General features: G+C 49.0%; 3 protein-coding genes across 4 annotated transcripts; all 3 read left to right on the forward strand.

Moving 5' to 3' along the window:
- The first annotated feature begins 2,331 nt into the window (after positions 1–2,331).
- On the forward strand, positions 2,332–7,736 carry LOC120673703. Its single transcript, XM_039954673.1, has 8 exons — positions 2,332–2,642; positions 3,272–3,327; positions 3,412–3,536; positions 3,722–3,881; positions 4,626–5,038; positions 5,198–5,692; positions 6,133–6,211; positions 7,203–7,736. The coding sequence occupies exons 1-8, from the start codon at positions 2,562–2,564 to the stop codon at positions 7,339–7,341; spliced, it is 1,548 nt and encodes a 515-aa protein (XP_039810607.1). The 5' UTR covers positions 2,332–2,561; the 3' UTR covers positions 7,342–7,736.
- Positions 7,737–20,875: 13,139 nt separating this feature from the next.
- LOC120674258 (protein GRAVITROPIC IN THE LIGHT 1-like) lies at positions 20,876–29,845 on the forward strand. Of its 2 annotated transcripts, none has more exons than XM_039955408.1 (2): positions 20,876–21,271; positions 27,984–29,845. In XM_039955408.1, the coding sequence occupies exon 2, from the start codon at positions 28,080–28,082 to the stop codon at positions 29,604–29,606; it is 1,527 nt and encodes a 508-aa protein (XP_039811342.1). In that variant the 5' UTR covers positions 20,876–21,271; positions 27,984–28,079; the 3' UTR covers positions 29,607–29,845. The 2 variants fall into 2 exon arrangements, with proteins under 2 accessions (XP_039811342.1, XP_039811343.1); XM_039955409.1 differs by lacking the exon at positions 20,876–21,271 and adding an exon at positions 26,517–27,851.
- Positions 29,846–33,266: 3,421 nt separating this feature from the next.
- On the forward strand, positions 33,267–34,855 carry LOC120675510 (translation machinery-associated protein 22-like). Its single transcript, XM_039956714.1, has 3 exons — positions 33,267–33,414; positions 33,549–33,616; positions 33,700–34,855. Exons 1-3 carry the CDS (start codon positions 33,312–33,314, stop codon positions 33,871–33,873), a joined length of 345 nt encoding a protein of 114 aa, XP_039812648.1. The 5' UTR covers positions 33,267–33,311; the 3' UTR covers positions 33,874–34,855.
- The last annotated feature ends 36,480 nt before the right edge of the window (positions 34,856–71,335 follow it).

Below are 71,335 nucleotides of genomic sequence, written 5' to 3' on the forward strand. Positions count from 1 at the left end.
CTTATTTTCTTTTTGTGTATCTCAATTCTCTATGCCTAGATTGTTTAATCACTTTTGTATGCATGCCTAAAATGCTTGCTCTTGTTAATATCGCTCTATATACAACAGGCATGTCAATTGATTGTTGCATAGCATGTTTTTCATTGAGGGTATGCAATTTTAGCAATTGTGAGTGTACTTCGGTTGCAGGCCAGATCAACCCAAGTTCGGTCTTGATGAAGTGCGAACAAATAATGCAAGGAGGCAAAGAGTTAGAGCATACCCTGTATACCGAGAAAGGCCAGACCCATCCAAGGTATAATACAACTTCCCTTGTCAATGTAAAACATTGCTAGAAAAACATTCTGCTACAAATCTAATTTGATAATTTTACAGAACACCTTCGAGGGGAAGATCACCTACATAAGTGGACCAGGGCCCCTGCGGCGGCTCTCAGAAGATGGTACTAGTGCTCGGTCTCCTTCCTTGACAGTTGAAGCTTCTCCTATATTGTACAGTGAACAAAAAGGGAAAGCATCAAAGCAATTGGGAGGAAGATTCGCGAGGAGGGCAATGTCCAATGTCGGAAGAAGCTCGGAAAGCAAGTGTCATATCTAAATTTGTTGGCTGAAACACTGTCAGCTGGTATGTTATGCCTTTCTGATGCTGTATATTCTGAACCATCTTCTTGTTTGTTTGATAAGAAGTCAATATGCTGATCCATTGTTTTCCCCTCTTGCAGACAAAAGACGTGAAACTGATCATTGAAGATTCTTCACCGTGCTCTGACCCTGGTGAATGTGTAGACGTCTAGTTGTGGTGAACGTGAACGATATGGTGAATATCCATCGTTGTCGTGAAACTGTAGTGATGCCTAGATTCGAAGCTGTTCGCGTAACTTTGTGCATCCCTCTCTACTGTGAGGGTCTGTTGTTGGAACATTGTGTACGTGGGCGTGAAATGGTTCAGTCCGGAGCCTGAACTTCCATTAGTTCAGGGCCAAGATGAAGATTTGGCTGCGGCAACCTTTGGAAGCACAGTCTCTCTCCCTCTCTAGGAGGCACAACGTGTCTGAAAGCTTCTCAAATCAAACCTATTTTTGGATTCCTTTCTATTTTCTTTTTTTGACGGAGTATTCCTTTCTAAAAAATCGAACTTCTTTCTCCCTTCTGGATCCATTCACGAGCTATAAGCTATAGACAGCCAGCCGTTTGGTTGGCCTCTCCGATTGTGTCTCGATTATTTGGCAAGCCGCCTCTTCGTTATTTCGAGTTCGAGAAGGACGGGGGACTGGACTACTAGTTGGAGTCTATAAATCCTAGAGGGCGATCCTACGAGAGAGAGAGAGAGAGAGAGAGAGAGAGAGAGAGAGATCGGTGTTGGAGCCAGGAAGCCGCCAGGGTTGCCAGGAAGTGGCCACCACCCAACGGCCTCATCCCCGAGATCGGCGACTACCTCAAGCTGCTCGAGGAGGACGAGCTGGATGACGGGGCAGATCGATCGGAACAGGAGAAAAATTAGATTAGTCATCGGCTCATCGCCTCTTTTATGGTCATCTAGATCTGTATCATATTCATACATAACCTTTGAAGAACACCAATCAATATCTCTCTGAAATCAAATGAATTTTTTAAATCTGCACAGCTTGATTTCTTCTTTTGAGGCGCTTCTGAAATAATGCACAGCCAAGTCACAAATGAAATACTGCACAGCCGGGTTCGTAGTTGTGTAGTACTGCGTGTGATGCAAGGCGCAAGTAATTAAATTCCACGCGCTTGCAGATCGATTTCGAGTTGTGGCGCGTGGCATGATCGAAAATGCCACTGTCAAAATCAATCATGCGCAGAAGCGAAAAGGGGCGTGATGTGGCCGTGGCCGGCGGCTAGCCGGAGTGCTGGGCCGCCGCTGTAGCCTCACACACAGAGGAGAGACAGCCTGCGTGAAACGAAAGGTGCCTCGCTGACTCGTGGGCTACCCAACGAACGATAAACCGTCTTGTGCGAAGCCTATCCGCTTCCAATTCGGAGAGGCGTGAAGCTTCTCCGGCGCCATCACGACGGACCCTACCCGATTTTTTTTTCTTTTCGAGCGGGACGGACCCTACCCGATGAGGCGATGACATGAGGAATTCGCGCACGGCCCCCGTGGGCCGTAGCTCAGCCCAGGTGCCCTCGGATGGGCCGGCCATACCCTCCCCCGCCGTAAGCCCGTAACGCCGACACCCCGGCCCGGTTCTTTCTTGCGTGGGCTGCGTGGTGGGCTGGTGGCTCTCCGTCGTCCGCCGCCGTGTCAGCAGGTCGTTGCGCGCCGCCCGGGCCTTTGCGTCAGCCTGTGCGGCCGCCCGACGTGCACCAGACCGCGCGGCCGCCGGCCTTCCCGGTGCGCGCGCTATCTACAGCCGCCAGGAAATTAGAGAGGCGGGAAAACCGCCGCCGGTGGCTCGGCTCCAATCCAAATCCCGCGCGCGCCGTCCTCACGAGTCACGGCCGCTCCTCTTCCCCTGATCCGAAAACCCTAGTCCCGCGGGTTCTCGAGCCCTTCGTCTCCCCTCCGGTTCGGAAAAGCCCTTCCGGCGCGGGAGGATGGCGGGCGGGGCCGTGGACCAGTCGCTGCTCGACCTGCTGCCCCAGATCCACGCCCTCTTCTCCGACCCGCTTCGCGTGGTGAGTGATGGAACCGATCCCCGCTCTGTATTCTCATCCTCTCCGTCTCGCGGTGCGTGGCTAAGCTGTCCCGTTGATTCCTACGATTGGGGGTTAGGTGTCGTGGATTCTGTCGGTTTTGGTGCTCATTTTGGCGTGGTTAGGACGGGGTCTCTAGTCAGTGTCGTGGTAATTTCTGATGAGGTTGTTGATTTGTTATGCTCTCGTGGTGTGGCCTGGTTACCACTGTCTAATTCTGTGGGGAAATAGCTTAAAATCACATTGCTTCCTGCATATCTGTTTATACAGTGCACTCTTCGTTCTTAGAATAAAATTATTCGTTGCTGCAACTTCTTGCTGAAACCTGCGGATGCGATATGCTTAGTTGTCATTTAAATTTGTTCAGCGTTGCCGTCTCGCAAATGATGGAAGCAAATAACTGAGATATCTATGTTTGACAGTTTATCCACAGTTAGGAGGGATTATAGCACATGGTGATACTTGAACTCAGTATGATGGATCCGTTATATGCCTTTTCTCTCTTGAAATTATTGCTATCTTGTCTAGTTTTCCTCCACAGTTCCATTTTGTTTTTGGAATTGTTTTTCCGGTGCCAATGTTCCAACATTTCATTTGTGCTTCTATAACAGATTTCATATAAATGGCTTAGTCGGAACTTCTCTGTATCATCAAATGATGCCAAGAGGTAACATTTCATCTTTATAATATTTGCCTCTGGGAAAATGTAATATCATGAGCATGACTTATGCAATTTGCATATTTCATTCAGGTTGCTTCAGGAGTTTGTCGACAAAAATGGAACCGACCTCCAAGTAATATACAGTGTGTCAGGGTGGCTGAAGAACAATCCCCAAAATTACTGTGTAAAACTCACTTCTGGCCCAAAACTTGAAGGTAATGCATGCCTTTCTACCCCCATGCTTATGGTACATTTTCTGACATTATGGCTTCCCCTCTAAGAAAAGTATTTTGAAAGTTGGAAATTGGATCTGAAATGTTTTGTCTTCACTCGCCAGTTATATTCTTTTTTTTTGTTGTGTCAAACTTACCTGAATAGTTAATATCTTTGTTCCATGCAGAAGCAAGACAAGCATTCAAAGATTCTTGTTCGGTCCAGGTCTACAGTATCCAGGCTTGTATTCCAAAAGATACAGCTGTACTTTGGAATCCTGAATTTGTGCAGGCAGAAGAACTTTTCAACCAGCCTTTTTATGAAGATAACTGTTTGAGAGATAATAGGTACTGTTCTCTTAGCCCCCCTGGTTTTCCTCCCGAGTCTCAAGGAGGCATACCTAGAAAGGAATTGTAGGGGAAGGCATAACCAGAACTAAACACACATAGAGATGCAGATAGATGTTATCTAGTCGTCTGACTAATCGCGATTAGTCGGGCTTATCAGTCCGGTGACCCCGATAAGGGACACCGAGTAGGTCTGGGCGACTAGTTTTCTAGTCGTCCGACTAGTCGTCGACTAGTCGCGATTAGTCGCACGATCAGGTTGGAAAACGATCAGACTTGAGATTGTTTTGTGGGCTGTTTGAGTTGTGGGCCTCGGCCGGTGATGGGCTGGCAAGGTGGCCCATTAGGTTTTTGGTATATAGAGGCTGAGAGACAGGAATATGGACTATGGGACAGGAATACAGAGTTCTGGACAGTTCACAAATCATATCTCACAAATAAGTGAAAAATCGACCATTATTGTTGCCTTCATACTTGCTTTTTATTAAGTAATATGTAGTACATATATCATATCGGTCCTGTGACACATAGGACGACTAGGCAGACGACTAGGACCTACTAAGCTCGACTAATCGGCCTGATCGACGACTAGGTTCGACTAGACGATTTGAAAACATGGGTGATAGAGTAATAATATATAAAATAGCAAAATCTAAAAGATAACAACTTGATGCAAACATTACATTTATGTGTATGTAGATGTATGTTACTTGAATCCTGATCATTATTCACAATTATGCACAGGTTTTGTGGTGTTTTGAATTCTTTTGTCAAGAGAACATCCAGTGGGAAGCATGTGAATTCATTGCCACCAAAGCCCGTAACTAGTGCTACGGCAGCCGCACCATCAAAACCTATTGTTACTCCAACGGAGCAGTTTGTTACTGCTCGGCAGCAAGATTTACCTGGACTGTCTAATCTAAAGCAGGGAGCAGGCAATAAGTCTGAAAAGGATAATTCCGCAGTATTAAATAAAGCTGGCAATGCTCCTGTTGTCAAAGAACCATCAGTTGCTGCCCATGCTAACAAAAATAAAGCTCAGAATGGCAAGGCCTTGCCTGGTAATGGTGGATCGCTGGCTAACATGTGGGGCCGTGCATCAGCGAAACCGAAGCCTCCAGCTACCACTAATTCTGCAGCTGTAGCAAGTGTTGCAGGTATTGTCTCTCAAATGTTCATATTTATTTATTTTGCTTTACCTTCTTCTGTACAACTTCCATCACACATGTAGTCCTTTCAACTAAAAAGAAGCGCATCTTTTCCTGTATACTCTTTGTAGCATACTACTGTATACCTCACTTTGTTAATATTTACAGCTACTGCTGATGCACAAATATGTGCAAAGGAGGAAGCAGACGCTGATAGCAGCGACGATGAACAAGGAATAAAGTACAAGAGGGGATCTTGCTGTGCAAATAACAAAAAGAGAAGAGCAGTATTTGATTTTTCAGATGATGAGGAAGATGACAATATTGCAAGGGTTGCATCTCCTGAGCTACCAAAACAGCATTCTCCGGACCCTGTTACCGAAACTGCTGAAGACACTCGAGTAAATCAAAAGAACTTGGAAAATAAAGATGATGTACCAAACAATGTGAAAGGTTGTTCGAGGGGGTTGGAGTCTGAGTTCACTTCTGAATGTAAAACCAAAAGTGTCAATACTATGAACCATTCTGGGATTACTTTAAAGGAAAAAAGCAGTGAACCTCCAGTCAATGACACTAAGCTGAATTCCACAGCTAAGCCTGCTTCCACCTCACCGAAGAGAAGAAAGGTTTTGAAGACACGCATAGATGAGCGGGGAAGGGAAGGTATTTATACTGAGCTCTGTAAAAGACACTAAGCATACTCAGTCTTTCTCTTTTTTTTTTCCTGTTATGCTTACTGGTGGCTGCAAAAGCAAACACAGCGATGACAAAGGAAACTCCAATGCTGCACATCAGGATTCTGCTGATATGCTGTGTTAAAATGTTGATCTGGTGCAAAATAATTTTGACAATCTGCTATGAAAAGAATAATTTTAAGAAGCTATGGTTAAAAGTTGTAGTATCAGAACACTTTTTAGGTGATCTTATTTCTTTTATTCTAGTATATGGTTGTTCACAATTTTTTTTATATGTGCTAATTACTTATGTTTTTGGTATCACTTATCTTTTTGCTGGTTATCTCATCTGCTTTCGCATTTGATAGTATGATTCATGATTCTAAACCTGTTGGAAGTTTTCCTTATAATTGCTTATAACTCTTTCAGTTACTGAGGTTGTTTGGGAGGGTGAAGCTTCTGCAGGTGACAAGACAGAGAAGAATGTGACCACTACTGCTGCTAGCGGGTAAGTAATACACTTATTTTTATTTTGCATCATGTGAACTTTCTTGATAATCCTGATCTACAAAATTATATTTCCATGTTTATACTTGAAACCATACAAGCACAGTTGAGCTTGGAAATGAAGCAGAGATTGCTTGACATTCTTGTCACAGACCATCTTTTCTTGTCTAGATCATCAAGAGCAAAATGAAAGTTGCATGTTGATTTCAACATTCCACCCATATAAGAGTAATTCTAAAAGTTCTAAAGTTTTATAGACACTTGTTTAGCTGAAGTCGCATTAGCATCAATTTTGAAGTCCTCTTATCTAGTGATTTGTTTGGCTGGTGGGTGACCCCCAAATTAGCAGAGAAAAAACTGCAGAGTGGTCTCTCTATCCAATCATAGTTTCCTTTTTGTAAAATGCTACAGCTTTAAGGTCTTAATGGAGAGAAACTTTATTGCCTGGGGAATTCAAAACCTGAACAAAGGACTTGTTCGTGTTTTAGATGGTAACCAGCACTTCTTCATAACGTAATAGTTTTAAATTTCAAGCTTTGTGGTAACTTAATTTGATGTATGAAGCAATATGTTACCTGAATCATTCAGTTGATGCTCATCATCCTACTATTAGATATGCCTGAAGTGATGTGACCCATCAGTTGATTACTGCTCTTTCAGTCTTATTTTTCAGAAAGCTGAATTCTTTGTTATCCATTTTCTGCTATACAGTACCTGATGTAACTGATTGTAATTGTTTTGAACGAATATGCCTGCGTCTACCAGTCTGTTTTCCTTAGATCTGTTAGCTTCTTGAAATTCCTTAATATGGGTACACATATACATACTGGTAGATATGCATTTTATGAGCAGCACCTCCCTGACCTGATTTTCATCTTTTGTTGATGATCATCATCATATTATGAGATAGCTTGTTGCAGTGCATTCATTTTCGGTTTCACTGCCCTGCTAAACCTACTGATGTCTCTCTGCAACCTCCAATTTTCTGTCAGGCCGACTCTTCCAAGCAAGCCACAGCCATCAGCAAACTCTGACAAGAGCAAAGCTCCAAGCAAGGCAGCAGCCAGCAAGAAACCTGCGAAGGGCGGCACCAAGCAAGGGAGCATCATGTCATTCTTCAAGAAGGCATAGAGCCTGCAGGCTGCACACGCTTATCAGAGATGACCTTGTCCAGGAAACTGCATTCAGCCACGGAACTGGACCCCCGGCCACACGTCTCTGAAATGGCTCCTCTTCGACCTGAATCACGTCGTCAGGTCGTCGAAAAGGACCAATGGAGGCAGGCGTCCGTTAGCTGTACCATTTTGTTTTAGAAGTGTAGTGTTGGATTGAATCAAGCAGTGAGGACACGTTTAGGAGTTCGGAGATTGTCTTGGTGTAGATGTGTGCATATAATTGTACCGCGACGAGGCTCAAAGGTTTGAACTTTGCACGGTGACCTGTCAAAAAAAAAGACCTGTCAAAAAAAAACTTTGCACGGTGTTGTGCTATCTGGAAGAAGCACTAGTGGTTTGTTAGAACAAATACTGGAAGATGTATGTGTGAGAGATGACCCAACGATATGGGCCTCTGAAAAGCTGTGCAGGTGCTCCGTGCTCGTGTGCCAGACTCGTTCACCGTCCGGTCAGGTCCTGAGATTCAGGGTGTGGGCGTGAGCGAACTCTGACAGGAGCACTGTTCCGTGCGACACCTGCCGCTCCATGCCCCATGATTGATGATCGCTGATCGATCCCCCTCCAGCTTGACCCCATGGCGTGCCAAGTAAGCCTCTGACTGCAAAGTGAATCCATTTAATGATCCAAGTATATCCAATCCAACTGACCAGCAACCAAGGCGCTGCGTGCCAGGAGAGGAGAGGAGAGAGTAGAGGAGTGAGACGCAAGGAAAGCGAGATACACACTATGATCATGTCGCCCAGTGTTGTTTCCATTTGCAAGTAGTCTCGCACACGCACGCACGGTCGGCCCGCAGTGACCGTGTTGGCCAAGCCAGAGGGCAGAGGCTCTCGAAACCCGCTTCCGGCCGCGCGGCCGCCACGCGACATGGAAGGTCGTGGCGCCACGCTAGCTGCGAACGGCATGGCATGGCATTGGCATGATTACGGCACGCGACGCAGGCAGCTTCGTTCGCGCCATCACGCGGCCGCACAATCAACGACGACGCCGCGCTTATCTAGTACCAGCACGAGTCGTGTCCGATAATACTAAGCCAGGAGTACGTAAGCGCACACCATCGTGGATGGGGGTGTGCCGTAGCACGCCAGCAACAACGACGCACGGACGGCAGCGAGACATACTGAGCGCACACCATCATGGAGGGAGGGAGAGAAGCTGCCTTTGGATTCGAGAGGATGACGACGATCGCCAAGGACTTAATAATCCCTCGTTAGCAGCAGCCTAACGATCAGACGACGACTGATGGGGCTAGGCTAGGCTAGGCTAGGCTAGGTGGTGGACCGAAAGGGTACGGTGAGTCGGTGACCACGCGCACATGAACGTAGCGCTCGCTCCATTTAGTTCCGTGTTCACCCAAGGGCTGTCGCCTAGCTTGTCGGATAGATAGATGCCTATGTACAAGACGACTGACCATCCAATATATCTCTGATGCCAAATCAGATGGGGGAGAGGAATTGGGGCATGCTTGAGAGCTGACGAGACGGACTCGAGCTCGACTAGTATCGGTACTTGGCCGATCACCACCACTAGTGGTGGTCCGTTCAACGATTTCACTGCAGGCTCGTAATTTTGCTGGGGGGTTAATTACCGCTGCATGCCTGCATCATCATCATCATCATCAATGCGAGTACTAGACAACAGTACGTCAGCAACTACTTTACTGAAGAAAACAAGCCAAGGCCATGACGCATGCAACAACATCCAGCAAAAGGGCCAAGCCAATCACTATATATATCCAGCCCAACCTTAACTTTGCCTCCATGACAGGTGACACATAATCTAGCAAGGACGACACCAAATGTGACAAAACTGCAAACTCCTTTGCAGTCATCGTATCATACTCATAGTTTGCAACGGCTTAATCATGACGATGATGTGTGATCGGTTGTTGGTGGCGTGACATGCTGAAGCACTTGATAATTCAGATCACGTACCGTGCAGTCAAAGGATCGACGATATAGGCCAATCCACAATCATCCTCGCCTAGCTAATAGTTAGCGGCCGCCGTCATCGATGGATCATGATGTAATCCACCAACCCGACCGGCGGCTAATAATCTGCATGCACGCAGCGAGCGGCGCAACCCCTGCTTCCTAAACTAGTGGGGCCACATGATGTAATAGCACATGGGTACGTATACTACACACACATATTATTATTAAACAATAAAAACAACATGTACGTTTCTGCCCTTGTAATTGGGACTTGTTTTGATCCATAAAAACGTGATTGTTTCTCAGTTTACAGCTGATGCATCAGTTTCATCATCATGAGCTTCGCCATAACAATTCTGGAGGCTGAAGCATTCCGTTGTCAGTTTACATAGTTTGTGGCTTGCATGGGTCGATCGTGTTCGCTCTCGCCTTTATTAATCCGTATCGTTTCAAAAGTTGTAGTAGTCCATATGCTTCTGGATGGATTGTTACTCGACTTTAAATCTTGATGAAGACTTTTGCCCCCACGTTCTTTTCATGTGCTGATGTAGAGAGAGAGAGAGAGAGAGAGAGAGAGAGAGAGAGAGAGAGAGAGAGAGAGAGAGAGAGAGAGAGAGAGAGAGAGAAATGGACTGCTCAACTGAATATTGGAGAGAAATGAACTGGCCGGCCGGGGACCTGATTACTACTCTGTACACCCCTCTCTAAGTCTCTAGTACCGTACTACCGTCTAGTCTCATGCATGCAAGTTCATACGACTCATGGACCCTGTTACGATCTTGTCGTCACTTATTAGTCATTAGTACTAGCTAAGCCCACACCTGTACAAGAGTCCTTGATTGCAATCAGAGCTCATCATACGTTAGGCGCGCCATCTCTTTTGCTTTCATAACACATTGCTTAATCTACTAGACTACTAGTACATACATGTCCTACGTTTCTCGTTGAACATTGTGTTCTTCTTCGATTCATTTCTTGGATTCCAATACCAAAGAGACGCCCAAACAGACCATATGCAATGGGAAACTTGCACGGAAAGCCAAGCTAAACGTAGCCACCGGTGAGGCCGTGATGAATGAATGGCGAGGGGAATGAGTGTGTGGCCCCATCACCATAGGAAAACTGAAAAAAGCCTTGCAGGGAATGATGGCCGGATTCTCGATCAGTTTTATTCCCGGCTGCTAGTACTCTTCTTTTGGCGTACTAGTACATGTTTTCATAGGAGCACTTGCTTTTAAGCTAGCCGGGCATGCATGGCCATGCCACATGCGTTGGGGCCGGCCATGAGTGCTGAACAACAAAGCCGAGGTGAGCTTTCGAGGGCCCACGCGACAGGCCGGCGCCAAAAGGGCAAAGTACCATGCATGCACACACACACAGTACTGGTTGGCTTTGGGATCATGTTCTGTTCTCGGATGATGCATCATACTACTCTGCCTTCACCTGCTGGGTCCTCCTGCCCTGTCATCATCTCATGCGTTGGCTCTGATAGGCCATGGCCATCCATGATGTGTGCCATCTCCGATCCAAAGGGTCATTTTGATCCATGCCACTACAATTTTTTGAAGTTGGATTTCATGTTGAAATCCATGCCATTGAGTGGCATGATTTTTAACGTGACACCCAATTTCACGGAGTTGTGGTGGCACGAATCGAATTTTCCCTTTCGTTATCTCCGTCTTGCCACGGCTTTCAGCTTGATTGGCTACGAACCCAAAGCTTGGTAGGTAGGTGACTAAGAATATGCCCTGTATTATTCTATCTATGGCCATGGCCATGGCCATGTATGGATCCTCCTAAACAAAAAGAAAACTACAAAAGCTAGTCTAGAGGGGTATAGAGCGTGATCTGTGGCGCGGGGACAGGGAGATGTCGCACAGATTACATGCGCAAGTGGATCTCCTGCACCAAGCTCCCCCGTGCACGTCAATGGCGAGCTGATGATCGATCTCTGCGCGCAGCCACTGCCTTTCGAGTCTTTTGAGTTTTGAAATATCGGATGCGCTCGGTCATGTGGAAAGATAGGAGAGATCGATGGCCCGGATTGGGCCACGGCAAGTACACTGCCGCTGCCACAGCTGCTCGCGTGCTCCTGCTGCAACCAAAGGTGTCCAAACTGGGCAGTGGTCGCAGTGTACTGCAGAGCCACGCACATGATCGATGATGCCGAGTTCGCTCTGAGCTCGCCACCCGCTGCAAAGCGCACCCTGCACCCTGCAGCTACGCGCGTGGTGAGGGACTGTTGCATGCATTGAACTAAAGAGGAAACTAAAGCCTCTCGCTGCCAAAGCCGTGCAGCAACTAGCAAGCAAGCCGTAAAAGAAGAAACCGTGCGTGCCAACTGCCAATGCAAGCAACGGGAAGACAGACCATCCTAATTCAGACCAATCAATGATAATGAAGCATTGCAACTTGCCCAAACACCCAAAAAAAATCCCCACCTGACATTTTCTAATTTGTCGAGAGAGAGAGCATGGAGGAAGAATAGTAGCAGAATACTGTGCAGAACGGAACCGGAGCAGTGTGAACGTGCTGGGCCAGATCGACGCCGACTGATAGATTCCGGGAATGACGGGGCCGGCGACGTGGCGACGCGGGGCACGCCCCTCCTCCCCCGTCCTCACGCGTGTGTACAACGCCGTCGCCGTCGACGTCGCCGGCGCTGTTCATCATCGTCTGTTCGGTGAATAGCCGGCCGTGTCTCTCTCTCGCGCTACCGCCCGGCCGGCCGGCGAATCCATGGAATCTCAACAAAAGTTTGGTGAGGTAGACACGACCGAGAATCGTGGGGAATCAGATTAATCTTGCGTGGAAATGAGCACGCCGGCCGCCGCCGCGGAGGTCGTCGCTGTTGCATTGCCTAGGCCATTGTTTCTTCTTCTTCCTCCTCCTGTCGGTCGAAATCAAATAGTTAAAAAAACTTCCTACAGGACCGCTGACAGTACCAGCTGGGCCCGCATGCCGGTGGATCAATCGCGGTCGACCAGGCGTCAGGTGTTGCGCGGTGAATTCGGGTCGGTGATTCACCACGCTGTGCCCACCGGTATTTCTTTATTTTTCTCCTCTAAAAAAATATTTTTGTCTCATTTCTGCTGAACTCGTTCATTCTTTATATATCTCCTCTGTATCCGGTCATCAACATTTTTTACTCAAATCTAGCCTACCCACCCATTCAATGGTCACTGACGAGTGGGACCCACCCCAACCACTCCATCCCCCACGTCCTCCTCTCTCTCCTCCCCTGCTTCTTCTCCATTCGCGAGCGGCCCGGTCCTTCCTCGGCGGCCGAGCTCGCCGACTCCACGGCTGAGCCCTCCGCGGCCAGGGCCCTACGCGGCTGGCGGCGCACGACGCGGACGGCGGCGCTCGCTCGCCATGGCTCTGCTCCGCCGGCGCGCTCGCCCTACGCCCCTTCTCTGCTCCTCCGCGCCGCGGAGGCCACGCGGCGGCGCACGGGGGGCTCTCCCTTCCCTCTCCCGCGCCGGGCCACGACGGCGCGCGCTGGATGGGGAACCAGTCAAGGAAAGCACCACGGGGAAGCGAAGTCAGCGTCGTCGTTACCTGCTCCGAAATCGGCGAGCCGGGTCGGGCGGGGATCGACGGGCGGAGGCACGCCGGCACGGCGCCGGCGTCCGGGGAGCACGTACGCCGGCGGAATCGGCGAGAATCTACCGCGGCGAGGGGAATCCGGCGTGACGGCGGAGCTGTGCGCGGCTCGGAGCGGCGGCGCGCGCTCGAGCTCCTCGCGGCGGCGCGGATGGCTCATCCGCCGACGGGGCTCCTGCGCGGCGTCCGGCGCGCGAGCAGCAGCGCGGGGCCGCAATGGCCGGCGCGCGGCGGGCGCCCAGGAGTAGGGGTGGTAATGGGCCATGGCCCTAATGGCCTCTTCACAGTCCAATAAAATCCTTAAAATTTTTAGTTCAAAAATACATATGTTTAGAGCCCGGCCCTTTTAGGGCCCGATCCTTAGATTTCCTAGTTCAAAATGTTAGGCCCTTTACCACCCCTACCCAGGAGCCGCCCCTCCCTCCCTCTCTGTCTGCGACGGGCCCCCTGCTCCCTCCCTCGCCTGCGCGCGAGGCGAGCGTGGCGAGCAGGGCCGGGCGCGGCACGCCTAGACGGCGGCGGTCGGGCCAGTGAGCGCGGACGGCGGCGCTGCGGGAGGGCGCGACCGCTCGAGCCGGGGAGGGTCGGAGCAGAGGCCCGCGCGGTGGAGCTTCGAAGCGTCGCCCGCACGCGCGCCGGCCGCGGTGGAGGTTACGAGCGGTGGCGGAGGCGGAGGCGGACGCGGCGCGTGGTACCCGCGCCGGAGCAGGCGAAGCGCAGGCCGGGGGTGGCCTCGGAGGCGGCGGCGGGGCGGGACGACGGCGGCGACAGGGCGCGAGCATGCCCGGAGCACGCGTCGGGAGATTCGAGCGGGCCCCACGCCACACTGGCCGTTTGCGGACGTCCTGGAAGCCCGCTGTTCCTAGAGGAAGCGAGCTCGTCCGCTTAGGTTGCGGACGCTTTCCAGGATGCCGCTGCAGGCGATTTTCCGGCGTGCATCTCCTTCAGGACGGTTTACAGGCTGCCGCTGCAGACAGCCTTAGGCTAGCTCCAACGGTGCCCCCATCCCTCCCCCCACCCCATATCGGGGGAGCTATAGGGGGAAATCCGATCCAACGGTTCCCCTATAGCTCCCCTTATATATGGGGGGAGTTGAAACTCCCCCCACATATAAGGTGAGTTCCAACTCCTTCTATATCTCTAATCACACCGTTTCTTTACGATATTAATCCCATTTGAGCCCGGTAACATGATGATAATGTGTATTATGACAGTACAAATACTGTATGATTTTTTTTTAAATTCAAAAACGTTAAATAAATAGTTAGTTAATGAGTGATAGTATATAGGGGGAATAGATATGGGGGAATGGTTGGAGAGAAGGAGTTATAGGGGGAGGAATCTTTTGGAGAGAGGTAGTAAAATATAGTAAATAGTACGTTTGGGGGGAGTTGGATGGGGGGAATGGTTCGAGACAGCCTTAGGCCGGCCGTGGAGCAGCAGGTAGATCAGCGGACCGGGTTGACCAATCTACCCCGCGGAGGGCTGGGGCTGCTTTTATCTCGCGCCGGTGCCCACGGAAAACCAAAATTACATGCCGTGGCGGTTCAGCAAAAGGGCAGAACGGGCATGCTTAGTATACTAGAAAACACTGGTCTAAACAAAAACAAAGTGGGGGTGGAAAATTGAAAAATCCAGAAAAGGATGTTAGGACCAAGGGGAATGAAGGGCGTGCATCATCCGACGCGGATACGTGTCATGACTAGTTTTTTCCCCACATTGAATACACTGGTACTATACACAGTGGTGAGTGGACGTGCAGGATCACCCGATCAGGGTCACCGAACAACCGACCAATACCGCCCATCTGTGGGACGACAGCCGACGTGTGAGGCGGAGATTTTGCCACTACTACCAAAACATTGATTGTACCAGTTGGAAAACCGCGGTTGTCCCGGTTTCCCAACCGAGAACGTCTGTCCGGGACAAAAGGGGGTGACCTTTTGTCCCGGGTGTGGCAACCGAGACAAAAGAGGACATTTTGTCCCGGTTGGTAACACCAACCGGGACAAAAGGTGCAGCCAGCGCCCACGTGGCTGTCACACCCTTTTGTCCCGGTTGGTGTTACCAACCGGGACAAAAGGTCTCTTTTTTTTCATGTTTTTCTTTTCTCAATTTTTTTTCTATTTCAATTATACTTTTGCATTTCAATTAAACTTATGTATTGGAATTCAGTGTGTATGATCTCCACTAATATATACATATATATAGTTACTTATATAATATTTGTCCTAGATAGTTTTCATATATAAATTAATTCACTTATATATATATGTATACACATATCTATACATGTGAATTCCTTTACATATGAAAATGTCTAGGACCAATATTATATAAATATATATATACACATATATATTATTGGAGTGCTTATATATATAATACATACATACTCCATCATATTTGCATAGGTATATTCGTTCTTAATTACATAGTAGAATTCGCCTTTTGGAAATTTAATACATACATACATACTCATAAATAGAAATTTAATACCTATGAGTCACATATATATTTACATAGTTATATTCGTTCTTAATTACATATATACGCGTATATTGTCATATTTGCTGTGATTGTCAATATTAGATATTCCATCATAGTAGAATTCGCCTTTTGGGTCGAGGACTTGCTCAACAATAAATCCGGAGAATTGTTCTTGAATCGCCATGGAAAAAGGGGATAATTAATTTCGACTAATTAAAATACGAGTTCAAATATTAACAAGTTTTTTTACTTAATTCCTCCTCCCAATCTGTCCAGCCCTTTGGAGGACCTACCAGATCATGGATGTTCTCGCATACATAGTATGCGCACAATACAGTGCCTGGTTTCTGCCTCATACGCTTTAAGAGAGAATAAATTATCAGGTATTTACATGAATATATAATAAAACTAATGAATCGTGCAACGAATCATCCAAGCACGTACCGGAAAATCTGTCTTGATCTTCAATTCCTTGTCAAATTTGCCTGGATGATTTTTAGCGAATTCTTTCCAAACCCTGTGCATGATTAGAACAATTATAGTCAAGTAACAAAGTGATTCAAATTATCGGTCATGGACGGAGTAGTGGTAGAATTACTTTTTCATCATGTTAAGAAGATTTTCGTATTGTTCTGGAGGTCTCCTCAATGAGTTCATAACCACGAGTAGGCTCTTCTCGGGAATTATGACAATTAGGACAAAGTGTTCACTGCAAGATTATACGGAGGCAGTTAGTCTCCCCTCATATCGCGATTCAGGGACTCCAATCGGGTTAAGGTCATCAATAAAGTCAACACAAAAGTCAATGACCTCCTCAGTTCCGTAGGCACTGGCGATGCTTTCTTCTGGACGAGCTCTATTACGAACACATTTCTTGAGTACCCCCATGAACCTTTCGAATGGAAAAATGTTGTGTAGAAATACTGGTCCGAGGATATCAATCTCTTTGACAAGGTGCACTAGAAGATGTGTCATGATGTTGAAGAAAGATGGTGGAAATATCAGCTCAAAGCCAACAAGACATTGCACCACATCGTTTTGCAGCTTTATCAAATTCTCCGGGTCAATTATCTTCTGAGAAACTGCGTTGAGGAAGGCACATATCTTCACGATGGTTAACCGGACGTTATCAGGCAGAATCCCCCGCAGCACAACCGGAAGAAGTTCGGTCATAAGCACATGGCAGTCATGGGACTTGAGATTTATAAATTTCTTCTCTGCCAAATTTAAGATTCCTTTTATATTGGAAGAGTATCCAGATGGAACCTTTATACTGCTCAAGCAGTCAAACATGGTTTCTTTCTCTTCCTTGCTAAGAGTATAGCTGGCAGGACTTAAGTATTGTCGTCCATTATCTCGCTGTTGTGGATGTAAGGCATCTCGTTCTTTCATACGTTGCAATTTTTGACGTGCTTCTACTGTATCTTTTGTCTTTCCGTACACTCCCAAGAATGCTATCAGGTTGACGCAAAAATTCTTCGTGAGGTGCATCACATCAATTGCATGACGAACATCTAAGACTTCCCAATATGGTAGCTCCCAAAATATAGATTTCTTTTTCCATATGGGCGCCATTCCGTTTTCGTTCGGAACAGGTTGGCTACCAGACCCCTTTCCAAAAATAACTTCTAGATCTTTTACCATGTTGAAGAGGTCTTTACCACTACGGTGCATCGGTTTTGTTCGGTGGTCCGCTTGGCTTTTGAAATGCTTGCCCTTCTTTCGTACCGCATGCCTGATGGGAAGAAACCGACGATGACCCATGCATACAACCTTCTTACAGTGAGTCAACCATATATTATCGGTATCATCTAAACAGTGTGTGCATGCTTCGTATCCCTTGTTCGAATGTCCTGACAAGTTACTAAGAGCAGGCCAGTCATTGATCGTTACGAACAGCAATGCTCGTAGGTTGAAGTTTTCCTGTTTGTATTCATCCCACATCCGTACACCTTCATCGCCCCAGAGCAATAAGAGTTCTTCGACCAATGGTCTTAGGTACACATCAATGTCATTTCCGGGCTGCTTTGGACCCGGGATAAGCACTGGCATCATGATGAACTTTCGTTTCATGCAGAGCCATGGTGGAAGATTGTACAGACAAAGAGTCACGGGCCAAGTGCTATGACCACTGCTCATCTCACCAAAAGGATTCATGCCATCCGTACTCAAACCGAACCTTATGTTTCTCGCATCCAAATCAAATTTAGGGTACGTTCTATCTATTTTTCTCCACTGCGACCCATCAGCGGGGTGTCTCAACATCGAGTCTTTCTTGCGTTCCTCTTTGTGCCATCGCATCAATTTAGCATTATCTTTATTTCTAAACAAACGCTTCAAACGTGGTATTATAGGCGAATACCACATGACCTTCGCAGGAACTCTCTTCCGGGGAGGCTCCCCCTCAACATCTCCAGGATCATCTTTTCTAATCTTGTAACGCAATGCACTGCATACGGGACATGCATCCAAATTGTTGTACTCGCCTCGGTAGAGGATGCAGTCATTGGGGCATGCATGTATCTTTTGCACTTCCAGTCCCAAAAGGCAAACAAGTTGTTTGGCTTCATACGTTGTGGCAGGCAATTCATTGTCCTTAGGAAGCATTTTTTTAACAAGTTTGAGTAATTCACCAAATCCATTGTCGGATACACCATTTGTCGCCTTCCATTGCAGCAACTCCAAGGTGGTGCCAAGTTTGTTAAATCCATTTTGATAATCTGGGTACAACAACTTATGGTGGTCCTCTAACAACTTCTGGAACTTCAACCTCTCCGTTTCACTCTCACAGTCTGCCTGCACATTGTGCAATGCCTGCCCCAGATCGTCGCTGGGATCATTTTCTGCTACATCTACTTCGGGCTCTTCCATGGGAATATCGTCATCGAATGCACCGATTCCAGCATTCCCGAGAAAGTGGTCGTCAAAATCTTCTTCTTCATTGTCTTCCATGGTAACCCCCTGTTCTCCGTGCTTCGTCCAACAAACATACTTTTTCATGAAACCATTTGCGAAAATGTGGCTGTGTAGGATTCTTGAAGATGAGTAATCCTTGTTATTGTTGCAATGAGCACACAGGCAGCACATAAAACCATTCTGCTTGTTTGCCTCAGCCACAGACAAAAAATAATGTAGGCCATCAATGAATTCTTTCGAACGTCGGTCAGCATTGTACATCCATTGCCGGTCCATCTGCATTTTAAATAAATCGATTTGAATTCTTTACACGTATCGAATAAATAAAATATATCAAACCTAAATTAAACTAAATGTAACATAACATGAATAATTAAAAAATATGCAATATCCATCATACATCTTGATTAATTAAAAGGAGTACTTAATCCATTACAGAACTTAACAAAGGAGTACTATACATGAAATTTAAAAATTCGGTCAACAACTCATAGGTTTTCAACCGTCCTTGCGTTGGAACGCAGAATGTTCTAACAAATTTCTTACTGGCGCAGAAAAAGATGGCGGAGCTGAAACCTCCGAGTTTGGTGGTGATGAACCGTAACGCCGCAATAAATCCTCAAGATCAAACGGAGGTTCCTCGCCCCTTGCCATGCATTCTCTATATTCTTTTTCCAAATAACGGAGCGCTGCCCTATGAAAAGCACTAGGTTTTTTGGACCGACGACCTACTCGAGTTGTGCCCTTCTCTCCAGAATGACAACGATCACCCCCACCGGCGCCACTCCCTCCAATTGCTGAAGCCATATTTTACTGAAAAATACCTTTATTTTCAACAAAATTATAAATTCTTACCATTACAAAGCAAAGATTTTTTAACTTCTAGATGGTTTCAATGTGAGCCTGATTAAATACATCACTAGAGTGTCAAAATAATCCATTCATAATACAAAAAATTCTAATATACTCATTTCATTAATTCATTCATGAATAAAAAAATCAACTATCCACAATATGGTCATATATACAAGTACATCATATGAAGTGTCTACAATCATTCTAAAAATTTCTACTATCCACATACTCATCTAAATCTAAAAGAAAATCACACATATATATATATGCAATCTAGCTAAATGTCCGAGAAATGAGCTAACTACACATTTTCTCTATTTCTAAAGCATGAAATGAGCTATACAATCCAAGGAAGAAGAGAAAAACAAGCCCCAAACCTTTAGCGCCGATGGATGGATGGGGAATCAAAGATCTTCACAAATATGGTGAAGAAATGAGCAAGAACTCCTCTATCCCGAGCCAAGAACAGCAAGAAAACAAGTGAGCTGAATGGCTCGGGCGGGGGGAGAGGGAAGGGGATAAGGGGGCCAAGGTCTTTTGTCCCGGTTGGAGACACCAACCGGGACAAAAGGGGGTCCTTTTGTCCCGGTTGGAGACACCAACCGGGACAAAAGGCCCCTGTCCCCCCGCTGGCCCGGCTAGCCGTTGGACCCGGGACAAAAGCCACCTATTGTCCCGGGCCCAAAGGCTGCCGGGACAAATGGCCTGGAACAAAGGCCTGTTTTGTAGTAGTGTGCGGAGCGGAAAAATGCTCCATCATTTGCAATAGATTGATTTAACAAGAAAAATAAAGCTTTTCGCACACAAACAAAACATGGTTGGTGTGTTAGGAAATTGCGTGATCGTCCATGATCCAATCAGAAGGATCTCCTTGATCCATCACGAAATCCGCCACGTGGACCTTGCGGGCAGGGTTGGGGCTGACGGGAGCGCGGGAGAGCAATTTCGGTGGTGCTTCCTCCGTACCATGAAAGTGGAGTTCTATGTTTGAAAAAATATACAAAATGTACAATTTTAAAGATTTGATCTTAACTACCTGCCCATTTGTTGGATTTAAATTGCAAGTCAAAACTAACCCCCATATGACTAGGGATGGTAATGGACTAGTGTATAATGCTCTCTTCACAACCAATTTGGTTTTTAATATTTTTAGCTTAAAATTATATAAAATCAGAGCACAATTTTTTTAGGATTCGGTCTTTAAATTATCTAGACAAAAAATATCATCCCTAAATATGACAAATAAATAAAGGTGCGAGAATATTTTTCACGTTACATTAATCTGTGTGAAAAAAAAACTTAGAAATTCAATATTCATGCAACGGCAGCTGCACCCTCCGTCCCAAAATAAATGCATTTCTTTGACTATCAGACATTGTCTTTGACCATTCGTCTTATTCAAAAAATTTACGTAAGTATTATTTATCTTTTATAATTTATTATATCACTAAAGATATTTTAATAATAAATTATTTATTTTATAATTTATGTAAAAAATTAAATAAGACGAATGATCAAATACGATGTAATAGTCAAGAAAATACACTTATTTTAGAACGGAGGGTGTAGAGCTTGCACACGTGGGCCCGCCCTGAGTCTGAATGGGAATGGGAACCCACTGGGCCTGGACCGGAATATAAATAGGGCCCGAGGGATGGGGGCACCGATGGAAACTGCTGGTGCCGTGCTGCGACACACCGCGTCCACAACCATTCCGGGTTCCTGACACTCGCCCACGAAACCTCCTCCGCCTTGTGATCATCGCGGACGGTGGTGGCGTTGCTTCCTCTCGGCTTCATCGGGGGCGTCGGTGGAGGCGGCGTGCCGCTCGGTGCCGACCACCTACCTGACGAGGACGAGGACGAGGAGCGCCTGCTTGCCGTTGCCGACCACTCGCACGCGTCGCGTCCTGCTGCCTGCTGGCTTGACGGTCAAGCCGAGTGAAGGGAGGAGAAGGGTTGCTTCGGATCAGAGCTGGATCAGCTAACTTGGAGAGGAGGCAGCAGGGGAGACGAATCGATCGGGTTGCTCCCTCCTCGTCTTGACGGTGGCAGCTAGCGTCGTCCGGCAGCAAATAGTCAGCCGGTGAGTGCTTTGACGATCCCTCCACTCCACCCCGTTGGATGCTCTTTCGCTTGCATTGCTGCTTGATCTATTCTCTGGTGGTTTTGGTCTCGAAGATCTAGCTGTCGCTGTCCACGTGGAAAATATGAGCCGGAGGCTAGTAATTTTTTTATTTTCTGTATCTATGCGAAAACAAGGATTGAGATCCAATTCAGTTCGAGGCCCTTTTCTAGGGGTCTCGCTAATTTACGGTTGACCGTAGGGAGCGGCTCCTACGGTCGATCTCCCGACCGTTTTTTTTTTCTCCATTTTTAGTAATTTTTTTTGTCATTTTCCGATTTTGGAAATTTTTTTGTAAGAGGAATTTTGGAGAGAGAAAAAAAAAATTAAATTCAGAAAAAAAAATTAGTAAAAAATTTTTGCATCCGAGAAACAAAAAATGCTTATAGAAAAAAAATTGCATCAAAATCAAAAGACAAAAAAGTTTTTGGTAAAAAAAATTTCAACAGAAAAATTTTTACATAAAAAATTTAAAAAAAAGGAAAAAATTAAAAAACTCAGGTAAAAAACTTGTATCGGAAAAAATAAAAAAACAAAAAAAACTAGTGAAGGCGACGGCGGATCCGCCGCCGCACGCCGCTCCCCCGCTACCGCCGCCGCAGATCTAGCGTCGCTGGCCGCTCCCCAGCTGCCGCCGCCGCGGATCCGGCGCCGCTTCCCCCGCCGCGCGCCGCTCGCACGCTCCGCCACCGCGGCCTCGCCCGGGAGCACCGCTCCGGCGCGGATCTGGAGCCGCTGCAGAGCCGGCCGCCGGAGGGAGGCAGGAAGGGCGGCGCGCGGAGGTTGGGGAGGCCGCGCGCGGGGGCGGCCGGGCCCAGGCGGCGTGCGGCGGGGACGGCCGAGCCCAGGCGGCGGGCGGCGGGGAGGAGAAGTGAAGAGAAGAAAAAAAGGAAGAGGAGAAGGAGCAGCGTCGGTGGAGTCGACCGTGAGTTTAGAAACTCACGGTTGACTGTAGATTCAGCATTTCGCTTTTCTAGCTGTGTTTAGATCCGTAAAATAGTGGTAAAAAGAGTCACATCGGACACTGTGGCACACTGTAGCATTTTTCGTTTGTTTGTGGTGATTGTTGTCCTACCATGACCTAACTAGGCTCAAAAAATTCGTCTTGTCGTGTACATTAAAACTATGCAATTAGTTTTTTTATTTATCTACATTTAATGCTCGATGTATGAGGTAAAAAATTTGATGTGATAGGTGAATAGTGAAATTTAAAAAGAGAAATTTTGGAAGTGAACACAGCCTCTATTACAAATTCCAATCCTGCACAGTCGGGTCCTTCAGTTCCACGCACTGTACCGCGGTGGCCAGTAGCCTGCACGCCGTGGCTGCCCTGGAAGCACAGCCCGTGGGCCCCAGACGTCAGTGGCCCAAGGGCGGCCGTCCGGGTCAGGGCGCAGTCGCAGTACGCTGCGTACTACTAGTACGCACCACCACGGCGAGCCCGGACGCCTCCAGTGCGGTTGGGCATCCATCACCCGAAGAATGGCCAAGGAGGGCTTCTTCTTCCTCGCGCGCACCCTGTCATCGCCCTGCTCATCCCCGTCCCGCCCTCCACCCTTCGTCTCCGATAATTCGCCGCCGCTAAGCGTCGCCATTGGAGCGCTCGCCCTTGCACCTTAAGCCCGAAGTCTGAAGTCCCGAACCGCCAGCAACTCGAATCCCTGAAATCCTTAACCCAGAAGCGAGCGGCGGCGGTGGCGAGGTAGCGGAGGAGAACATGGCGGCGAGACGGAGGAGGAAGGAGAAGCCATACCTAACCACCAAGAGCTGGGCTTGTTTAGTTGCGTAAATTTTAAGGTAATAAGTACTATAGTATTTTCGTTTGTATTTGATAATTATTATTTGATCATAGATTAATTTAAGTTCAAAAGATTCGTCCCGCAAATTATAGACAAACTGTATAATTAGTTATTTTATTTAGCTATATTTAATATTTCATGTATGTGTTCAAAGATTCAATGTAACAAGAAATTTTATAAAATTTTGGAATTTTGAAGTCAACTAAACAAATCATATTCACCGACGCTGATGTATCATGCGTTTGCAGCGCGTGATGTATTGCCTGGACGCTGTCAGTAGTGAGTAGTACCAAGTACAAGTACTAATAGCCGGAGCATGCCCCTAAGCTGAGCTGAGCATCAAGGCGAGTGGAGATAATACTCCAGTCCAGCAGTATCTGTCGTCTTCCCTCGCAGCGCTGCCCTCGTGCGCGGCGGCCCTGCTGTGACGCGCTTAATTAAGGAGGCAACAACATTCCTGCGACCACTAGGATTGGTTTAACCCGCCCTTTTTCTTTCTTTTACGGCTTCACCTCACCTCGGGTAATAAAAAGTTACCGGATGAAGAGGAGAAGAAGGTCGCACGTGACCGCTGCCGGTCTCCGGGGGAATAACAGTGCAGTGCTGCCTAGCCAGTAGCCCGTAGTCTGGGCGGCATCTTTTTGGTACCATCCGGATTTCTTTCTTCCGTTCTTCGTGTCGTGTGCACACACTGTTAGAAATTTAGATAATTTCAGTTATGATTTAATTCAAAAAAATATAATTAATATGTTTGTGACATCAGATATATGCATGTGTAATCTAAATATAATTAGCATATAGATAATATTGATTATTATAAAAAAATATATCCAGCGGCAGAGCTGGATGCACTAGTCGACATAGTGTCTATTGATGTAGTCGTCGCGTTCGATGGAGTGCAGAACGGAAGCAGTGCCGATCACCACACCGTCAGGAAAAAAGAGGACGAAGCGAGTAGTGGTGCCGTTTGCGGACACTCCGCAAAAACGTAATTGTCGGCCTTCACCTGAGCAGATGAACTCACGGACAGCAGTGTTGCGGAGGTCTACTCTTCCAATGCTTGTGCGCGCAAGAACTAAAACGGGGACAACTTGGCTAGCAGCAGGAGGTGTGGATTTGAACCAAAGATTTTCACTCGGTGCAAAGCATAAGACTACTTTTTTATATTGTAGCTAGTGGCAACCGAGAGGACATAGGAGATCAAAAGACGGAAGAATTCACCCAACGGAAGAAACTTCCATCGTCATACTTGAAAACTCCTGTAACTCCAGAATTTAAGAATAGAAACTCCCCAATGCAATTGGCTAGGAATAAAAACTCACATGCAATTAGCTAGGAATAAAAACTCACTTAATCATGCAACAGCTCTAATTCCATCTTCTTTACTCCTGTTAGTTATTCCCCATAAGTGCCAACGGCAAAATCAATTCGTGCATGCACCAGGTCATGCATGCTTCATCCTTGGGTTTGTGAAGGATGTTTAGAATTTATTTGATTTAATTGTCAAATAAAATATATAAAATATGGGCCATGTCCACATTAAATCTAACACACACTTTCACTTAAGCCCCTATTACTATGCTTCCGTCATTGAAAATGAGCGATGGCAAGTGTTTCTAGTAGTGTTTTCACATTTCTGCGAGGAGGAACGTGTGTTCTTGCCATGGTCATCTGCCCACCCAAGGCATCAGGGTCTTCCTTTCTCTGAGCCCCATTCACCCAACAACTACTTACTCCCATGTTTCCAAAGACACGATCCTAATTAAATTTCCGCTAGCCAAGAAAAAAGAGGTCGGGCACGTGACAAGTGACATCTTCACCTACTACGCCACGCACCACTAACAAGTACTACTACGTGTGGTGGAAGTCTTTGCGAAAGGACATAAAAAGATAACCGATAATTAGTGGCACGGGCTGTGTTTAGTTGCGAAAAGGATGTGAAAAGTATTTGCGAAAAGCATTGTAGCACTTTTCGTTTGTATGTGGTAAATATTATCCTACCATAGGCTAACTAGGCTCAAAAGATTCGTCTCGCAACGTACATCAAAACTATGCAATTAGTTTTTTTATTTATCTACATTTAGTACTCCATGTATGAGTCATTTGCTATATTTAATGTTTTGATGTGATTTCGATGTGATAAAAAGTTTGGAAAATTTAGAGGAGTTGGAAAAACTAAACACAAACACAGCAACGAACTAGAGCACGACAGAAGCCGGCCGGCAGTGTGCTAGCTGTTAAATCCTCCCCTCTTTTCGTTACACACATGCCAGCTTCCCCTCCTCGCTCCCTTGGGGTCTCGTCTCTTTTGATACCGAGTTTCCGTGGAGGATGAGAGACAGAGGTGGGTGTGGACTGTGGACACACCACACTGGCAGTTACAACAGATGGAGAAATTAGTAATATCTTCCATATAGCTGCGTTTGAGTTTGTCCTCGATCGGATTCCGGGCTTGAATAAACTAGGTTAGTTAGTAGTCCTGGTACTAGTACGCTAGAACAGGACACTGTCAGGCATACGCATTGCCAATCTAGTAGTCTACCAACACGTTGAGGGAACACATCGAAGCAAATAAACTAGTAGGTGCAAAAGGACCCCGTGGGCAGTCGAGGGGCATCGACTCTCTATGTCCTCTAAGGTTGCTCTATTTCCAACCGCCTCATTTTTTTTCTCAATTTTTTTATTTCAATCTAGTATTATGTGTAATTTAAACAATCACTGAAAACGGGTCCAAAACTCCAAACAAGAAACCGATGCAGCTCGCTGTATCCCAACAAAAGATTCCAATTTTTTCAGTACAGCTCTTGGCTGGAGCAGGCCTAACCTAACAACACCAGTAACCCTCGTCAATCTGTGAGTGCGGCAAGGCTCCAAAGCCCAACCGTTGCTGTCAACGGAAAGCTAAGCTCCCCTCCTTATTCCCTTGCTCCCGCGTGTGAGCCCTGCCTGAAACCCGTCCGCATGTGGAGCAGTCTCTCGTACCAGGTCTCGTTTGGGTTGGGTTGGTTTGGTTTGGCCGCCGGTGTCCCTGTCCCTCGACGACGCCACCGGCGCACCTGCACGCGCGCTTACCTCCCGGTAAAGCTAGCCTTCCGGCGAGAGCGACCTGATTTGCATCGGTGTGGCCTGCACGTTCCGGCCAGGCCGTGGCACTGACAGGGACGCCGACGTGTCTGGCGATGTGATCTCCGGTTCGCTCGCGCCTCGCGCGCCATGGACCGAGCACAGGTCGGTTTTCCCGATCGGGGCAGCTGGGTATTGTGTGACCGCACGGTGGGTCAGGGACTCGGTGGAGTGTGCCCGTGTGGTAAACCGGCAGGTTTATCGCGGTGCACGCGGCTCTTTTGGTGCGGTCTGTAGTCTGTTTGGGCTCATGCGGTGCGGCTGGATTCTAACCTCCCCCCTGAGACGTCAAAATTACCGTATTTTGTCTGTTTTGGCGCGCCTTTAACTCGCAGCCGTTTTCATCAGTTTCTGTCGCAGCCGTTCCATGAATGCAGCCTCCTTTCGCATACTAGATTTAAAATATTTCTTTGTGTTGGAATAAAAGACATTTTACTAGGCTGAACGGATAAGATAACAGCGCTCGGTGGGCAGAGGCGGTACAACACGTTGATTGATCCTAGATCAATTCTTCCACCATATTTGGTTAATGATTTCATCATTCCCATCCTTTTTATTTTTGAATGATCGATCCTGCCGTCTTCAAGTCTCCATTCTATTCAAGGGTGTACTTTATGGGTTGTCTTGTCGGTAGCAATAAGCGTACCTCTATTGGACGAGGAGAGCCGTTACATTATAGATGTCACGAATAAAGCCGTCACCATGCTTCTTTGATGTTATGTCACTTTTTACAAATGCAAACCTACTCGTTATGGATATGATAAGAGGATCTGCCATAATCGTAACTGTTAAATCACCTCCGCTGTCTTCAAACGTCCGCTCCTTCGGTGCTGTCTGGTAGCATCCATCATGCCGGCTTCAATCTTATTGGATGAGATAAGAAGAGCCGTTTCTTGCCTACTGACTCAATCCTATTGGACGAGGGACGAGGATGCGTTACACTATTTCAATAATATGTCACAAGTGTTATCGTCCTTCTCCTCGTGTTGTTTCGCACACTTCCGACACATTCATACGTTACCACTCTTTCTAGCTCGTTGGTGCTGTACTAGCTTCAATCTTATTGGATGGAATGACAAAAGCCGTTGCTTGTCTACCGACTTCAATTCTATTGAACGAGGGAAGATGATATTATACTTCATTTCGATGATATGTTACACATGTTATCGTACTTTTTCTAGCGTTGTTTCGCCCGCTTCCTACACATACATACGTTATCAATATGTTTTTTGACTTTGGACAAGGAGGTCGTGTTGGGTTGATTTATGTTATTTCCAATTAATAGTATAAAAATTCCTACTAGATTGTTGTGTATATAATTTTCTTTATAACATTGAATGAAAGGAAGTCATTGATGAGGGTTTTTTTTATGGGTGATTGATGAGGTTTTGATGTGCAATGAAAAACACATATGGCTATGGTCTCATTGATGAGGTTTTCTTTATAACATTGATGAGGTTCTTTAATAGCAATGCAGAAAAATCCTACGAAATCCGCATGAGCTCTCTAGAAAAAACCGTTTCAACTCTGGCGTGGTGCCGGTGCCTAACTTCTGGAACGGCAGAAATTTTCCTCATTTGCCCCTCCTGGTCTCCACAAATTGAACTCTGCATCCATCGGTAGGCGAACCACACCGGCACGCGCACACACAGTATACGCGTAGGCGCAGGGTCTGCAGACCCTTTTACTTTACAGTAACCCCCAAATATTCCTGGAAAAATTAATCCCACCCCGTGTTTCCCCACCCACAGAGCGGAGTCCCCCCAGACCCGGACGGACGCCACAAGAGGAGAGGAGAGGATAGCAGGCCGGAGAGGAGCCGGCGGTGAGAGCGCAACCCGGCTCCAATGGAGGCGCAAGTGGCGGCTCCGCACCACCACCACCACCAGCAGAAGGCGACCAACCTGGCGCGCACCTTCACCAAGCTGCTGCGCCGGAAGCGCGCCGACGACGCGGCCCAGGGCGCGCCCGAGGCGCCGGCGACCGTGGCCGGTGGCGACTTCGAGGAGGAGCGCGCGGAGCCGCCCGTCGTCCCGTCCCTCAGCAAGCTCAAGCTGTCCGGGAACCTCGCCGCGGCCTACTCCTTCGACGCCTTCTTCCGCAACGCGGCCGAGAAGAAGGCCGCGGCGGCGGGAGGGGGAGGGGTGCGGCCGCTGCCGGGGGAGGTGACGCCCGAGGCCGCCGCGGATTCCCTCCTCGCGACCCTCTTCGCGGGGGTCTCGGCCGTGAAGGCGGCGTACGCGCAGCTGCAGCTCGCGCAGTTCCCCTACGACGCGGAGGCGATCCAGTCCGCGGACGCCGCCGCCGTCGCCGAGCTGACCAGGCTGTCCGACACCAAGCGCAGGTACCTCAGGGACCCCGCCGCCGCGGCCCGGGGCGCCGCGGCCGCGGGCCACACTGCCCTCGCCGCGCACGCCGAGGAGCAGCGCCACCTCCTCAAGACGTACCAGATCACGGCGCGGAAGCTCGAGTCGGAGGTCCGCGCCAAGGACGCCGAGGCCGAGCGCGTCAGGAGCGCCCTCACAGCCGAGCTCCGCGCCGAGCGCGCCCTGGAGGCGCGGCTCCACCCGGGCCGGACCCTCGCGTCGCTCGACGACCTCCACCTCTCCGGCCTCAACCCGACGCACTTCCTCACCGCGCTCCGCCACACCGTCAAGTCGATCCGGTCCTTCTCCAAGTCGATGCTCAACTCGATGCAGTCCGCCGGGTGGGATCTCGCCGCGGCCGCCGCCGCCGTGCACCCGGGCGTCCCGCTGCGCCGCGCCGGCGACACCAAGTTCGTCTTCGAATCCTACGTCGCCATGAAGATGTTCGCCAATTTCCACCGGCGCGACTTCAACTTCAGCTTCCTCGACGAGCGGGAGTTCTACGACCGGCGGCGGTTCTTCGAGGAGTTCTCGGAGCTCAAGGCGGAGCCGGCGAGCGCCTTCCTGGACGTGAGGAACCCGCGGTGGGGAGGGTTCGGCAAGTTCCTGCGCGCCAAGTACCTGTCGCTGGTGCACGCGCGGATGGAGACGGCCTTCTTCGGCCGCCTCGAGCAGCGCGGCATCGTCAGCGCCGGGCCCGGCTTCCCGGAGAGCTCGTGGTTCGCGGAGTTCGCCGAGATGGCCCGCCGCGTATGGCTGCTGCACTGCCTCTTCTTCGCGTTCGACGGCGGCGCCGAGGAGGACGGCGCGTCCATCTTCCAGGTCCGCACGGGGGCGCGGTTCTCGGAGGTGTACATGGAGAGCGTCAGCGACGGGCGCGCCGACGACTCCGCAGCCGCGGCCGCCGAGGAGCGCGTGGTCGGGTTCACCGTGCTGCCGGGGTTCAGGGTCGGCCGGACGCTGATCCAATGCCGGGTGTACCTGTCCCGGCCGGCGCGGCGTCCGTGATGGGTCATGGTCGTGGCGGGGGGGAAAAAGGCCGTGCTTGCTTCCGGCGCCCCGGCGGATGATGGGGGAAGAATGCCCATTTTGGGTCGGCCGTCGAGGTCTCCCGCCGGCAGCCAACTGGGGTGGTGGCGACGATGATGACGGGTGGTTATGTAAATCTTATCAGGGCATGTAGTAGCAATGTAATCGTAATATAAATGGCATTTGGAGTTCGAGATGATGGATCAGCATTGCCGCCATTGTTCTTGCTCCCTGCTACTGTTATGATGCTTTACTGCTATTGTCAATCTGCATGCCATGTCTGTGGTGGATCTGGGACAACCCGATCTAGTTCATCAAGGTTCTTACCATTGCAGGAACCGGAAGCTCCGAGATTGCTCTAATCTTGTTGGTGAATCTGACCATGGATTGCATCCAACACGGCCCCCGATCTGAAGAATGCGGTCCCAACTGAAAATTGCTGGAGTTGGTGTCTTGTTTTGTTCATCGGGGAGGAAGAAGAGGAAGTGAGGAACAAACGATATTGGATTCTTTTTGGACGTTTGTTGATACGGGTTTGGTGTGTTGGAACTTGTGATTTGCCGTTTTGCAGTTGGTTGGCTCCTTTTGGTGGTTTGTGATCAAGCGCTAAAAGTGTGTGATTTATGGACTAGTTAAACTCGCCTGTCTCTCCATTATTCAGCCACCTGGTTGATGCCGGAGAGGACAAACTTGAGGCGACGGCGTCAGTGTGGCAAGGGAATTCTGAAGCAGTTGCATTCTGTCCAGCTTTGGTTGCAAAATATTCAGACCCGCCAATTTCCATTTCTTTAGGTTCCAAAGTTTTCTGCATAAAGCCTCCCAATATTTTGTTGAGATTGAAGGAAAAAAAAGAAGCTGCACACACCAAAATAAAAAGTTTCTTTCCACTAAGCCGTTTCGCCTCTTCCTTTTGTTTCCTGCCTTGTGCATTTTGGTTGTCACAATTGTCTTGGCTTTGGTTTTGAATTATTGATTGGCAATGTGAGACGCATTTCGGAGGTGGCGGCGGCGAGGATCTCTCCGCGTGCTCGTGCCAATTTCGACTATCCTGACCAGGGCCATCTTCGTAGCTGCATGCGCTGAGCTCCAGCAGTCCAGCAGCATCGGCTCTAATGGCTACTTTTGGGTGTCCTTTTGGGTGGTGCGGTGCGGCGGCTGACCGGAGATCAAAGCGGAATGGCGGTCCAACGAAGAAGAAAAGAGTACTGCCACGGGATCCGAGCCGCCGACTATGACCGGGCTGAGTGATTTCTGACAGGCCTGTATGCTGCTGCTTCTTCTTCTTCTTCTTCTTCTTCCTGTTCTGCTGCTTGGAGCTGCTGAATCCCAACAATTTCATTTGTAACTACTCCATGGGCTAACGCTTTGGATAAGTGTGGCGTTAATGCCTCTGGATCCTAGGACTGTTTCCCTCTTTTTCATCCCAAACACATTGTTTCTTCAGAAATCTCTCTCTTTGTTATGCCCCAAATTCTGCCTATTCTAACTAGCCGCGTCATCGTAACAGCAGGAATTCTTTGTACCAAATGCCGCCGGCCGGTCCAAGCAGGCACGCACACGTTGGGTAGAGGTAGCAGCCATTTATGACAACAGGCCGACAGGAAGCGCCAACATGTCACATGGCGATGCAAACCTAGTAGGAGTATCCGAGCATGCAGATTGGGAGCGGCTTCATTTCTTAGCGTTGTGCACACACTCTGACGGCCTGCTCATGCTGGAGCTTGACCTGATGGCTTGGTGTTGGTTGTGAGTTCTTCTGGTGAAACATTGGGTCGACGATGCAAAATACCTTTTTGCTGCGGCGTGTGCTTGCGTGCAGTTTGCAAATCAGGATCCAGCAAGCCTTCGATTTACTGTCGTCTGTCCTTGGGATTGCAAGAACTCGCGCTGACACGCACCTGGCAACTGGAGCTCACTCACTGCCAGCGGTGACGTGCGATCACGCATTTCGTCGAACACCCGCTGGCAACCTTCGACGCCACGCGCGGCGCCCAGGCTTGATGCTCCCGCTGCGCCGTGTTCTGGTGGCCGCCGTTCTCTGGAGCTGCCCCGCCCGCTGCCTCACAACGACAACGAGCAGCAGGACGAGAAGCCTGTTACGTAGGGGGGCGGTGCGCAAGGACGGAATCACAGATCATCAGAACAAAGCGTCTGGGTCTGCCTTCCGCAGCGGTGCCACGGCTCGCAGGAGGTTCACTCACGGCGACATCGAGGGCGCAAAGGGGGGACGGGGTTCGGCACTCGGCAGTCGAGCGAGGAAGAAGAGCGTGGAACAAGACAAGGGGCCTCCTTATGTAATTTCGGGAGCCAATCGTGGCCGTACAATCTCGATTCGACGGCTAGTGGGGATCCAGGGGTGGACGGTATTTCATTTACCGTCCACCCCTGGGTCGTTGTCCCGCCGGATACTGTCGTGTCCCCGCCGTTCTCCGCGGGCTCGGCTCACCTTCCGCGAACAGAACTGGCGCCGCGAAGGCCCTCCCCGGCCGCTGTTCACCAGCTCGAGACATGTGCTGAGCGTCGCTGCAAGCTCCGGCCAGCCCAAGGCCCGAACCGCCGCCGCAGACTGTGCTTGGATGCGAGGCCGCTGGATCGTGTTCCAGGATAGGACAATGTGATTCGATTCCGGCGGCAGCGGGCTCGGGGGCAGTTCGCCGATCAAAAGTACGAGTTCATTTGGTTCTGGGAGTAGGAGTTCGGTCCGTCAAAAGTAGCATTGCAAGAAGTCGCTGACAGACCTGGCAACTGAGCTCAATCAACCCCACCGGTGGCGCGAGTTCACGCATTTCATCGAACACCCGCTCCGCCTCCAACACCACGCACGGCGCCATGGCTTCATGTTCTCTTTGCAACGAAGATCAGCGCGCCTAGTAGGATGAAAAGGCAGTTCGCCGAGCAGCACGCCTCGAAGCGAGGGCGCATCATCGGATGGGGCGTCTAGGTCTTCCTTCCGCCGCCGCCCGCCGGTGCCACCGTGGCGCAGCTTGCAAGAGGCCCGCTCAGGGGGCAAGGTCGCACGGGACGGAGTCGAGCGAGGAAGAAGACTAGGGGATCTCCTTATGTAATATCCAAGCCAATCTCGACTGTACAAATGCGATCTGACGGTTTGTATGGATCCAGGGGTGGACGGTATTTAATTTACCGTCCACCCCTGGGGTTGTTCTCTCGCCGGACGCCGTCGTCTCCTGGCCGTTGTCCGCGCGCTGGTCGAGTCCTGAAGGTCTGGTGTCGCTCCGGGTCAAAAACGGCGCGGAGAGAGCCCTCCTCGCCAGTTGGAGACATGCGCTGTGCGTCGCTGCAAGCTCCGGCCAGCCCCAACCGATGCCGCAGGCCGTGCCTGGATCTGGACGAGAGCGCGCGGGCTCGTGTTCCCGAAGATGCTGGCCAGTGTGGTTCGACTGCGGCGGCAGTGGCGGCGCAGACCTCTCGCCGTTCTTGGGCGGTGCCTCGCCTGGCCGGAGCTCAGTTCAACGCGGCGTCCGAGGCAACGGGGTCAAGCGAGGGAAGAGAAAATGGGGACGGTATTTCGGCTACCGTCCACCCCAGAGCGCCGCTGTCTGTGTCCGGGTCGTTCCGCGCGTGCTCCCCTCCTCCCGTTCGTGCAACTGGAACTTTATCGTTGACAATTGAAGTCTCTGTGTGCAGCGTTTTAAATCTTCAGCGAATAGAACTTTATCGTTGACAATGTTCTCTTTCGATGTGCAGGACAAGCAGGAGGTTGTAATTGAGAAGATTGTCCGCAACAAGCGCAAATGCTTCACTGTGGTGAAAGGACTTGAATTGTTTGGTGAGTTATTTTATAGTTTAAATAAAATCTGTATGACTGAAATGGCATGACGACAGTAGAATTAGTTGCTATATGTGATGGCTTTTGTTTGCAGTATAATGTTTTTTATTATTTGTTCTTCCCTGCATCTGTAGGTGTAAAGCTGAGTGATGCTTCAAAGAAGCTTGGGAAGAAGTTTGCAACTGGAGCTTCTGTTGTTAAGGTACTCTGTCGTGGCTCATGATGCTACTCTAGCTTTTGATTTTAAGCATGGTTGATGCATCTCCTCTTTGTTCTGTTCTTCAGGGCCCAACTGAGAAGGAGCAGATTGATGTTCAAGGGGACATATCATATGATATTGTGGAGTTTATTACAGATACGTGGCCTGATGTAAGTTGTCCATCATCTTTGCACTTTATTATGTTTACATTTTTTATTTGTTTTCATGTATGTTTTTTTGATACTGTATCCACCTTATAATTTCCTTATACACATCATTCGGTGTCACAACAGTATGTGTGTGGGAATACAACACCTAAATATGTTATCTGACAATTATATTTGCATTGAGAAATGATACAAATGTAGTTAAACAATATACTTAAGACTGATAAAGTGGAAGAGTAGCATTTTCTGCTCATTGTTTGGAACAATGAAAATACGATTGGGGGTGATCTTTCTGGAATGTAGTTGATCCATGGGTTTTCTGTTCATTTTTCATTTTCTATCAGAATGCTTAAGGCAAGAACATATACCTTTTTCTTAGTTCATGTCGGTGTTGCACAAACGCTATAGGTTTTCGTTCCATAGATCTTGCTTCATTTCCTTTAGTGAAAGTAGATGTATTTTGTTTAAGCAAAATAGTTTTGTTATATCTTTTCTTAGAGTAACAAGTGATTCTCACGACAGTGTGTCTGTTCTCTACTGAACTATGTCTCAACTATGACTAGATATGACACCGTGCCATGTAAAACTGCTGAAAAAGATAATTTAATTATTATATTTGCATTGAGTAATGAAACAAATTTGGTTAAATAATATACTTCCACAATGATAAGGCGGAAGAGTAATTGATTGGGATAGGATTAGAGAACCAAAGTTCCATGGTAGATGTAATGAAGTTGATCCATGTGTTTTCTGTTCATTTTTTAATCTCCTATCAGAATGCTTTAAGACAGGAAGGAACCACTCTGTTCTTTTTTCCCCTTAGTTCATGTTGTTGTTGCACAAACACTAACTATTTTCCTTCCATAGATCTTGTTCGGTTCCTGTTACTGAAAATATTCTTATTTTTTTTAAGCAAAATAGAGTTGTTATACATTTTCATTAGAGTATAATAATAAGTCATTCTGGCTGCCATATTCTGTTATGTCTCAAGTATGACTAGATATGACAATGTGCGATGTAAAACTTCTGAAAAAGATAATCTATGATTTCTGAGGAGTTTGTGCGCATAATATGGTTGCAGTAGTCACCATGTGCTGGTAATTATTAAGAATTGGCAGTTATGTTGTAATGCTAATTTGGACCATGGGCTATTAGACAACAGATTTGATCATTGATCTCAAGTCTCAACTGCAAAACCATCTGTGCAATTCTTTTTTCATGAAAATTTTCAGCTGTGTAAAGCAATCAGCAAAATGCCTGTGTAGATGTACGTGCGTTGCCATTTTTTTTGCCCCTTATTCATTTTTCTTGTGGGTTTCTGCTTACGCTAGGTGCAGAGTGCCATTATCGACTTATCGTCATGCCTGCACAATTCCACGGTGATGGAGAGACAGCTGAACGATTCTCTGAACCTCATGCTGCTTCAGAAACTAGAAGCGGCTTCATGTTCTTGGCGTTGCACTGTGATGGCCTGTTTGTTCTCGACCTCATGCTCGATCATGATCTGATGGCTGATGTGAGTTCTTCTTGAGGAACATTGGGTTGACGATGCCCTGCTTTCAGTCGTAGCCATGCTTGCAAAATGCCTTTGGCAGTCTGCAAATCAATGAATCATCAGAATCAACCAGGTGTTCGGTTTATGGTGGTCTGTCGTTGGGACTGCAGAAATCCCCATGTCCATCGACTGTTTTCGGAATAGGAGTTCACTGCCGTTTACGTCAAGCATTGCGTTGCAAGAACTCGTCGACCCACGCCTGGCAACCGAGCTCGCACAACGCCATCCGTACCGTCACATCAGGCATTTCGTCGAACAGCCTCTCCATCTTCTACGCCACCCAAGGCGCCCATGCTCCCCCACGCCGTGTTCTTGCTGCCGCCGTTCGGTTGAGCCCGCTCCGTCGCGACTAGTAGCAGGACGACAAGGCAGTTCCGCCGGGCAGCACGACTCGCCGCATGGATAGATACATCATCGGAACTAGGTACGAGAGCGTACGTCCTCCTGCCTTTCGCCGCCGGTGCCGGCGGCCCTCGGCTCGCAAGAGGCCCGCTCAGGTAGCACGTCATCGAGGGCGGCAGATCCTCTTGGCCGGAAGAGGGGACGGGAGCACCGGAGCCGGAGGCGAGAGGAGGAAGAACGGGTCTCCTTGCGTAATCTCGTGGCCAATCTCGACCGTACAAGTCCAATCTAACGGTTTGTAGGGGCCCAGGGGGTGGACGGTATTTCATTTACCGTCCACCCCTGGGACGTCGAGTCGCCGGACGGCAGCCGCGTCCCGGCCGTTCCTCTCGCAGTCTCGCGCTCGGCTCACCTTCCGCGTGCTGATGGCCTCCCGATGGACGGAACCGGCGCGGCGGAGGCTCTCCTCGGGCGCTGCTCAGTGCTCACCGCCTCCGAGTGCTTCCGCCTTCCAAGACGCGCGTCTTGCGTTGCGTCGTTGCGAGCTCTGGTCAGCCCCAGACGCCGTTGGCCGTGCGCGGCTGCGAGGCCCCAGGGTCCTGTTCTCCAATAGGCTGTGATCCGATTCCGGAGGTGGCGGCGGCGAGGATCTCTCCGCGTGCTCGTGCCAATTTCGACTATCCTGACCAGGGCCATCTTCGTAGCTGCATGCGCTGAGCTCCAGCAGTCCAGCAGCATCGGCTCTAATGGCTACGGTGCGATCGTGGCTCCCCGTTCCCGCGAATCATTCGCAGTCCTTTTGGGTGGTGCGGTGCGGCGGCTGACCGGAGATCAAAGCGGAACGGCGGTCCAACGAAGAAGAAAAGAGTACTGCCACGGGATCCGAGCCGCTGACTATGACCGGGGTGAGTGATTTCTGACAGGCCTGTATGCTGCTGCTGCTTCTTCTTCTTCTTCTTCTTCTTCCTGTTCTGCTGCTTGGAGCTGCTGAATCCCAACAATTTCATTTGTAACTACTCCATGGTCTAACGCTTTGGATAAGTGTGGCGTTAATGCCTCTGGATCCTAGGACTGTTTCCCTCTTTTTCATCCCAAACACATTGTTTCTTCAGAAATCTCTCTCTTTGTTATGCCCCAAATTCTGCCTATTCTAACTAGCCGCGTCATCGTAACAGCAGGAATTCTTTGTACCAAATGCCGCCGGCCGGTCCAAGCAGGCACGCACACGTTGGGTAGAGGTAGCAGCCATTTATGACAACAGGCCGACAGGAAGCGCCAACATGTCACATGGCGATGCTCCCGCTGCGCCGTGTTCTGGTGACCGCCGTTCTCTGGAGCTGCCCCGCCCGCTGCCTCACAACGACAACGAGCAGCAGGACGAGCGTCTGGGTCTGCCTTCCGCAGCGGTGCCACGGCTCGCAGGAGGTTCACTCACGGCGACATCGAGGGCGCAAAGGGGGGACGGGGTTCGGCACTCGGCAGTCGAGCGAGGAAGAAGAGCGTGGAACAAGACAAGGGGTCTCCTTATGTAATTTCGGCAGCCAATCTTGGCCGTACAATCTCGATTCGACGGCTAGTGGGGATCCAGGGGGGACGGTATTTCATTTACCGTCCACCCCTGGGTCGTTGTCCCGCCGGATACTGTCGTGTCCCCGCCGTTCTCCGCGGGCTCGGCTCACCTTCCGCGAACAGAACTGGCGCCGCGAAGGCCCTCCCCGGCCGCTGTTCACCTGCTCGAGACATGCGCTGAGCGTCGCTGCAAGCTCCGGCCAGCCCAAGGCCCGAACCGCCGCCGCAGACTGTGCTTGGATGCGAGGCCGCTGGATCGTGTTCCAGGATAGGACAATGTGATTCATAGGACAATGTGATTCGATTCCGGCGGCAGCGGGCGCGGGGGCAGTTCGCCGATCAAAAGTACGAGTTCATTTGGTTCTGGGAGTAGGAGTTCGGTCCGTCAAAAGTAGCATGTTCTCTTTGCAACGAAGATCAGCGCGCCTAGTAGGATGAAAAGGCAGTACGCCGAGCAGCGCGCCTCGAAGCGAGGGCGCATCATCGGATGGGGCGTCTAGGTCTTCCTTCCGCCGCCGCCCGCCGGTGCCACCGTGGCGCAGCTTGCATGAGGCCCGCTCAGGGGGCAAGGTCGCACGGGAGTCGAGCGAGGAAGAAGACTAGGGGATCTCCTTATGTAATATCCAAGCCAATCTCGACTGTACAAATGCGATCTGACGGTTTGTATGGATCCAGGGGTGGACGGTATTTAATTTACCGTCCACCCCTGGGGTTGTTGTCTCGCCGGACGCCGTCGCCTCCTGGCCGTTGTCCGCGCGCTGGTGGAGTCCTGAAGGTCTGGTGTCGCTCCGGGTAAAAAACGGCGCGGAGAGAGCCCTCCTCGCCAGTTGGAGACATGCGCTGTGCGTCGCTGCAAGCTCCGGCCAGCCCCAACCGATGCCGCAGGCCGTGCCTGGATCTGGACGAGAGCGCGCGGGCTCGTGTTCCCGAAGATGCTGGCCAGTGTGGTTCGACTGCGGCGGCGGTGGCGGCGCAGACCTCTCGCCGTTCTTGGGCGGTGCCTCGCCTGGCCGGAGCTCAGTTCAACGCGGCGTCCGTGGCAACGGGGTCAAGCGAGGGAGGAGAAAAGGGGGACGGTATTTCGGTTACCGTCCACCCCAGAGCGCCGCTGTCTGTGTCCGGGTCGTTCCGCGCGTGCTCCCCTCCTCCCATTCGTGCAACTGGAGGTCCAATCGCGCCGCCTCCGCGCACAGCGTCGGCACGAGGTTCCCATCGCCGGCAGCGTTCGGCGTTCCTCCAGCCGGGCGAGGGCCTCCGACCGGCTCAGGAAAAGCCGATGTTGGACAGCTGCTGAATCCTCAGCGTTCTTTTTTTAGCTTGTTCTCTGCACAAATAAAGCTAAGTTGACATGCTCATGGCTGAACGAATAAAGCTAAGGCCCTCTTTAGTTCCTTTTACAGGTAAACGCAAAATTTTTTTGCATAGGAATCTTGTCAATTTGAAGTACTAAATGAAGTCTATTTACAAAACTTTTTGCACAAATGAGTTGTAAATCGCGAGACGAATCTAATGATGCTAATTAATCCATAATCAACCAATAATTAGCGGATGGCTACTGTAGCATCACTGTTGCAAATCATGAATTAAGTAGGCTCATTAGATTCGTCTCGCGATTTACAGCCCAACCATGCAAAAAGTTTTATAAATAGACTTCATTTAGTACTTCAAATTAGCAAGATTCCTTTTCACTTTTTTGCGTTTACAACTTTTTTACGTTTACGGAGTGGGAACTAAACAGGGCGTAAGTTGATATGCTCCATAATCAGCAATTCAGGAATTCTCGCCAGTCCAAACAAGCACATGATGGGCAGAGAGCTAGCAGCCATTACTGACGACAGACCGACAGAAAGTGCATGTGCCAACATGTCACGTGGCGATGCAAACCTGTTACCTGTAGTATATAGGTTCAACAAATATGCTTGCCCACCCCATACATGTTTCCTTTCGGCTGGCCATGGGCCACGCAATGGAGAGGAGAATGACATCTGATAGAGAACATGCAGGGACAGAAACAGAAAGAAGAATCAAATCGATCAGTAGGTGTTGTATTGGAGTATGGGCTTGATTCAACTGCAGCATCTCCAACTTATTATATATGGTAATGACTGTGTTACAGCCGGCCGTATTTTTATCAACTCGTGCGGCCGCTTTTCGTCCCCAGCTGCATCAATCGGCGTACACCTTTTATTCCTCTCCTCCCATGTACTACCTACTAGTCCCATATTTCAGAAAGTGGGCAGACTGTGTGCTCGTTCATTTCTCTCCTCCCCCCTCTCTCTCTAGGGTTTCTCTCTCTCTCATCTCGCATCCACCGCACGCATTTCTGAATCTTTGCCGGATTGGAGGGGGGGGGGGAAGGAATGCATCCACGAGATTGAAGTAGGGGGAGGGGGAAACGCAGAATCAGATCAAGGTGAGATGAATCACATGCGTTCTTCAGTTTTGATTCTTCTCTCTCAGTCCCCGACTCGAATCTCACGATAATTAGAGGCAGCGAGGCGATGGTTGCCGCGCCGGAGGAGGGCTCGCGGGGGAGGTTCCGAAGTGGGGCGATGGACGCGGCGGCGAGCAATGGTGGGCTGTTGTACCACACGGTGCAGCAGGCGAAGCTCTGCGTCGTGCGCTGCATCAACACCGCCCTACAGGGGGCCCTTCTTCTCTGAGTTCGACCTCGCCGTGCTCGCCGTTGACCTCAACCAGCGGGAGCGCCTCGTCATGCTTGAGGGCTCCCAGAGCCCCCGGCCCGACCAATGCTGCCGGTGGGGACTTCCTACCAAAGGGATCCTACGACGTCCCCCTCAGAGGCAATTTCAGCATCCAGGTCAATCCAGCCTTCCAAGCTTTGTAGATTTAATCTATTTATGTTTCGCGGGTTGGGTTCGTTCGACTGATTCACAGACAAGGGTGGGCGACCAGGAGCAGGCGGCGGCATGGGCACAGTGGAGCAGCTGCGAAGGGGTCGCGTGCGCCAGGAACGGCTGCTGCAGGCGGCGGCTAGGCGTGGGCTGCAGGCAGGCGGCGGCTGCAGGCGACGACCAGGCAGTGCGCAGTGCTGCATCTAGCAGGCAGGGACCGCGGCAGTAGCAGTCGCAACTAGCAAACATTTAAGATTTCAATCAAGGGGCAAGCCGGCAGACATCAAGGTTAGTGATAATTTGTCCATCTTTTTCTAAAAATGATTGCAGTTCATGATTGTTGTTTGGTGAAGCCACAGATCCAGTTCTGTGAAGAGGATCATGAGATGAGAAATAGCATATATGAGATAAAATTCGGAAACTAAATGCTCTTCATTGTAACTAACAATAATATGTTTTGTAAGCTTTTTTAACATTGGCCAAAGACTCTTCAAAGTATGTAGTGCTAGCAAGTCCAGTTACAGGATATGAAAATTGGTTAGTCAAACAATAGAGAAACAAGCTGCAAGGTGAGTGCCCACAAGGTCCATATATTAACTGAAATTGGTTAGTTAAACAATAGAGAAACAAGCTGCAAGTTGAGTGCCCACGAGTTCCATATATTAACTGAAACAGAAGTGTCGACGATATTCATATACCACTGCCTAAAACCCATAGAATTTGACTGCTGAAACAGTTGTCTGTTGTATGCATGGTCCTACAACAGGACCCTTGTGTTTTGTAAATGGCAGTAGGGAGGTTGTAGAGTTCGTGCCTAGTTGCTAGATTGAGTATATGGAACAGGGTCAAGTTTTAAATACGATAGAAGATGATAACTAAGATCAAGAGCTTAAGAGCTACTGTGTTGATTTTTAGACATGTCTTTTTTCATCAGAAGAAGAAATAGGTAGCTTAACTGAATGATAGCTAGAGCTAGATAACTTAATGCTATATTGTTCTCATCTTTAGCTTTCTTTACCAGTGAAATAGTTTAGCTTAACAGTTGTTTTTGCTGGTGTGGGTTCTAGCAGAGATTTGACAGTTGTCTTTTTTTTAATCGCTTGGATATATTTTGGCTATATGCACGCAGTTCAGTGATTATTCAATACCAATTTAGTAATCCAGTATAGGCAGTAATATTGTATTTATTAGGCAATAATAACATAATTTATTGATTTTGTTTAATGGAATTCATTTGTAGGTTGCATATGCTAAATCAACAAGCAGATTGTGCATTTTTTTTGTCTAGCATTGTTTTGTAAAGAAATATCATCACTAAAGATATGTAGTAAATATTTGTGAAAAACACTAACTCTGCATAAAATACAGTTGAACCTAATCATAGCAGCTCTGTGTAGTGTGTGTTTCGTCTTGGAGAAATTGTTTTGGTGCGGGTAACAAGACCACTGTTTTGCTTTTTTTAGTAAAACCCACCGTTTTGCTATGTCTATTTGTCTTAGAGATATGCTGCTGTATAACTAGCCCAGTTTTTCAAAACAACACAGTTTAGTCGGCAATAATAGGGTTTTGATTATACAATTTCATAATTATGGCTAGGCAAAACAATGTATTTTATTAGGCAAAATTATGATTCCAGCTAGGCAATAATGAATTTGTGGTCATCCTTAACCATAGACTTTTCTAACTCATAATCACTGGTCTACAGACTGGTGATGTTATGACTTCCTTCACCTCTTTGTGATGCGTGAAAATATTAATCTTGATGCTGCCACAAGGTTGCTACTTGAAACCAAGTACGAGAGATTACCTCATAGGGAAACTAATAAGTGGATCCATCCTTGCAGTTCCTGTTCCTTTTTGCTTTAACTAGATCAATACTCTTAACAAAATATTTTTTTTAGCATTGTGTGTAACATATGCAATTTCCATTCCTGAAATTATGCATTTTATGTTTGAGTTATCATTTTTTTTCTTCTGTTGATCTGCCTTCTTCTTCTTTTTTGATTTTAGCTCGCCGTCGGCTCCTGCTACTTCGGGGCCAAGGGAATTCAGGTTGTCCACTGCTCCTGCCTCTCGAGGAGCTCTCCATCAAGCGCCTCTGCGGCCTCGCTAAGTCGGAGCCCATCACTATCTCCAGCCCACGCTTCCTGTCTCTATCGAGCTCTACAATGGCCAATGCTTCTCCTCTTTGATCACCTAGTCACCCAAACTTAAAATCCTCAAGTTTATTTAGGCAATTTATAGTTAGGAGTTAGGCACCAATATTATTATAGATGGGCAATAATATGGTTTCCAATAAACATTTTCCCCATACATAACAACAAAAATATCAACACTAGGTAAGCATTTTAGGTATTTATATGTAGGAATTAGGCAACAATATTATTATAGATGGGCAATAATATGGTTCCCAATAAGCATTTTACCAATTCATTATTTGTGTATGGTTTGCTCGTCGTAGCAATAGGCAATTGGGGTGGGAGGGGAGGGGGTAGCTTTACTGATAATCTCTAGGTTGGGAGAAATGACCTCGAGCTGTAAATTTGCTTCTCTATTGACTGGGAAGCATATGCGTGATGTCTTAATAGGGACATATTTTTTTTGCTGAATCGCATCTCTATTGATACTGTAAGATCATATAGCAGCATGTTTATGGTTCAGTTCTCTGCTTAGCATATTAGCACAAGTTTCTGCATTAGTGTCTATTTGAACATATCCTGGTCAGCAGCATCAAACAAGTTTGGTTTGTAAGTGCAAACAATTTGGAGAAGTGATTGTGTATAGTGCAGCATACATTTACATATTCACTTCATCACTTGAATGCAGGAAAGAAGAGGTAGAGAAATGCACAAAATGTACCTGCAGCTTCCTGAGCATTGCCTTCATTATGAGCGAGAGCATCAGCTTCATCATCAGCTGCAGCCATGCCTCCAGGTATTATTCCACTATCCAATTCTTCAGGAGGAGCAACATTGAGGTCCGGTAGGAGCGTTATCGCCATGGATGCGAACATGCATCTCTAATCTGTCAAACATGTTGCAGGCATGATGTTGAGGACGAAGATGCGCACACGTGTTAGTTGCTTGCTTGCCGGTGTTGGAGTTGGATGCTAGTTGCACGCTAGAATTGATGCTTGTTCAAGAGTTGGGGTCAAAAATGCCTTTGTATATGTTTTAATTTTCTTATAGTTCTTCATAAATTTGCTTATTTGGTCTCAAAAAGTTGCTTCATGTAACCATTGAGTTTGAATGGTAGTATTAGTGAAGTAGAAATAATATAATGTGAGCAGATTAAGAGAGGGGTGGTGGATGTAATTCTAGTTGAAAATTGCTCGTGATATTAGTAGAAAGTTGCTCGTAATATAATGGAAGGCATGTTTTTTTATTCTAATAAACTTTCCTAATCAGGATAGGTTGTACGGCCTTCTAATAAACTTTTCTAATCAGGACAGGCCGTACGGCCGGCCGTACATTAGCTAGCCGGGTCCATTATATATTCCAATAAAAGGTTGGTTTCTTCACCTGTCGAAGTTTGCGTGATTGAGAAACTGTTTGGAAACAGAAGAGCTGCATCCAAAATCTCACATGAGTCCTGACGCGTGACGCCTCTCCTCCCCTATCTACCTGAAAAGCACTAGCCGGATTCCCGTCAGGTGTCACTGCCACGCATCACGACCATGCACCACCCCCTACCATCCTAACAACGCATGCGACGTCTATGCAAACTTGTCACGAGTCCATCAAGAGACTTAGAGATAGAGAGAGACGGCGCTACCGCGTACCAAACCTTTTCTTTAATTATCAGCAAAAAGAATGCAAATCAAATAGATGACAGCTCACAAGAGTTCTTTTATTTGAAGAATATATAAAATCAGCGTCGTATGCGTGCGCACACATACCATCAGCGGCAGCTCATGTGACGGAACCGCCAAATTAAAACTCTAATTAAGCCTAATGGCCGTCATTTGAACACATCGGGCGCATTAGCTTAACGGCTTAATTTGGCGATCCTTTCTCAACCCACGGTCCGATCGAAACAACACTGGAAGTCCCACGCGAAGGCGGGCGTAGATGGTACAAGCACGACAATAATACTTAAAAATACAAGGGCGATCACGACACGAAGTATTAAGTTTTACAAGCCGAGTTCAAATATATACAAATAATTTACATACTTCCTTTACAATAGATGACTGAAGTTTGAAAAGAACAGACCCTACGACTACACTAGCAGTCATCAACTCTGATTTATCAAGACCGGTCAGACCGGTTATACCAACCGGTCGGACCGGTCGGCACTACCAGCCGACGCCACCGGTCAGACCGGTCCCACGGACCGGCCAGACCGGTCTACGAAAAACAGATAGCCGCACACTCAGCCCACAAGTGTACGACTCATCGAAAACCTAACCTACGGGTCTCGCTCCACGACCTGCCACCCCTCTGCATCCCGACGGATGAACTTGGCGTAACAGGGGCAGAAGTCGACGTCCTGGGGTCCTGAAATAATAATGGTGGCAACAAACCCTGAGTATTCTAATACTCAGCAAGGCTTACCCGACCAGTGGGTATAACTTAGCCCACATATCTGGACATGCAAAGCTTTCTGGCTGGTGGTTATTTTTGCATAAAAAGCTTCTAAAAGTGAGTCCTTATTTTTCCACTTTTAGCCCAAATTCTATATATAACAATCATTAACTAATATTTGCACCTGCTAAGCAATCATAACAACATGAGGTATTAATTCATGATAGATATCTCCAACATTACTTTAATTCCATATAACATTACTACGATGCGGTGCTGTGATCAAGGTGCTCATATCCGAGATGCGACTGACGGCGAATCGATTCGATTTAACCTTGCAAGGTGGACCTAACCAACACGGCACGTATTTGCCCCGTCGGACTATACATGCCAACCATTCCCCTCCCCGCCTCGAACTACAGGAACCAGCCCAACGACATATGGTCAGCCGAGCTCAACGTGAGATCACCAAAAGTAAACATGTGCAACCCAATTCTCCGCGACTACTCGACTCGCCCCAGGAGTTGGGTGCGGGTTCCTGTACTTTCGAGGCAAAGTAGTACTCGGCTTACCGGTTTCGACTACCTCCTATTCCCGGCATGCGGTTAGTACAATTCAAACTCGATCACAGGGCCAGATAACGAACGGTCCTTAACCGACACAGACGGGGCTAACTTTCCCCCGCCCGGGTCTCCAACTTTCCATATCAAAATTCAACAACTCATGTACTGGAATGTAAATATATCCTAATTCTCGCGAGTAACCGGAAATTACTCGACTTCTAAATGTCCTATATCTCGCGGGTGACAAAAGTCACTCGACTTCTATCGAGACTATTAAGCATAGCACTTATATCGTCCTATACATACTAGTATAACTCAGGGGATCCTAGGGATCATGCAACTAGGGTTTCAGATAATCCCGACACCTAATGCACAAGTAATAGAAACATATATATAGGTGTCATAATTTAAAAATAGAAGGATGTGCACCGGGGCTTGCCTTGCGTCTGCTGCTCAATACTGGGGTGAGTTGGGCCTTGGGCCGACTCTCCGCGAACCTCCTCCTGCGGGGCTGCCCCTGCGGCTCCTGTGGCTCCGCAACCACTGCATATACGGCTCCCTCGACGGCAGTGTCTACACGTATGCAATGATATGAGAATGTATGCAAACACGATATGCAACAACAATCCTTGAAATGCCCAAGTAGAAACACTACAAATTTACCCCAAATTTACCCAATTCTACACCCAGCAGTTCTATTAAAACCCGGAATATCCGGATTCATACCCGGAGTATCCGGAATTCCGAAATCCGGAGTTTCCGGGCCTATACCCGGAGTTTCGCTCGGAGTGTCCCAAACCCGGAGTATCCAGACCTATACCCGGAGTTTCGCCCGGAGTTTTCAAAACCCGGAGTTTTCGGGCTTATACCTGGAGTCTCCGAGCTTGACAGCATTTTCGTCCCAAAAACTGTGATGGCCTGTTTGTTCTCGACCTCATGCTCGATCATGATCTGATGGCTGATGTGAGTTCTTCTTGAGGAACATTGGGTTGACGATGCCCTGCTTTCAGTCGTAGCCATGCTTGCAAAATGCCTTTGGCAGTCTGCAAATCAATGAATCATCAGAATCAACCAGGTGTTCGGTTTATGGTGGTCTGTCGTTGGGACTGCAGAAATCCCCATGTCCATCGACTGTTTTCGGAATAGGAGTTCACTGCCGTTTACGTCAAGCATTGCGTTGCAAGAACTCGTCGACCCACGCCTGGCAACCGAGCTCGCACAACGCCATCCGTACCGTCACATCAGGCATTTCGTCGAACAGCCTCTCCATCTTCTACGCCACCCAAGGCGCCCATGCTCCCCCACGCCGTGTTCTTGCTGCCGCCGTTCGGTTGAGCCCGCTCCGTCGCGACTAGTAGCAGGACGACAAGGCAGTTCCGCCGGGCAGCACGACTCGCCGCATGGATAGATACATCATCGGAACTAGGTACGAGAGCGTACGTCCTCCTGCCTTTCGCCGCCGGTGCCGGCGGCCCTCGGCTCGCAAGAGGCCCGCTCAGGTAGCACGTCATCGAGGGCGGCAGATCCTCTTGGCCGGAAGAGGGGACGGGAGCACCGGAGCCGGAGGCGAGAGGAGGAAGAACGGGTCTCCTTGCGTAATCTCGTGGCCAATCTCGACCGTACAAGTCCAATCTAACGGTTTGTAGGGGCCCAGGGGGTGGACGGTATTTCATTTACCGTCCACCCCTGGGACGTCGAGTCGCCGGACGGCAGCCGCGTCCCGGCCGTTCCTCTCGCAGTCTCGCGCTCGGCTCACCTTCCGCGTGCTGATGGCCTCCCGATGGACGGAACCGGCGCGGCGGAGGCTCTCCTCGGGCGCTGCTCAGTGCTCACCGCCTCCGAGTGCTTCCGCCTTCCAAGACGCGCGTCTTGCGTTGCGTCGTTGCGAGCTCTGGTCAGCCCCAGACGCCGTTGGCCGTGCGCGGCTGCGAGGCCCCAGGGTCCTGTTCTCCAATAGGCTGTGATCCGATTCCGGAGGTGGCGGCGGCGAGGATCTCTCCGCGTGCTCGTGCCAATTTCGACTATCCTGACCAGGGCCATCTTCGTAGCTGCATGCGCTGAGCTCCAGCAGTCCAGCAGCATCGGCTCTAATGGCTACGGTGCGATCGTGGCTCCCCGTTCCCGCGAATCATTCGCAGTCCTTTTGGGTGGTGCGGTGCGGCGGCTGACCGGAGATCAAAGCGGAACGGCGGTCCAACGAAGAAGAAAAGAGTACTGCCACGGGATCCGAGCCGCTGACTATGACCGGGGTGAGTGATTTCTGACAGGCCTGTATGCTGCTGCTGCTGCTTCTTCTTCTTCTTCTTCTTCCTGTTCTGCTGCTTGGAGCTGCTGAATCCCAACAATTTCATTTGTAACTACTCCATGGTCTAACGCTTTGGATAAGTGTGGCGTTAATGCCTCTGGATCCTAGGACTGTTTCCCTCTTTTTCATCCCAAACACATTGTTTCTTCAGAAATCTCTCTCTTTGTTATGCCCCAAATTCTGCCTATTCTAACTAGCCGCGTCATCGTAACAGCAGGAATTCTTTGTACCAAATGCCGCCGGCCGGTCCAAGCAGGCACGCACACGTTGGGTAGAGGTAGCAGCCATTTATGACAACAGGCCGACAGGAAGCGCCAACATGTCACATGGCGATGCTCCCGCTGCGCCGTGTTCTGGTGACCGCCGTTCTCTGGAGCTGCCCCGCCCGCTGCCTCACAACGACAACGAGCAGCAGGACGAGCGTCTGGGTCTGCCTTCCGCAGCGGTGCCACGGCTCGCAGGAGGTTCACTCACGGCGACATCGAGGGCGCAAAGGGGGGACGGGGTTCGGCACTCGGCAGTCGAGCGAGGAAGAAGAGCGTGGAACAAGACAAGGGGTCTCCTTATGTAATTTCGGGAGCCAATCGTGGCCGTACAATCTCGATTCGACGGCTAGTGGGGATCCAGGGGGGACGGTATTTGGGTCGTTGTCCCGCCGGATACTGTCGTGTCCCCGCCGTTCTCCGCGGGCTCGGCTCACCTTCCGCGAACAGAACTGGCGCCGCGAAGGCCCTCCCCGGCCGCTGTTCACCAGCTCGAGACATGCGCTGAGCGTCGCTGCAAGCTCCGGCCAGCCCAAGGCCCGAACCGCCGCCGCAGACTGTGCTTGGATGCGAGGCCGCTGGATCGTGTTCCAGGATAGGACAATGTGATTCGATTCCGGCGGCAGCGGGCGCGGGGGCAGTTCGCCGATCAAAAGTACGAGTTCATTTGGTTCTGGGAGTAGGAGTTCGGTCCGTCAAAAGTAGCATTGCAAGAAGTCGCTGACAGACCTGGCAACTGAGCTCAATCAACCCCACCGGTGGCGCGAGTTCACGCATTTCATCGAACACCCGCTCCGCCTCCAACACCACGCACGGCGCCATGGCTTCATGTTCTCTTTGCAACGAAGATCAGCGCGCCTAGTAGGATGAAAAGGCAGTTCGCCGAGCAGCACGCCTCGAAGCGAGGGCGCATCATCGGATGGGGCGTCTAGGTCTTCCTTCCGCCGCCGCCCGCCGGTGCCACCGTGGCGCAGCTTGCAAGAGGCCCGCTCAGGGGGCAAGGTCGCACGGGAGTCGAGCGAGGAAGAAGACTAGGGGATCTCCTTATGTAATATCCAAGCCAATCTCGACTGTACAAATGCGATCTGACGGTTTGTATGGATCCAGGGGTGGACGGTATTTAATTTACCGTCCACCCCTGGGGTTGTTGTCTCGCCGGACGCCGTCGCCTCCTGGCCGTTGTCCGCGCGCTGGTGGAGTCCTGAAGGTCTGGTGTCGCTCCGGGTCAAAAACGGCGCGGAGAGAGCCCTCCTCGCCAGTTGGAGACATGCGCTGTGCGTCGCTGCAAGCTCCGGCCAGCCCCAACCGATGCCGCAGGCCGTGCCTGGATCTGGACGAGAGCGCGCGGGCTCGTGTTCCCGAAGATGCTGGCCAGTGTGGTTCGACTGCGGCGGCGGTGGCGGCGCAGACCTCTCGCCGTTCTTGGGCGGTGGCTCGCCTGGCCGGAGCTCAGTTCAACGCGGCGTCCGTGGCAACGGGGTCAAACGAGGGAGGAGAAAAGGGGGACGGTATTTCCGCGCGTGCTCCCCTCCTCCCGTTCGTGCAACTGGAGGTCCAATCGCGCCGCCTCCGCGCACAGCGTCGGCACGAGGTTCCCATCGCCGGCAGCGTTCGGCGTTCCTCCAGCCGGGCGAGGGCCTCCGACCGGCTCAGGAAAAGCCGATGTTGGACAGCTGCTGAATCCTCAGCGTTCTTTTTTTTAGCTTGTTCTCTGCACAAATAAAGCTAAGTTGACATGCTCATGGCTGATGTTGTTTGCTCATGGCTGCACGAATAAAGCTAAGTTGATATGCTCCATAACCAGCAATTCAGGAATTCTCGCCAGTCCAAACACGCACATGCTGGGCAGAGAGCTAGCAGCCATTACTGACGACAGAAAGACAGAAAGTGCATGTGCCAACATGTCACGTGGCGATGCAAACCTGTTACCTGTAGTATATAGGTTCAACAAATATGCTTGCCCACCCCATACATGTTTCCTTTCGGCTGGCCATGGGCCACGCAATGGAGAGGAGAATGACATCTGATAGAGAACATACAGGGACAGAAACAGAAATAAAAATCAAATCGATCAGTAGGTGTTGTATTCGAGTATGGGCTTGATTCAACTGCAGCATCTCCAACTTATTATATATGGTAATGACTGTGTTACAGCCGGCCGTATTTTTATCAACTCGTGTGGCCGCTTTCCGTCCCCAGCTGCATCAATCGGCGTACACCTTTTATTCCTCTCCTCCCATGTACTACCTACTAGTCCCATATTTCAGAAAGTGGGCAGACTGTGTGCTCGTTCATTTCTCTCCTCCCCCTCTCTCTAGGGTTTCTCTCTCTCATCTCGCATCCACCGCACGCATTTCTGAATCTTTGCCGGATTGGAGGGGGGGGGGGGAAGGAATGCATCCACGAGATTGAAGTAGGGGGAGGGGGAAGCGCAGAATCAGATCAAGGTGAGATGAATCACATGCGTTCTTCAGTTTTGATTCTTCTCTCTCAGTCCCCGACTCGAATCTCACGATAATTAGAGGCAGCGAGGCGATGGTTGCCGCGCCGGAGGAGGGCTCGCGGGGGAGGTTCCGAAGTGGGGCGATGGACGCGGCGGCGAGCAATGGTGGGCTGTTGTACCACACGGTGCAGCAGGCGAAGCTCTGCGTCGTGCGCTGCATCAACACCGCCCTACAGGGGGCCCTTCTTCTCCGAGTTCGACCTCGCCGTGCTCGCCGTTGACCTCAACCAGCGGGAGCGCCTCGTCATGCTTGAGGGCTCCCAGAGCCCCCGGCCCGACCAACGCTGCCGGTGGGGACTTCCTACCAAAGGGATCCTACGACGTCCCCCTCAGAGGCAATTTCAGCATCCAGGTCAATCCAGCCTTCCAAGCTTTGTAGATTTAATCTATTTATGTTTCGCGGGTTGGGTTCGTTCGACTGATTCGCAGACAAGGGTGGGCGACCAGGAGCAGGCGGCGGCATGGGCACAGTGGAGCAGCTGCGAAGGGGTCGCGTGCGCCAGGAACGGCTGCTGCAGGCGGCGGCTAGGCGTGGGCTGCAGGCAGGCGGCGGCTGCAGGCGACGACCAGGCAGTGCGCAGTGCTGCATCTAGCAGGCAGGGACCGCGGCAGTAGCAGTCGCAACTAGCAAACATTTAAGATTTCAATCAAGGGGCAAGCCGGCAGACATCAAGGTTAGTGATAATTTGTCCATCTTTTTCTAAAAATGATTGCAGTTCATGATTGTTGTTTGGTGAAGCCACAGATCCAGTTCTGTGAAGAGGATCATGAGATGAGAAATAGCATATATGAGATAAAATTCGGAAACTAAATGCTCTTCATTGTAACTAACAATAATATGTTTTGTAAGCTTTTTTAACATTGGCCAAATACTCTTCACAGTATGTAGTGCTAGCAAGTCCAGTTACAGGATATGAAAATTGGTTAGTCAAACAATAGAGAAACAAGCTGCAAGGTGAGTGCCCACAAGGTCCATATATTAACTGAAATTGGTTAGTTAAACAATAGAGAAACAAGCTGCAAGTTGAGTGCCCACGAGTTCCATATATTAACTGAAACAGAAGTGTCGACGATATTCATATACCACTGCCTAAAACCCATAGAATTTGACTGCTGAAACAGTTGTCTGTTGTATGCATGGTCCTACAACAGGACCCTTGTGTTTTGTAAATGGCAGTAGGGAGGTTGTAGAGTTCGTGCCTAGTTGCTAGATTGAGTATATGGAACAGGGTCAAGTTTTAAATACGATAGAAGATGATAACTAAGATCAAGAGCTTAAGAGCTACTGTGTTGATTTTTAGACATGTCTTTTTTCATCAGAAGAAGAAATAGGTAGCTTAACTGAATGATAGCTAGAGCTAGATAACTTAATGCTATATTGTTCTCATCTTTAGCTTTCTTTACCAGTGAAATAGTTTAGCTTAACAGTTGTTTTTGCTGGTGTGGGTTCTAGCAGAGATTTGACAGTTGTCTTTTTTTTAATCGCTTGGATATATTTTGGCTATATGCACGCAGTTCAGTGATTATTCAATACCAATTTAGTAATCCAGTATAGGCAGTAATATTGTATTTATTAGGCAATAATAACATAATTTATTGATTTTGTTTAATGGAATTCATTTGTAGGTTGCATATGCTAAATCAACAAGCAGATTGTGCATTTTTTTAGTCTAGCATTGTTTTGTAAAGAAATATCATCACTAAAGATATGTAGTAAATATTTGTTAAAAACACTAACTCTGCATAAAATACAGTTGAACCTAATCATAGCAGCTCTGTGTAGTGTGTGTTTCGTCTTGGAGAAATTGTTTTGGTGCGGGTAACAAGACCACTGTTTTGCTTTTTTTAGTAAAACCCACCGTTTTGCTATGTCTATTTGTCTTAGAGATATGCTGCTGTATAACTAGCCCAGTTTTTCAAAACAACACAGTTTAGTCGGCAATAATAGGGTTTTGATTATACAATTTCATAATTATGGCTAGGCAAAACAATGTATTTTATTAGGCAAAATTATGATTCCAGCTAGGCAATAATGAATTTGTGGTCATCCTTAACCATAGACTTTTCTAACTCATAATCCCTGGTCTACAGACTGGTGATGTTATGACTTCCTTCACCTCTTTGTGATGCGTGAAAATATTAATCTTGATGCTGCCACAAGGTTGCTACTTGAAACCAAGTATGAGAGATTACCTCATAGGGAAACTAATAAGTGGATCCATCCTTGCAGTTCCTGTTCCTTTTTGCTTTAACTAGATCAATACTCTTAACAAAATATTTTTTTTAGCATTGTGTGTAACATATGCAATTTCCATTCCTGAAATTATGCATTTTATGTTTGAGTTATCATTTTTCTTCTTCTGTTGATCTGCCTTCTTCTTCTTTTTTGATTTTAGCTCGCCGTCGGCTCCTGCTACTTCGGGGCCAAGGGAATTCAGGTTGTCCACTGCTCCTGCCTCTCGAGGAGCTCTCCATCAAGCGCCTCTGCGGCCTCGCTAAGTCGGAGCCCATCACTATCTCCAGCCCACGCTTCCTGTCTCTATCGAGCTCTACAATGGCCAATGCTTCTCCTCTTTGATCACCTAGTCACCCAAACTTAAAATCCTCAAGTTTATTTAGGCAATTTATAGTTAGGAGTTAGGCACCAATATTATTATAGATGGGCAATAATATGGTTTCCAATAAACATTTTCCCCATACATAACAACAAAAATATCAACACTAGGTAAGCATTTTAGGTATTTATATGTAGGAATTAGGCAACAATATTATTATAGATGGGCAATAATATGGTTCCCAATAAGCATTTTACCAATTCATTATTTGTGTATGGTTTACTCGTCGTAGCAATAGGCAATTGGGGTGGGAGGGGAGGGGGTAGCTTTACTGATAATCTCTAGGTTGGGAGAAATGACCTCGAGCTGTAAATTTGCTTCTCTATTGACTGGGAAGCATATGCGTGATGTCTTAATAGGGACATATTTTTTTTTGCTGAATCGCATCTCTATTGATACTGTAAGATCATATAGCAGCATGTTTATGGTTCAGTTCTCTGCTTAGCATATTAGCACAAGTTTCTGCATTAGTGTCTATTTGAACATATCCTGGTCAGCAGCATCAAACAAGTTTGGTTTGTAAGTGCAAACAATTTGGAGAAGTGATTGTGTATAGTGCAGCATACATTTACATATTCACTTCATCACTTGAATGCAGGAAAGAAGAGGTAGAGAAATGCACAAAATGTACCTGCAGCTTCCTAAGCATTGCCTTCATTATGAGCGAGAGCATCAGCTTCATCATCAGCTGCAGCCATGCCTCCAGGTATTATTCCACTATCCAATTCTTCAGGAGGAGCAACATTGAGGTCCGGTAGGAGCGTTATCGCCATGGATGCGAACATGCATCTCTAATCTGTCAAACATGTTGCAGGCACGATGTTGAGGACGAAGATGCGCACACGTGTTAGTTGCTTGCTTGCCGGTGTTGGAGTTGGATGCTAGTTGCACGCTAGAATTGATGGTTGTTCAAGAGTTGGGGTCAAAAATGCCTTTGTATATGTTTTAATTTAATAATAGTTCTTCATAAATTTGCTTATTTGGTCTCAAAAAGTTGCTTCATGTAACCATTGAGTTTGAATGGTAGTATTAGTGAAGTAGAAATAATATAATGTGAGCAGATTAAGAGAGGGGTGGTGGATGTAATTCTAGTTGAAAATTGCTCGTGATATTAGTAGAAAGTTGCTCGTAATATAATGGAAGGCATGTTTTTTTATTCTAATAAACTTTCCTAATCAAGATAGGTTGTACGGCCTTCTAATAAACTTTTCTAATCAGGACAGGCCGTACGGCCGGCCTAAATTACGGCCGGCCGTACGTTAGCTAGCCGGGTCCATTATATATTCCAATAAAAGGTTGGTTTCTTCACCTGTCGAAGTTTGCGTGATTGAGAAACTGTTTGGAAACAGAAGAGCTGCATCCAAAATCTCACATGAGTCCTGACGCGTGACGCCTCTCCTCCCCTATCTACCTGAAAAGCCCTAGCCGGATTCCCGTCAGGTGTCACTGCCACGCATCACGACCATGCACCACCCCCTACCATCCTAACAACGCATGCGACGTCTATGCAAACTTGTCACGAGTCCATCAAGAGACTTAGAGATAGAGAGAGACGGCGCTACCGCGTACCAAACCTTTTCTTTAATTATCAGCAAAAAGAATGCAAATCAAATAGATGACAGCTCACAAGAGTTCTTTTATTTGAAGAATATATAAAATCAGCGTCGTATGCGTGCGCACACATACCATCAGCGGCAGCGCATGTGACGGAACCACCAAATTAAAACTCTAATTAAGCCTAATGGCCGTCATTTGAACACATCGGGCGCATTAGCTTAACGGCTTAATTTGGCGATCCTTTCTCAACCCACGGTCTGATCGAAACAACACTGGAAGTCCCACGCGAAGGCGGGCGTAGATGATACAAGCACGACAATAATACTTAAAAATACAAGGGCGATCACGACACGAAGTATTAAGTTTTACAAGCCGAGTTCAAATATATACAAATAATTTACATACTTCCTTTACAATAGATGACTGAAGTTTGAAAAGAACAGACCCTACGACTACACTAGCAGTCATCAACTCTGATTTATCAAGACCGGTCAGACCGGTTATACCAACCGGTCGGACCGGTCGGCACTACCAGCCGACGCCACCGGTCAGACCGGTCCCATGGATCGGCCAGACCGGTCTACGCAAAACAGATAGCCGCACACTCAGCCCACAAGTGTACGACTCATCGAAAACCTAACCTACGGGTCTCGCTCCACGACCTGCCACCCCTCTGCATCCCGACGGATGAACTTGGCGCAACAAGGGCAGAAGTCGACGTCCTGGGGTCCTGAAATAATAATGGTGGCAACAAACCCTGAGTATTCTAATACTCAGCAAGGCTTACCCGACCAGTGGGTATAACTTAGCCCACATATCTGGACATGCAAAGCTTTCTGGCTGGTGGTTATTTTTGCATAAAAAGCTTCTAAAAGTGAGTCCTTATTTTTCCACTTTTAGCCCAAATTCTATATATAACAATCATTAACTAATATTTGCACCTGCTAAGCAATCATAACAACATGAGGTATTAATTCATGATAGATATCTCCAACATTACTTTAATTCCATATAACATTACTACGATGCGGTGCTGTGATCAAGGTGCTCATATCCGAGATGCGGCTGACGGCGAATCGATTCGATTTAACCTTGCAAGGTGGACCTAACCAACACGGCACGTATTTGCCCCGTCGGACTATACATGCCAACCATTCCCCTCCCCGCCTCGAACTACAGGAACCAGCCCAACGACATATGGTCAGCCGAGCTCAACGTGAGATCACCAAAAGTAAACATGTGCAACCCAATTCTCCGCGACTACTCGACTCGCCCCAGGAGTTGGGTGCGGGTTCCTGTACTTTCGAGGCAAAGTAGTACTCGGCTTACCGGTTTCGACTACCTCCTATTCCCGGCATGCGGTTAGTACAATTCAAACTCGATCACAGGGCCAGATAACGAACGGTCCTTAACCGACACAGACGGGGCTAACTTTCCCCCGCCCGGGTCTCCAACTTTCCATATCAAAATTCAACAACTCATGTACTGGAATGTAAATATATCCTAATTCTCGCGAGTAACCGGAAATTACTCGACTTCTAAATGTCCTATATCTCGCGGGTGACAAAAGTCACTCGACTTCTATCGAGACTATTAAGCATAGCACTTCTATCGTCCTATACATACTAGTATAACTCAGGGGATCCTAGGGATCATGCAACTAGGGTTTCAGATAATCCCGACACCTAATGCACAAGTAATAGAAACATATATATAGGTGTCATAATTTAAAAATAGAAGGATGTGCACCGGGGCTTGCTTTGCGTCTGCTGCTCAATACTGGGGTGAGTTGGGCCTTGGGCCGACTCTCCGCGAACCTCCTCCTGCGGGGCTGGCCCCTGCGGCTCCTGTGGCTCCGCAACCACTGCGTATACGGCTCCCTCGACGACAGTGTCTACACGTATGCAATGATATGAGAATGTATGCAAACACGATATGCAACAACAATCCTTGAAATGCCCAAGTAGAAACACTACAAATTTACCCTAAATTTACCCAATTCTACACCCAGCAGTTCTATTAAAACCCGGAATATCCGGATTCATACCCGGAGTATCCGGAATTCCGAAATCCGGAGTTTCCGGGCCTATACCCGGAGTTTCGCTCGGAGTGTCCCAAACCCGGAGTATCCAGACCTATACCCGGAGTTTCGCCCGGAGTTTTCAAAACCCGGAGTTTTCGGGCTTATACCTGGAGTCTCCGGGCTTGACAGCATTTTCGTCCCAAAAACTGTGATGGCCTGTTTGTTCTCGACCTCATGCTCGATCATGATCTGATGGCTGATGTGAGTTCTTCTTGAGGAACATTGGGTTGACGATGCCCTGCTTTCAGTCGTAGCCATGCTTGCAAAATGCCTTTGGCAGTCTGCAAATCAATGAATCATCAGAATCAACCAGGTGTTCGGTTTATGGTGGTCTGTCGTTGGGACTGCAGAAATCCCCATGTCCATCGACTGTTTTCGGAATAGGAGTTCACTGCCGTTTACGTCAAGCATTGCGTTGCAAGAACTCGTCGACCCACGCCTGGCAACCGAGCTCGCACAACGCCATCCGTACCGTCACATCAGGCATTTCGTCGAACAGCCTCTCCATCTTCTACGCCACCCAAGGCGCCCATGCTCCCCCACGCCGTGTTCTTGCTGCCGCCGTTCGGTTGAGCCCGCTCCGTCGCGACTAGTAGCAGGACGACAAGGCAGTTCCGCCGGGCAGCACGACTCGCCGCATGGATAGATACATCATCGGAACTAGGTACGAGAGCGTACGTCCTCCTGCCTTTCGCCGCCGGTGCCGGCGGCCCTCGGCTCGCAAGAGGCCCGCTCAGGTAGCACGTCATCGAGGGCGGCAGATCCTCTTGGCCGGAAGAGGGGACGGGAGCACCGGAGCCGGAGGCGAGAGGAGGAAGAACGGGTCTCCTTGCGTAATCTCGTGGCCAATCTCGACCGTACAAGTCCAATCTAACGGTTTGTAGGGGCCCAGGGGGTGGACGGTATTTCATTTACCGTCCACCCCTGGGACGTCGAGTCGCCGGACGGCAGCCGCGTCCCGGCCGTTCCTCTCGCAGTCTCGCGCTCGGCTCACCTTCCGCGTGCTGATGGCCTCCCGATGGACGGAACCGGCGCGGCGGAGGCTCTCCTCGGGCGCTGCTCAGTGCTCACCGCCTCCGAGTGCTTCCGCCTTCCAAGACGCGCGTCTTGCGTTGCGTCGTTGCGAGCTCTGGTCAGCCCCAGACGCCGTTGGCCGTGCGCGGCTGCGAGGCCCCAGGGTCCTGTTCTCCAATAGGCTGTGATCCGATTCCGGAGGTGGCGGCGGCGAGGATCTCTCCGCGTGCTCGTGCCAATTTCGACTATCCTGACCAGGGCCATCTTCGTAGCTGCATGCGCTGAGCTCCAGCAGTCCAGCAGCATCGGCTCTAATGGCTACGGTGCGATCGTGGCTCCCCGTTCCCGCGAATCATTCGCAGTCCTTTTGGGTGGTGCGGTGCGGCGGCTGACCGGAGATCAAAGCGGAACGGCGGTCCAACGAAGAAGAAAAGAGTACTGCCACGGGATCCGAGCCGCTGACTATGACCGGGGTGAGTGATTTCTGACAGGCCTGTATGCTGCTGCTGCTTCTTCTTCTTCTTCTTCTTCTTCCTGTTCTGCTGCTTGGAGCTGCTGAATCCCAACAATTTCATTTGTAACTACTCCATGGTCTAACGCTTTGGATAAGTGTGGCGTTAATGCCTCTGGATCCTAGGACTGTTTCCCTCTTTTTCATCCCAAACACATTGTTTCTTCAGAAATCTCTCTCTTTGTTATGCCCCAAATTCTGCCTATTCTAACTAGCCGCGTCATCGTAACAGCAGGAATTCTTTGTACCAAATGCCGCCGGCCGGTCCAAGCAGGCACGCACACGTTGGGTAGAGGTAGCAGCCATTTATGACAACAGGCCGACAGGAAGCGCCAACATGTCACATGGCGATGCTCCCGCTGCGCCGTGTTCTGGTGACCGCCGTTCTCTGGAGCTGCCCCGCCCGCTGCCTCACAACGACAACGAGCAGCAGGACGAGCGTCTGGGTCTGCCTTCCGCAGCGGTGCCACGGCTCGCAGGAGGTTCACTCACGGCGACATCGAGGGCGCAAAGGGGGGACGGGGTTCGGCACTCGGCAGTCGAGCGAGGAAGAAGAGCGTGGAACAAGACAAGGGGTCTCCTTATGTAATTTCGGGAGCCAATCGTGGCCGTACAATCTCGATTCGACGGCTAGTGGGGATCCAGGGGGACGGTATTTGGGTCGTTGTCCCGCCGGATACTGTCGTGTCCCCGCCGTTCTCCGCGGGCTCGGCTCACCTTCCGCGAACAGAACTGGCGCCGCGAAGGCCCTCCCCGGCCGCTGTTCACCAGCTCGAGACATGCGCTGAACGTCGCTGCAAGCTCCGGCCAGCCCAAGGCCCGAACCGCCGCCGCAGACTGTGCTTGGATGCGAGGCCGCTGGATCGTGTTCCAGGATAGGACAATGTGATTCGATTCCGGCGGCAGCGGGCGCGGGGGCAGTTCGCCGATCAAAAGTACGAGTTCATTTGGTTCTGGGAGTAGGAGTTCGGTCCGTCAAAAGTAGCATTGCAAGAAGTCGCTGACAGACCTGGCAACTGAGCTCAATCAACCCCACCGGTGGCGCGAGTTCACGCATTTCATCGAACACCCGCTCCGCCTCCAACACCACGCACGGCGCCATGGCTTCATGTTCTCTTTGCAACGAAGATCAGCGCGCCTAGTAGGATGAAAAGGCAGTTCGCCGAGCAGCACGCCTCGAAGCGAGGGCGCATCATCGGATGGGGCGTCTAGGTCTTCCTTCCGCCGCCGCCCGCCGGTGCCACCGTGGCGCAGCTTGCAAGAGGCCCGCTCAGGGGGCAAGGTCGCACGGGAGTCGAGCGAGGAAGAAGACTAGGGGATCTCCTTATGTAATATCCAAGCCAATCTCGACTGTACAAATGCGATCTGACGGTTTGTATGGATCCAGGGGTGGACGGTATTTAATTTACCGTCCACCCCTGGGGTTGTTGTCTCGCCGGACGCCGTCGCCTCCTGGCCGTTGTCCGCGCGCTGGTGGAGTCCTGAAGGTCTGGTGTCGCTCCGGGTCAAAAACGGCGCGGAGAGAGCCCTCCTCGCCAGTTGGAGACATGCGCTGTGCGTCGCTGCAAGCTCCGGCCAGCCCCAACCGATGCCGCAGGCCGTGCCTGGATCTGGACGAGAGCGCGCGGGCTCGTGTTCCCGAAGATGCTGGCCAGTGTGGTTCGACTGCGGCGGCGGTGGCGGCGCAGACCTCTCGCCGTTCTTGGGCGGTGGCTCGCCTGGCCGGAGCTCAGTTCAACGCGGCGTCCGTGGCAACGGGGTCAAACGAGGGAGGAGAAAAGGGGGACGGTATTTCCGCGCGTGCTCCCCTCCTCCCGTTCGTGCAACTGGAGGTCCAATCGCGCCGCCTCCGCGCACAGCGTCGGCACGAGGTTCCCATCGCCGGCAGCGTTCGGCGTTCCTCCAGCCGGGCGAGGGCCTCCGACCGGCTCAGGAAAAGCCGATGTTGGACAGCTGCTGAATCCTCAGCGTTCTTTTTTTTAGCTTGTTCTCTGCACAAATAAAGCTAAGTTGACATGCTCATGGCTGATGTTGTTTGCTCATGGCTGCACGAATAAAGCTAAGTTGATATGCTCCATAACCAGCAATTCAGGAATTCTCGCCAGTCCAAACACGCACATGCTGGGCAGAGAGCTAGCAGCCATTACTGACGACAGAAAGACAGAAAGTGCATGTGCCAACATGTCACGTGGCGATGCAAACCTGTTACCTGTAGTATATAGGTTCAACAAATATGCTTGCCCACCCCATACATGTTTCCTTTCGGCTGGCCATGGGCCACGCAATGGAGAGGAGAATGACATCTGATAGAGAACATACAGGGACAGAAACAGAAATAAAAATCAAATCGATCAGTAGGTGTTGTATTGGAGTATGGGCTTGATTCAACTGCAGCATCTCCAACTTATTATATATGGTAATGACTGTGTTACAGCCGGCCGTATTTTTATCAACTCGTGCGGCCGCTTTCCGTCCCCAGCTGCATCAATCGGCGTACACCTTTTATTCCTCTCCTCCCATGTACTACCTACTAGTCCCATATTTCAGAAAGTGGGCAGACTGTGTGCTCGTTCATTTCTCTCCTCCCCCTCTCTCTCTAGGGTTTCTCTCTCTCTCATCTCGCATCCACCGCACGCATTTCTGAATCTTTGCCGGATTGGAGGGGGGGGGGAAGGAATGCATCCACGAGATTGAAGTAGGGGGAGGGGGAAGCGCAGAATCAGATCAAGGTGAGATGAATCACATGCGTTCTTCAGTTTTGATTCTTCTCTCTCAGTCCCCGACTCGAATCTCACGATAATTAGAGGCAGCGAGGCGATGGTTGCCGCGCCGGAGGAGGGCTCGCGGGGGAGGTTCCGAAGTGGGGCGATGGACGCGGCGGCGAGCAATGGTGGGCTGTTGTACCACACGGTGCAGCAGGCGAAGCTCTGCGTCGTGCGCTGCATCAACACCGCCCTACAGGGGGCCCTTCTTCTCCGAGTTCGACCTCGCCGTGCTCGCCGTTGACCTCAACCAGCGGGAGCGCCTCGTCATGCTTGAGGGCTCCCAGAGCCCCCGGCCCGACCAACGCTGCCGGTGGGGACTTCCTACCAAAGGGATCCTACGACGTCCCCCTCAGAGGCAATTTCAGCATCCAGGTCAATCCAGCCTTCCAAGCTTTGTAGATTTAATCTATTTATGTTTCGCGGGTTGGTATTTCGGTTACCGTCCACCCCAGAGCGCCGATGTCTGTGTCCGGGTCGTTCCGCGCGTGCTCCCCTCCTCCCGTTCGTGCAACTGGAGGTCCAATCGCGCCGCCTCCGCCCACAGCGTCGGCACGAGGTTCCCATCGCCGGCAGCGTTCGGCGTTCCTCCAGCCGGGCGAGGGCCTCCGACCGGCTCCGGAAAAGCCGATGTTGCCATGTTGGACAGCTGCTGAATCCTCAGCGTTCTTTTTTTAGCTTGTTCTCTGCACAAATAAAGCTAAGTTGACATGCTCATGGCTGCACGAATAAAGCTAAGTTGATATGCTCCATAACCAGCAATTCAGGAATTCTCGCCAGTCCAAACACGCACATGCTGGGCAGAGAGCTAGCATCCATTACTGACGACAGACCGACAGAAAGTGCATGTGCCAACATGTCACGTGGCGATGCAAACCTGTTACCTGTAGTATATAGGTTCAACAAATAGAACCGCCAAATTAAAACTCAAATTAAGCTAAATGGCCATCATTTGAACACATCAGGCACATTTGGCTTAACGGTTTAATTTGACAGTCCTTTCGAAACCGACATTCCGATCGAAACAAACACCAGTAGTCCCACGCGAAGGTGAGCGCAGTCAGTACAAACATGACGAGCACATATAAATACGATTACAATACCGAGTAGCGTACAATAAGTTCTACAAACCGGGTTTAAGTATACAAATAATATACAAGAGCAACTTACTTTTTAAAACAAAGTCCGATATAGGAAACCTGACGGCGATACTATATGAAGCACAGTATCGAATCACACACTCAGCCCACGGGTGTGTGATTTGGAAACTAGCAATGACTAAGCATCTGGTCCGGCCACCTCCCAACCATCCGCGCCAAGCTGTATAAACTTAGCACAACAAGGGCAGAAGTCGATCTCATCCTGACCTGAAATAGTTTGAGCCACAACCCTGAGTATACTAATACTCCGCAAGACTTACCCGGCTATGGGTACATAGCCCATTATCTAGACATGCACGGCTTATAGTCAGCCGAGCTCAACGAGAGACCACCAAAAGTAAATACATGCATCCCAATTCTCCGCGACTACTCGACTCGCCCTAAGGGGTGGGAAGGAGTCCTGTACTTTCGAAGTAAAGCAGTACTCGGCTTACCGGTTTCGACTACCTCCTACTCCCGGTATGCGGTTAGTACAATTCAAACATGATCAGCAGGGCCGACAACGGTACGGTCCTTAACCGACACAGACGGGGCTAGACAATTCCCGTCCGGTCTCCACTTCTTTTCCTTTCCTCCATATTTCAATATTCCATAATCAAATCATAAAGACATCCTATATCTCGCGAGTAACAGGCATTACTCGACTTCTACCGAATCCTCATTTTAGCATGGCAAGGATAACGACATATACATACTAGTATTCCGATCAATGGAACCTAGGACTCATGCAATTAGGGTTTCATCCAACGCCTAGAAACTTAATGCATAATCAAGTATATATCTATAACATTTCATAAGTTAAAATAGTAGGTTATGCTCCGGGGCTTGCCTGCGGGCTGCTGCTCAGAGCTAGTGTCCACTGGGCCTTGGGCCGGGTCGTCACGAAACTCCTGCGGGACTGGCTCCGTCTGCTCCTGCGGCTCTGCGATCACCTCGAACACGACTTCCTCGGTCGCGGATTCTATATGTCATGCATATGAGACAATGAGTAAATGTCATGCATATGAGACAATGAATAAATGCCAACATGACTTTGCCAATAGATGATAAACATTAAGTAATTTAACAATTTACATAAAAGGATGCAAATATGGTGATAATTAACTTTAACACTAGTGCTAGAAACAATTAGAGGACAAATTATCAAATTAGAGCATGATTTACTGTAAAATAAAATATCACTAGCAAAAACATTATTATTTGCCTCTTATAATTTGTATAAAAATCTATATGTAAAATAAATATTATTATACCTATACACATATTTAAGTTTGGTTATATATTATAGTCATATACTAAACTAGGTCCTATGAGTATGAAAATTTTATGGTGGATCACTCATGTTTAAAATAAGCTACTGCAAAATTTTCATAATTTTCAGATTAACAGATCTATAGAAATTAATTAAGCAAGACTGAACACAATCTAAATTATTGCAGGGGTAAAAAGGTCATTTTGCTACTGTGGATATTTTTTCTCTATAGATCTCACACTAACAAATCTAACAAAATTTATTTCATATTTTTCACATTTTTCCTTGATTTTATATGGACTTTACAAATTACAGCCGAAATAAATAAACAAAATAAAAGAAAAACTCCCCCTTTAACCCCCCTGACCAGTGGGCCCCACTGGTCAGTGACACATAACAGGGGAGGGGGCGGTCCGGCCAGGCGCGCCATGGCGCGCGGCGCAGCTCGCGGCGCAGGGGGGAGGCGAGGCCCACGGCGGCAGCAGCCGGCGGCGTCTCGCGCGGCGGCGCAATAGCAGCAGTGCGGCGGGGCCCGCGCTCTCGCCCCCAGGCGGCGGGGCGGCCGGCGCCGGCAAACCCTAGCGGCGGCGCTAAGCAGAGGAGGCGGCGGCACGGCTCGGGCCGACGGCGGTGGGGTCCAGCGGCGGCGGGGCGGCGCGGGGTGAGCACCAGCGCGGCTAGGCGACTCCGGTGCGCGCGCAAACGGGGCGGGAGGGCGGCGCTAGCAGAGCCCGCGGCGTACGGCGGCGGCGGCGCAGTTCGGCCGCCGGCGGCGTGGTCGAAATCGAGCGTGGAAACTTGGTGAACGTGGAAAAGTAAGGGGAGCATGAGCTTCAGTGCATCACCTAGGGTCGATTTGAGCTGCTGGGCGAAGAGAACGATGGTCGGAGGTGGGTTGTCGGCGTTGAGGCAGAGCTCGAGCTCACTGGTGACCGGCGGCCGCGAAATCAAGGATTCCCGGTGCTCTGGTCGAGGGGGCTCGTGAAGGAGAGGTCGAGGAGGATGCTAGAGAGGTGGAGGAACTTCGGTTGCGAGGGATTTGAATTCCGTGGAGCGGAGCTCGCGGATTCGATCGATGAACGCGAGTTGCTCAGATGCCATCCATGGCGAGCTTAGGGAGGAGAAGGAGACGAAGGCGAGGCGCAGGAGGGAGTGAGGCAGGTGGCGAGCTCGGGAGAGGGGCGTGGTCGACTTGGTGACGCCACCGACGGCCGGGAAGCCGGGATCGGCCTCCACGACGGCATGCACAGTAGTGGGGAGCTTCGGGAGAGCTCGGGCCATTACTGCGACGTGCAGAACAGGGAGAAGGGAGGTGGGTGTATGACAGGTGGGGTCCATGTGTAAGGAAATTTCTTTATTTGAATCCAAATTTTTGGATTGTTACAATCCTTCCCCCTAAAAGAAATCTCGTCCCGAGATTTAGGAGAAAAGTGCCGAATCGAAAGGAAGTCGGAAAATCATATACCTTGGTATAATTGGAGCAACTCAGGACATTTGGATTGAACAAATTCCTCCGTTTCCCAGGTAGCTTCTCGCTCTGAGTGATTACTCCATTGTACCTTATAGAAATTGCTGGTTTGATTTCGAGTGACCCGAGTCTTGTGATCAACAATTTTCACTGGATGCTCTGGATAGACAAGATCGGGATCCACTTGTAACTTTTCTATGTCCATTATCTTGTCTGGAACACGGAGGCATTTCCTGAGCTGGGAGACATGGAATATATTGTGAACTGCGGATAATTGGGCAGGACGTTCCAGTCGATACGCTACCGGGCCACATCGCTCGATGATAGGAAAAGGCCCAACATAGCGAGGGGCGAGCTTTCCCTTCACACCGAACCGTTGAACTCCTCTCATTGGAGATACCCACAAATAAACATGATCTCCCACTTGGAACGAGATCGATTGACGTTTCTTGTCCGCATAGCTTTTCTGCCGGGATTGGGCTATTTTCAAATTCTCCTGTATAACCCGGACTTGTTCTTCCGCCTCATTGACCATATCAGGGCCGAATACATTTCTTTCACCGGCTTCTGACCAATTCAATGGAGTTCTACACCTTCGTCCATATAATGCCTCAAAAGGAGCCATTTTGATACTTTCCTGATAGCTGTTGTTATAGGAGAATTCAGCTAAAGGTAGACACTCATCCCACTTTTTACTATACGAGAGTACACAAGCCCGCAGCATATCTTCCAAAATTTGATTAACTCTCTCGGTTTGACCATCGGTCTGGGGATGATAAGCTGAACTGCGGATCAGTTGTGTACCAAGGGCGGCGTGGAAATGCTCCCAAAACCAAGCAATAAATTGTGCACCACGATCTGAAATGATAGTTTTTGGAATCCCATGAAGGCTCAGAATACGGTCCATATATAGTTGAGCATATTGCTTGGCCGTATGAATAGTTTTCACAGGATGAAAATGTGCAGACTTGGTGAGACGGTCAACAATAACCCAGATGGAGTCGTATCCTTTTGAAGTTTTGGGTAAGCCGACAATGAAATCCATACTGATGTCCTCCCACTTCCAAGATGGAATACTCAAAGGTTGAAGAGGACCTGCTGCTTTCAAATGGCTCGCTTTGACCCTTCTACAAGTGTCACATTCAGACACATATTTAGCAATCTCCCGCTTCATTCTTGTCCACCAGAATCGTTGCTTCAAATCTTGATACATTTTATTGCTGCCCGGGTGGATAGAATACCTAGAGAGATGAGCTTCATCAAAGATTTGTTTTCGGAGCTCTAAATCTTTAGGTACCACCAAATGATCCTTGAACCATAGAATTCCAGCCTCATCTAAATGAAAACAATTCACCCCCGGGTCATTTTCCGCAAGTCTTTGGCGAATCTTTTCCATCCCGACATTATGTTTTTGAGCAGAAATAATCCGATCTCGAAGAGTAGGTGAAAAGACCAAATTATCGAGACTGCCTTGCGTGATGATCCCCAAATTTAACCTGTCCAGTTCATAACAAAGGGTTTCATTGTAAGGCACAATAGACAGACAGTGGCATTGAACCTTGCGGCTCAAAGCATCTGCAACCACATTGGCTTTACCCTGATGATAATGAATTTCCAGATCATAATCCTTAATCAATTCCAACCATCGCCTTTGGCGTAGATTTAGTTCATTCTGGGTGAAGATATACTTGAGACTTTTATGATCCGTATATATATGAACAGGATTGCCCAGAAGATAATGACGCCAGATCTTCAAAGCATGAACCACTGCTGCTAGTTCTAAATCATGAGTGGCATAATTTTCCTCATGTCGCCGGAGTGCTCTGGAAGCATAAGCGATTAATCGACGGTCTTGCATGAGGACACAACCTAAAACCGTACCTGATGCATCACAATATACATCAAAGGGTCGAGTAATATCAGGTTGAGCTAAGATAGGGGCAGATGTCAAAAGTTTCCTCAGGGTCAGAAAAGCCTGATCACATTTATCATTCCAATTAAATTTCACCCCTTTCTTGAGCAACTCAGTCATGGGCTTAGCAATTTTTGAAAAATCCGGAACAAACCGCCGGTAATATCCTGCTAGCCCAAGAAAACTCCGAATTTCTGGAACAGATGTAGATGCTTCCCAATTCAAAACATCTTGGATTTTACTAGGGTCAACAGAAATTTCATCTTCTGATATGACATGACCCAGGAATGGAACCTTCTTTAGCCAAAACTCACACTTGGTGAATTTGGCATACAACTTGTGTTCCCGAAGACGCTGGAGAACAATGCGAAGATGCTCAGCATGTTCTTCTTCATTCTTGGAATATATAAGAATGTCATCAATGAAAACCACGACAAACTTATCTAACTCGGGCATAAACACCGAGTTCATGAGATACATGAAATGAGCCGGGGCATTCATCAATCCAAATGACATAACGAGATATTCATAAAGTCCATATCGTGTGGAGAAAGCCGTCTTTGGGATATCTTCGAGCCTAATTTTTATTTGATGATAGCCCGATCGAAGATCAATTTTGGAGAATACCTTGGCCCCGACTAACTGATCAAACAAAATATCAATTCGGGGGAGTGGATATTTGTTTTTGATAGTGACAGCATTCAAAGGCCGATAGTCCACACACAACCTGAGGCTTTGATCTTTCTTTTTAACAAAGAGCGCTGGACAGCCCCAAGGTGAAGTGCTAGGACGGATATAACCCTTATCAAGCAACTCCTGCAATTGCTTCTTTAGTTCTGCTAACTCATTGGGTGGCATACGATAAGGTCTTCTGGAAATTGGTGCCGTTCCTGGTTGCAATTCAATGGCAAACTCTATCTTACGGTCAGGTGGCATGCCTGGTAAGTCATCCGGAAAAACATCCGGGTATTCACACACCACTGGTATTTCAACCAGACTTTCGGCCTCAACCTGATTTACCGTAAGTGTTGGAGATATACGGTCCATCAGATTCAAAGTCATAGAACCATACAGAGGAGAATCAATGTGCACATGTTGTGAAGCAGTGTCTAAAAGAACCCCGTGATCTCCCATCCAGTTCATACCCAATATAATATCAACTTTTTGGGTTGGGAGAACTATAAGAGACGTGGTAAAATATTTTCCTTGCAGCTGTAGAGGCACTCGTCTGGCAACTTGATTGGTAATTATTTGCCCCCCAGGTGATTGGATATAGCACGATCTTGGCATATATTCTATTTCTATCCCAAGTTTGATCACACACTCCTTGCTAATAAATGTGTGAGATGCCCCCGAATCAAATAATACGGTAACAGGTTGATTATGAACTGAAAACGTACCCGCCATCACTTGAGCCCCCTCAGGAACATCCTCTAGTGTGGTATAGTGCACACGTCATGGCTTGAAATGAGCCACTTTCGACTTCTGATTGTGCTGATTAGAACCCTGAACTTGTTTAGGTGGCATACGGCATTCACGTGCAAAATGACCAACTTGACCACAGTTGAAACAGGGAGGGAAATTAGGGCGTACACCCTGTGGCTGCACCCACGTCTTCTGCACATTCTGCTGAGGCATCGGAGATCTGGCTACCCCTTGAGGTTGTGGGTACTGAGGTGGTCTATATCCCGACTGGTACTGTGTTGGCCTATAACCTGATTGCTATTGTGGAGGCCGATATGTGGCCTGATACTGTACTGGTCGGTACACCGGCCGATGCTGGTAAGGTGCACGAGGGGGTCCGGCTTGAATCAGACGAAACCTCTGATTAGCCTAACTAGAAGATCCACCCATTGGTGCCTTCCTCTTTTTCTCTGCTTGGTGAGCTATACGGGCGTCCTCTTGAGTGATAGCCCCATTGACCAGCTCACTAAAAGTGTTGATTTTGAACATAATCAAGCGTTCCTGGAGCTTGCTGCTAAGCCCCTGCCTGAAGCATGCTTGTTTCTTTTCATCTGTTTCCACATGATATCCAGCATATTGAGACAAGGTGTTGAAAGCTTGAGCGTATTGCGTCACAGTATTATTGCCTTGTTTCAGAGCCAAGAACTCATTGAGCTTCCTGCGAATAACACCTGCAGGGATATGATGTGCCCTGAAAGCTTCCTTGAACTCATCCCAAGAAAACCGAGTGTCAGCAGGGAACATAGCTACATGATTATCCCACCACGTACGTGCAGGACCTCTGAGTTGCTGAGCTGCAAATGATGCCTTGTCATTGTCATTATACTGATACAGAGTGAACTTGAACTCAATGGTCCGGAGCCAACTGTCAGCTTCCAGTGGCTCATCCGCCTTATGGAAAAGCGGTGGCTGAGTACCCAAGAACTCCGGATACCCAGGGACAGGCGGCTGGTGATGATTATGATTTCCATGCCGCGGTGCAGCACCCTGATGAACGAGCTGACGGAGCAGTTCCGTCTGTTCATCGCGCCCAGTCAACATGGCTGCGATTGCCTCAACCAAATTGGGAGGCGGTGGCAGCGCATTAGCACCATTGGGCGCAGAGGAATCATTATCGGTGTTCGGCATTCTGCAATTAATCATGAATCGATTAGTCCCAATATCTGATTAAATTAAATAATCATGATAGCAACTAATATTCAATTCATGAAAAATGCTGAATTTAGAACACTGATTAAATAACTCAATAATTGTATCACCACTTTTATGCCCCACAATTGCAACAAGAATAACTGGATCATGCATGAGGAAGGTAAAACCATTTTTGCATCCACTAGTGAATACAAAATAGGCCCCAACTAAATCTCAATATCACAAATCTTCGCGGTATAGATTTGACAGTATCTCCCAAACTATACGTCCGAAAATTCATAACTTTCACAAGTGAATGGTTATCGAAATACTCTACAACTTTTGTATAACGCGCGTTTACCGCATGGATCGTCTTCACGAATTTTTACGTACTAAACTTCGATGCTACGAAAATTTTTACCGCATAGATCATACTTCACGAATTTTTACGTACTAAACCTCAGAATTACCATAAGTCGAACACTAAGATGATATTTTACAATGGGATTACACACATACAAGCTCAGTCCAGACATATACAAACCACATTCCTATCTTACATCAGAATTATTCTAGTCATACTACAGGATCTAGTTGTCCCTAAGACATTTACCAAACTACAATACTATGTCAGCCCTTCCTACATCTAAAGTCTAGCTACTCAACGCGGCGGCTGGTACTCGAAGACACGCTCAACCTCGATCCCACGCGCACGTAACTCCTCCTGCAGGCGTCCCACGTTCTGCTCGTTCACTAAGATGGCTGTGGACCCTGCCTGAGGTGGAACGTCGTTTTGACCGACGGAACTCGCTGCATCAGACATCTCCTGAGGCCCAACTCCTGACTCAACACCTGACACCTGAGGTGGTGGCTCAGGTGGGGCTGCGGCCTGCTGCTGCTGAAGCTGCAACTGGTGCACGTTCCCTAGTGCAACCTGAAGCGCGTCCTGTAAGTGGTCAGCTAGAGCCTCTTGGTCGTCCACCTGCTCAGTCAACTCCTCAATCTGCTGAGCCTGCTCCGCTAGCTGCTGTGTCTGCTCCGCTAGCTGCTGTGACTGCTCCACAATCTGCTGAGCCTGCTCAACTATCCTCTGCTCCTGCTCCCAGAACTGCTGTGCCAACCCCACTACCTGCTGACTCTGCTCTGCGAGCTGCTGGCTCTGTCCTAAGATCTGCTGAGTCTGCTCCTGTGCTGTGGCGTGAGCTGTCCGAAGTCCCTGCCGGTAGAGTGTGTTCTCACTCCTAAACTGGTCGCACACACCCAACATACCGGCAGCGTAGCGGGCGATCCTGGCCAAAGCTGGGACGTGGCCTAGAAGAGTAGAGTCCAACAGAAGAGAAAACCGCTGCCTCGAGTACTCAGAAGTCACTCTGACAGGAAAACCAACCGTCGAAGCAGAGTAACTCGCAAAAATGGGCTCCTGCTCACAAAACTGGGTAATAGCCATCACAGCTGCACGATCCCAGACGCTCAAAATCTCTGCACCCTTAGTGTGCACCTCCCAAGGGTCTGACTGAAAGAGACCGAGGCGTGCCGGAACTTGCAGGCGAGCCTCCCAACCAGAGATGCCCCCCTCGGAGGACACGCGACCGTAGTACTGGGGAGACTCAGTGTGGCCAAACTCCTGGAGCACCTCCCATAGCAGCACGGGAAGGCCCTCACGGTGAAGACAAGTGGAACACACCCACCCGTCCTCGTCAAAGTGGAAGTCCGACAAGGCCGCCATCTGCGAAAAACGCCGACAGCGGTAAGGAACATTCCCAAAAGAAAATACGAACTCATAACTCATAAAACTATAAACATTTACAGCACTCTAGGAAAAACAAAAATTCTTCTAATTTCAAACTTCCAACAAAAATTCACAACACAAATCACTCGCTAATCCACACTTATAATGCAATGAATGGTATTATGCATGATCGTCCTACGTCACCCTTCCAACAAAATTTGCCGACAATAATAGGGCATTATATGTGATCTTTCAATGGCAACATACGCTCTCAATTATATAATTGATTTCTACACGCCTTAACTTACGTGTTCGTTTGTTAGTGTACCTGTAGAAACCACATGATATACAGATATATGCATATATCCACGACTGGACCCTTCGTGCCAGCACACACGAACGGCCCCCATGTGTCC

This window comes from Panicum virgatum, chromosome 5N (assembly GCF_016808335.1).
Source record: "Panicum virgatum strain AP13 chromosome 5N, P.virgatum_v5, whole genome shotgun sequence".
In the NCBI taxonomy this organism is placed as follows: Eukaryota; Viridiplantae; Streptophyta; class Magnoliopsida; order Poales; family Poaceae; genus Panicum; species Panicum virgatum.

What these genes read in the sequence shown, in the direction of transcription:
- LOC120673703 (XM_039954673.1), top strand. Translation starts at nt 2,562, where the DNA reads ATGGCGGGCGGGGCCGTGGACCAGTCGCTGCTCGACCTGCTGCCCCAG. An exon ending in TCATCAAATGATGCCAAGAG is followed by an intron (nt 3,328 to 3,411) that starts GTAACATTTCAT and finishes TATTTCATTCAG; the next exon opens with GTTGCTTCAGGAGTTTGTCG. An exon ending in AGATGAGCGGGGAAGGGAAG is followed by an intron (nt 5,693 to 6,132) that starts GTATTTATACTG and finishes TAACTCTTTCAG; the next exon opens with TTACTGAGGTTGTTTGGGAG.
- LOC120674258 (XM_039955408.1), top strand. Translation starts at nt 28,080, where the DNA reads ATGGAGGCGCAAGTGGCGGCTCCGCACCACCACCACCACCAGCAGAAG.
- LOC120675510 (XM_039956714.1), top strand. Translation starts at nt 33,312, where the DNA reads ATGTTCTCTTTCGATGTGCAGGACAAGCAGGAGGTTGTAATTGAGAAG. An exon ending in GAAAGGACTTGAATTGTTTG is followed by an intron (nt 33,415 to 33,548) that starts GTGAGTTATTTT and finishes CTGCATCTGTAG; the next exon opens with GTGTAAAGCTGAGTGATGCT. An exon ending in CTGGAGCTTCTGTTGTTAAG is followed by an intron (nt 33,617 to 33,699) that starts GTACTCTGTCGT and finishes TCTGTTCTTCAG; the next exon opens with GGCCCAACTGAGAAGGAGCA.